Source organism: Gossypium arboreum, chromosome 4 (genome assembly GCF_025698485.1).
Source record: "Gossypium arboreum isolate Shixiya-1 chromosome 4, ASM2569848v2, whole genome shotgun sequence".
NCBI lineage: Eukaryota > Viridiplantae > Streptophyta > Magnoliopsida > Malvales > Malvaceae > Gossypium > Gossypium arboreum.
In genome coordinates, this window is record NC_069073.1 from 80,268,472 (window position 1) to 80,340,560 (window position 72,089).

The following is a 72,089-nucleotide window of genomic DNA, read 5'->3' on the forward strand; positions in this document are numbered from 1 at the left end:
GTGTTAGCTTTCCCGTGTATCCGATCTAATTCTAAATAGTTCAATAGGTAAGAAAAGGAAAAGAAAATGGTAATTGTGCATATGGAATGAATCATGATCTTATGGTAATGTTGATTAATTAAATGTTATGTTTATATATGGTAAACTTCATATATTATGGTTGATCTCATATGTATCATGAACAAGTACACTAACTTGTGAGTTTGATGATGTTATTTAGGCTTTTACTAAGCCTTTGGCGTTAATAATGGTTTATAATTGTTCTATGAATTGTATTATTGAAATGGAAAGTTACGTTTTAAGCTTATACGAGCTTACGAAGCACTCATTGCTTATGTATTTTCTTTCATTTGTTTTATAGATCATCGGAAGCTCATCGGAGACCTATCACCCTATCCAACAATCAATTTGGTAATTTTTGAGTATTTTGACCAAGGTTTATAATGACATGTATAGGGTGATTTGTAATGGTATTTTGGTGAATGTGCTAATGGTGTTTTGGCATGTATAAGTTTTGAAAGTTATGTTGGTTTGGTACCATTAGATGCATTATCAAATTATGTCATTTTGATTACTTTATATGCATGTTTATAAGGCTCTTTATGATATGTTTTGAATGGTTAGAAAATGGTTAAATGTGATATTTTTTTTTAGGTGTTTGAATTAGGTATTTATAGTTAGAAAAATGGGCAGTTTTGTTAGTTGATGTTTTGGTATATTGTGCTGCCTTTGAATGGCATATTAGTTAGGTGATTTAGCATGCTTGAATTCATATGTTTATGCAAGTTTAAATGGTATTTGAATCCATTAAACGTGTGCTTAAAAGGTTTGAAAATTTATGCATGAAATGGTTTTGAAATGGCTTAATTTTAGGTAAATTTTGGGTTTACATCGCTTAGGACACGAGTGTGTGACACAGCCGTGTGAGGCACATGGCCTAGCGATATGGACGTGTATCATCTGAGGATTTTTTAAGGTTCAAGTCAGTGAGTTACACGACCTAACACAAGGCTTGGCACACAGACGTGTGAGGCAACTCAAAGAGTTACATGACCTGACACACGGGCATGTGACACGACCGTGTGACCGTACTCAATAAGTTTCATGGGTGAGGACACTGGTTGGGACATGGTCATGTGTCCCTTGTTCAAAAGTTACATAGCCTAGGGTGATTCCACACAGCCATTTTAACCCTGTTTGTCAATTTTTGCAACTTTTCCTTAACTTTTCATTTTGTTTCAAATTAGTCCCGAATTGCTTAAAGCTATTTCTAGGGCCTTGAAGGCTCAATTTAGGGACTAAATGTATGAGAATGAATGGTTTATGATATATTTTAATTATTTAATTTTATGTTGTTTAAATTTTTTGATTTTATGGTAATGCTCTATAACCCTAACCCAACAACGGAGATGGGTTAGGGGTTTTACAGAAGGTTACTGACACAGAAAGTCTTTAGACAAGGATATTATTGGCCTATAGTACAAAGAGATGCTCACCATTTGGTACAAACTTACGACTTTTGCCAGAGGTTTGCTCAGGTGCACCGACAACCAGAAGAGCCTCTACAAATCATGTCAAGTCCTTGGCCGTTTACGACTTGGGCAATTGACATCCTCGATTCATTCCCAATAGTTATAGCCTAGAACAAGTTCATAGTGGTAGCTGTAGACTATTTCATTAAATGGATCGAAGCTGAAGCTCTAGCGACCATTACATAAAGACAAATAGAATCTTTCCTTTGCAAAAAATCGTGTATAGGTTTGGCATACCACACTTAATCATAACGGATAATGGCACACAGTTTCAGGGAAAATTTAAGAATTTTTGTAAGGACCTACAGATCACCTTAGCTCAAAGTTTTATCAAAATGCCACAAACAAATGGTCAAGTCGAGGCAATGAATAAAAATATTTTGACAACCTTGAAAAAGGTGGATAAGGTAAAGGGTGCTTGGTTAGAGGAACTACCAGATATTATGTAAGCTCTGCAAAATTCACCTTATACAGCAATAGGGGAGACTGTATTCTCTCTTGTTTATGGCATAGAAGTGGTAATTCCTATTTAGATTGGCATACGATCACATGGAATGATACATTTTGATGAAAATGCCAACCCAGAGGCCCTGAGACTTAACCTCAATATAATTGATGTAGTCAGATAAGCAGCGAAAGTTAGGAATGCAGCACGTGCTCAGCAGGTGGCTTGGTACTACTATTCCAGAGTTAAAAATAAGCAATTCCAAGTCGATGACCTGATCTTGAGAAATATTGAGGTAAGTTTATCTACATCACAACAATGCAAGATGGCTCCCAATTGGGAGAGACTTTATAGAATCGTGTTGAAAATAGGGTATGAAGCATACAAGTTGGCCAAAATGGAAGGCACTGTCCTACTAGGAACCTTGAACACTCGACACTTGAAAAAATAGACTACGTATAATTTCTTACCCTTTAATGAAAAATGTTATTGACAAATATTTGTACTTAAGTTATTCATTTGTTAACATAGCTCACAGACCTACGCTCCTAGCTGATGTTTAAAAGTTAGATGAGTTTTACTCACATCCTTCATTTATTTGAGTTAGCTTAGTCAAGCTCACAATTGCGAAACAACACATGGACCTATGCTCCTAACTGATAGCTCGAGACCTACGCGCCCAGCTGATAAACTTCAACACAGCTCGCGATCCTATGCTCTTAGTTGATGTTTAAAGGTTAGATGAGTTATACTCATAACCTTCATTTATTTGAGTAAGCTGAGTCAAGCTCACTACTCTGAAACAGTTCATGGACCTATGCTCCCAACTGATGTTTTAAGGTCAGATGAGTTATACTCATAACCTTTATTTATTTGAGTAAGTTGAGCTAAGCTCGCTACTTCGGAATAGCTCACAAACCTATACTCCTAGCTGACAAATTGTAGACCTATGTTCCCAGCTGGTTTTTAAAGGTTAGATGAGTTATACTCACAACCTTTATTTATTTGAGTAAGCTGATTTAAGCTCACTACTCCAAACAACATTTATTCTGCCTTAGCCAATGTTTAAGGTTAGTTGAGTTAAGCTCTTAACCCAAGTTACTTAAGACCTTTTGAATCCAAATGGGTTAAGGATTGTATAAGTAAAACCATTTGGATACTATAAGTCAATTGAAAGCTTATGAGAGTGTGTTTAATTTTTTTAGGGCAAGTCCAGTTCCTCATTACTAACAGTACTGTTATGCAATGAATTATATAGTGTTCACAAAAGGATATAATTGCATAACATTAGTAAATCAACTTAAAATTTTTTCAACTCAAAATTTTCATTCCATACTTAAAAACATAAATACAATAGAATACAAGTTCAGACATATCATTAGTCCCTTGAAGGTTGTTGGACGCTTCGCTGTCTCTTGTACTTCCTTAGTCAACTTTGTTGTTATCATCTTCATTAGTAAGGGTAACGCTAGCTTTAGCTGGATCTTTGTCCAAATAAAAATATTTAGAATTTCTCCACTTGGACACGAACTCATCCTACGCAGCTCCAAAAGGGAAGTGGATATCAAAATCCAGTTGGTCATTAGTGACATTGCAGAAAGCATCAAAGTCTACCCTGCGTGCATCAAAAGGTCCACCAACAACTTAAGCATGCAACAAAATATTAACTTTCAACTCGGGCAGGAAGTTGTTAAAGTTTTCAAGAGTTTCATTTTTAAAACTTTCCAAAGCTTCAGCTTGCCTCTGTTCCGAGCTCACCATAGCAACTTTTTGCTCTTTACCTATCTTGCTTATAGTTGCATGATGCTTTTCAACCATCTTTTTCATAGTAGCATCCATGATTTCCTTTTCTGCCTTTTCAGTTGCGATCTCCTAGGCAACTTTTTTGCCTTGACCTCAATGACCACCAAACATGCAGCTAAATCTTTATTCCACCCCCACAAGTCTTGGTTTTCTTTTTTTAGCTTGGAATGGAGCTTGCGGGCTCTCTCTAGGGCTTGTAGAGCATTCTGGTAAGAGCCATCAGGCTCCCTCTTGTTGACTTTAGCTCTGCTATGCCTTCTCTCATACCCAAACCAACCATGCTAGCCTCAGCTAGGAGAACTTGTAGGGACAAAACTAGTTCTGGCAGAGAAGGTTTCTTCACACCACCGATCACATACGATCTTTAGCTGCTTCTGGCAGAGAGGTCATCAAATGGTTGGTGACATCGTTAGGGATATAAGGGAACTCCCTTGTGCTTAGGTGCTCACGCTAGGGGAATAGTTTGCCAGTCTTGACACCCATCCTAACAAATTTTATGGGTGCACCAGCAACACCACCCTCCACAATGGTATCAAAAACACCTTCATGCGAAGGTCCTTCCATGGTTGGGGGATAAGAAAGAGGATAAGTAGAAGGTGAGTTAGTAAAAACATCAGGTGATGAACTTACATGAACAACCGCATGTGAGCTCACATGAGCGATAAAGGGTGAGCTCGCAACAAGGGAAATAGGAGCGGCGACCACAATAGTAGAAGGCCCAGCATGGTCTATCTTCTTTTTTCGACGTTGTTCTAATCTTGCACTATCTTCCTTTGTAACAACCTGTTTTTTCAGTGGTGTCAGAAATAGTAGTTTCAAGGACACCAAATCCTATGAGTAAGTTCATAAATATTATTATTTAATATTTACGAGTCAAATATGGTTTTTAAAAGTTTTTTTATTGATAATTTATATTTTATAAACGATTTATTAAGTTTAAGTGGTAAGACTCTAAAGTCAAGTGGTTTTAGAAAATGAGGTATGGGGACCCTGTTTCTATAAACTGAGCTGTAAATATTTTTATAAATTTTTACGTAGTGTCATTAAGATTGTATTAAAGTTTCGTTAAGAAATTTTAACGTTTTGATAGTTAATTAATTGAAAAGGACTAAATTATAAAATATGTAAAATTTGATCACTATTTCATGTGAGTGATTAAATAGCTTATTGCATAAAGGAAAAAGGGACTTAAATGGTAATTAACCATTCAAGGAGTTAGTGGACAATTATTGCCTTGAATTTGATGTTTATTTAATTATTAACTAAGGTTAAAATGGTAATTTGATAAATTAAATTATATTAAAGAAAAAACAATTAGGCTATCATCATTTTTTTCATGAGTTTTGCCGAAATTGAAGAATGAAGAAGCCATAGATGTTAGCTTAAGCATTCGGCCAAATTCCTCCTTTGCATGTAAGCTAAATTTGGGTTTATTTCTTTTAATTTTTATGTTTTTGAGATCATTGTAATTAGGTCCAACTAGCTCGTACCTTCAATTTTGAAACTGTTAAAGATATTTAAAGTTTCCATTGATGAATCTATGTGATTTTAGTTATTAACTGATGAATTTGAAATGTTGGTTGATATTTAAAAGTATTTTGTTAAGTAATTTTGATGAATTTTCTAATTAGGGACTAAATTATTGAAATAATAAAAGCACAAGTAGTTTTTTGTGAAATTATTTAAAAAATGGGCTGTTTTTGATGCCATGAATATTCAATAGTGGGAAATTTCAATAAAAATGGTTAATTTGCATGTTTTAGGCTTAAGGACTAAATTGAATCAAAGTAAAATTTTAGGGGTAATTTTGTAAAAATGTCAAAAATGACTAAATTGCATAAAATACATTGTTTTACTATCTAAATTAATACAGCGAATGAAATTATTAATTTAGATCAAGATCGAGTGGGAAATAGAGGAGAATGGAAAATTACAAAATAGCCCTTGTACTTTGACATTTCTACGATTTGGCCAAGTAAGTTCGTATGGTTTAAAATTTTGATTTCTATATGAATTTTTGAATTGTATTACATGATACAATAAGTATTTATTCAATTGATGATAATGAATGATTATTTAAGAAATATTTTTAAAAATTGATGTTCGGATTGGATTGAACGTGGGATAGAGTGCAGTCGTGATTTGGTATGTTACAAGGCATTGGAGTGGAGATGGCTATGGAGTGATGTATATTCATATTACCTGAGTAAACTGAGGTTCAAAATTTGTTACAAACTCTCGTGTTATACTCTTTGTGTGTGTTGATTGGATTAGCTCTTATGAGCATTGGTGTGTTGGTTGGATTAGCTCTTATGAGCATTGGTGTGTTGGAGGGATTGGCTCGAGTGAGCATCTAGTGTGTTTGTTTGGACTATCAATGTACTCTTATCCGTAAGTTGTTCTTCGCATGGAAAATCTCGGTAAGGTAATCTATATAATGAATTTGAAAGATTTGTTATTTATTGAATATTGATCTGAACATAAATGAATTCAACAGTTGAGACCGTGGATGTTGCTTAGGTTTATGTTAAGCTTAAGGATACATTACATCATGTTTAATATTAATGATATACATTGAAATGGTAAATGAAAAAAATAAGAATATGTTTTTGTTCATGAGAAGGTGGTATGATTTAAAAGGTGTATTTTCTTATAAAATGGTTTATCATGTGATTGACCCCAAATGAGTTGAATACATAAATGCACTAACTTGTGTATTGATGATGGTGATTAGGATTATGTCAAGCTTGAGATTATGATTGATGTTTATGCTTATGTCTGGTATTATACAAATGAAACAGGTAAGAAAAGTTAATGTAATAGTAAGTTCATTATTGAAATATGATATGAAGAAAAAGGGATTGATGAATTGAAAGATGTACTTATATATGAGAAATTACGTATGTTATGGATAAACTTACCTATAATGTGAATAAATATACTAATTAGTGAATTGATGTTGTTATTTAATTTTATGCTTAGCAAATGGAATGGAAAGTAAGTAAAGGAAGTAATTCATAGTTTTATGAAAATGTTAATGATGGTGTATATTATTTTATAAAATCCTATTAAGTTAGGAATGAAAATATATATGATGTTGATAAACTTACTCATTTATGAGTTGATGGTTATGTAGTTGATAAATCTTGAGGCATTGGTATAGGTTTATATTTAATCTACAAAGTTCATTGTTGAAATGGAATGTTATGTTTAAAGTTTATATGATCTTACTAAGCAATCACTGCTTACATAGTTGTTTTTCCCTTTACTGATTATCGGAAGCTCGATCTAGTTGGAAGCTCATCAGAGATCTATCATACTATCCAACGATAATATCTGTAAATTTTGACGTTTTAGGTCATGGTTATAATGGCATGTATAGGTGGACTTATGTTTAAAGTTTAGTTAATGATTATTACTTGTAATGTTTGAAGTGTGGAATTAATGGTATTTTCATACCTTGGTGGTTGGTATGTTTATGGTACTTTGATGCTAAATGGTTGATGTTTATTTAGTCAAGTTGATGCAAGGTTTTATGACCAAACTTGGTATGATAATGTTCCATTGAGGTATTTGAGGTAAGTTTTGGTATGGAAATAGATTAGATATAAATGCTAAAGGAAGGATCTATGCATATGTTTTGGGTGAATTTGATGAATTATGTTTGAGGTGGCATATTGAAAGTGGTCTTATTATGCATATTTTGGTATGTTTTGGTGCTTTGTTCATAGATGCTTTTGGCTTGTAGGTTCAAGGTTGGTTTGGGTGAAAGGAATGGTTTGAAATTAGCCTATTTTTTGTCCACACGGCCTAAGACACGGGCATGTTTCTCAGTCGTGTGCCACTCGACAAGACCTTGTGTCCCCAGTAAGTTTTTAAAGGTTGCATTTCGAGAGTTATACAGTCTAGCACACGGGCGTGTAGCTTGGATGTGTGACCCAAGTCAGTGAGTTACACGGGCACAGATATGGGCTGGGACACGATCGTGTGTCCCTATTTCAAATGTTACGTGGCCTGAGACATGGACATGAGTCTCAGCCGTATGAACCACACAGCCGTGTGACCCCTATAGTAAATCTTTCTAACTTTTTCATTAACTTTCTAAATGTTTCTGATTTAGTCCCGAACTATTTCTATTGTATTTTTTAGGGCCTTGAAGGCTCGATTAAGGAACGTTATGAATGTATTTGAATGAAATCAGAATATGTATTGCTTTGATGTATGAATTGAATGATTTACTATTCTATTTGTTCGGTAATACTCTGTAACCCTATTTCGGCGACGGATATGAGTTAGAGGTGTTACATCCTCCTTCTCACTACTTAACACATTAGCAATCCTTGTATTAGTCTTGCACTTCTTGTGCATGTCCAGCATAGAAGCTCACACGTCTATATATTCGTCGATTTCGTGCAACAAACTAGAAGTCTCCTTCAAACTGTCATCACTGTCAAGAGCTGTGCTTGCACACCAACAATTTTAAAATCAACAGTAGCAGTAAGCAAATTAGGTTTCGCACCACTTTCCACATGTGACAAAGGTAGTTGAACTAAGAACGAGGCCTCATTTTACAATAACTATGGAAATAATTTCTTGGTTCTTCTTTGTATCCCAACAGAACCAGTCCAAAGTCATCTTTGGCCCTATGTGGCCATGTGAACCTCTCAAACTACACCCTAACAGCATCAGCTACTTCATTATCATCAATTGGTTTCCATCATTGGGGCTAAAATTTTCCAGACAAAATCGAAATATATTTCTCGTAGTTAAGACATCCTCTAAATCTAAAACACGACCTTTACGGAGCCTCTTAAATTGGACCTACCCTTTATAGTCATAATGTCCCACTGAATTAAACACGCGTCCTTACTTGGCGAGGACCACTCTGTGGTAGAATCGTAACCATCGACGAGCTTGCAGTTCACTCTAATGTACTTCCCCCAATCAAGCAAAGGTTAGAGCACTTGTTGGAAATGATAGTTTTCACATCTTTGCGAGGGGTGAAGTAGTAGAGACCTGATGAACTCCCTCGATTTTGGGCCTTCAATTGGTATAGGTTTTGGAAAACAGTGAACAATGGTACTTCATCACGGTGACAATAGTCGACAAAATAGACCATCGCAATGTAACAACCCATTTTTCAGTGAAATCGGAATAGTGGTTTCGAGACCACAAATCTGACCCAAAAATAAAATTTATTTTTATTTTATTAGATGGTCTGTATTATGATAGACAGGTCGTGTAAAAATTTTGATAAGAAAATTTTATTGATTATGTGTTTAATTACGAGGACTAAATCTCATAAAATACAAAAGTTGAATTCTAGTAGCTATAAGGATTAAATAGCTATGGAATTCAAAACTAGAGGTCTTTATATGGTAATTAGGCCATTAAAGAAAATTATGTAGATTTTTGATGACTCATCCGTGGAAAAATTAGAAAAGAGTAGGGATTAAATTGGAAATTAAAATATTAATTAATTAAAAGATGATAAAAAGAAAATATCATCTTATTTTGTCATCTTCAACCCCAAAATTTTATGGAAACCCTAGGAGAGAGAAGAAACTTTCGAGGCTTAATTGGGTAAGTTTACTTGTCCCGTTTTTAGTAATTTTTATATTTTTGAAACTGGGATAGTCTAATCTATCTATTTGGGGGATTTATTTGAAAAATTATCAAAATATGGAAAATGGGTCATGGATCAATATGCTAAAAATTAGAAATTTATGATAGAAAATGAAAGGTTATTGATAGATAAACAAATTTTACAAAGTGATTTTTGATGAAAATATGATTTAGGGACTAAAATGTAAAGTTGTGAAATTTGATGAAAACTTTTGAAATTTTATGAATACATGTGCTGTAAAATTTGTAATGGGATTTTGGCTAGGCTTGGAATAGGGAGTAAATTGCACAAGTTTCATTTTCCGAGCCTAGGGACAAAATTGGAATTTATGAAAAAGTTAGGGGCAAAACGGTAATTTTTCCTAGGATGTAAATTGAGTCCAAATAAATATGAAATATGTGAAATTTATGATTAAAGCTATTTATATAGATCCGAACAACACAAATTTGAGGTTAGATCGAGGAAAAGAAAATGTTTCGGATTAGTAGATTACTTACGCGAACAAGTGTCGGGGTAAGTTAGTGTAACTTAATCGGGCATGTAAATATGTTTAATTGAATGTTGTGTTTTATGGAATGCGACTTATATTGATGTACATTATTTGAATGCTATAATGAGAAATTTAATACATGCTTGATATGGTGAAGAAGGGGTTAAATCCCGATTGAACATTGAATTCTAATGAATATATGCGCTTTCTTGAAACGAATGAGGTCCTGCATTTGTTGCGGACGGGATTTAGCTCGGACGAGTGATCCTATTGACCTTGTTATAAAAAGGATTTATCCCGGACGGGTAATCCGGATATAATACCTCTCGAATATACATTACGATTAGGGTTTAGCCTAGACTGGTAATCCTAATTAAGCTCTTCTGGGCATATGTTATATAAAGGATTTAGCCTGGACTGGTAATCCTGTTATACGATATGTGGCTCAAGAGGGTGTTCCTTGATTAAGTGCCCTAATGGGTACCCTCGAATAAGAGTTGATGGATTATGGAGTCGTACACCTCGAGTGTACTACTTGAGCATCCATCAGAATTTCAATGATTCAACGGACACAACTCTCGAAATGACATAAGAATTATGAGATGAAAGATAATGACTTGAAATAATATTGCATGATGAGCTTATCTATGTTTACTTGATTGTTATAAAGATTTTGGTTACTAACATGTTTGATTGAATGTATGTGTCTAGGCAATATTTCTAATGGATGGTAAACATGATATTGTATTCTTAGATTTAATAAACGGGATTGGTAAGTTTAGTTTCTGCTATACGAACTTACTAAGCATGTAATGCTTACTCCGTTTTATTTTTCTCTTATTTTATAGTGCTCAGAAGCTTACGAAGGCTGGAAGATCATTGGAGCATCGTCACACTATCGACTAGCTTATTTGGGTATACATAGTAAATCATTTTGATATAATGCCATGTATAGGACAACTTGACCATTAGTGGCATGTTAATGATTCTTGTAATCTAGCTATTGGAATGGCTAGAAATGGTTATTTTGGTATGATATAACCATATGTGATATGTTAAGTATATATGATCAAATTATGTTAATGCCTAAGTTAATCCAAGATAAGTTTATAAACACATATACATGTAATGGTATGTCATGATGAATGATGGAATTGGTTAATTTGAATGCTTGGAATGGTTGGTATTGGATGTGTGTTTCAAATGCAGGTCTTGGGTGAAATTTTGGGTGAGAAATGAAGCTAGAAATGGCTTAATTTTGTCCACACAGGCAGACACACGGACGTGTGTCTAAACCGTGTGTGACACATAGGCGAGTACATGGACATGTAGTCAGGCCGTGTGTCCTCTGTACCCTAATTTTAAGAAATAGAATGCTCAGAATTGAGCACATGGGCAGAGACATGGGTATGTGTCTCAGCCGTGTGAGCTACACGGCCTAGAACACGGGCGTGTGTCTTGGCCTTGTGAAACTTGCACCTAATTTCGAATTGAATTACTTAACCACAAGGCCTAGCATACGGGCGTGTGGCATGCCCGTGTGCACAAGTCAGATAGTTACATAGGGTCGAACATGACCTCTAGCACGGGCATGTACCAGGGTCACACGGGCGGGTCCCTTAGACCACACAGGCGGGTCCCTTAGACCACACGGGCGTGTGAGCCCTGCACCTTGGAAAAATTTTGAAAAATGACGAAAAATTCTTAGAGTTCTCGATTAAGTCCCGACTCGATTCTAATGCTCGTATTAGGCCTCGAGGGTCCAATCAAGGGATGTTTTGAATGTTTTTGGTTAATAAATAGTAATTTACATAATTTATTTGGAAAATATTTTAAAAGTTTCGGTAATACTCTGAAACCCTGTTCCGATGACGGATACGGGTTAAAGGTGTTACAAGCAATCCACCAGAATAACCTAGACAACTGGCCAGGTGCAATCCCATAATTTTCAAGTAGGTGATAGAAGAAATGGGGAAGAGGCAAATGAAACTCAACCTTTATTACGTTGAGGGGAAGAAGAAAATTGTTGTCGCTGGAGTTTCTTAGGCGATGCGAGCCCTCAAGAACTAAAAATTGATATGCAAAATTGGGAATTTTAAATCCTTCGAACTTCTAGGGTTCGAAACATTTCTACCATCTTTGTAGTACAGGTGTAGAAATTAGCCTCGACAAGAACCCCGCCACACGTCATTGCGACAGATAACTCGGAATTATCTGGCGACTACTATCTCCCCTAGTTCTAGGGATGACTATAACAGAAGAAAAAAGAATACCCAAAGTAGAAAAATTCGTAAAATTTTACCCTAAAGAAAACGTTCCTCGTGTAATGTAGTAGTTGAAAGTGTGTGAAGCAATAATTTTTAGGGCTTCATAAACCCCATTTTAAAGAATTTTTTCCCTTATACTTTAGCTATTTGAATAAACAAGGTCAAAGGAATGGTAAGATATGAAATCCCCTCGTACACATGGCAAGGTAAACGTTAGGCACTAGGGACCAATGTGTGTTTCGTAAGCCATTAAAATTTAAAATGTCGGTTCTAAGAAGTGTCACTTTATAACCCTTCTTAAAACCACCAGGAGGGGACTATATTGTTATAGTATATCCAATTGCCAACTCGAAACCCAGATATAACTCAAGTTATCGACCCGCAACCCGAGTTTAGGCCCCACCAATTAGCTACATTGAGGGGATCGCGGGGAGAGCTCGCGTGTGATCTCACGAACCCAATTCGCATGTCCCTGGGTGTTCGTAAACACAGGGTACAAAGCCAAACAAGTGAACTAGCAAACACCCAAACTAGTGAACACGTGTTAAGTCTAGGATAGTATATGTGTCGACATGCATGGAGCCTACCTAGAACGTCAATTCCATGAACAGTAATCATGTCATATAAATACCGAATTCTCCCCAGCAAGAGGACACACAACAACCACACTCAACATAGATAATTGACACATGTTCATAATTTTTTGAAAATAATTCCCAAATATCTAAAAGAATATATCTAAACATTATTATTAATAACAAAACTATCTCGAAACAAATTATGTTACTTCTGACACACCATTTTTTAAACCAATGTAATATAGGTTATTTAAAAAATAAATCTAATCTAGTATAACTACAGTACATCAAACATCATGTACGAATATGCTCCATCATAATAAACAAGACTTTTAAATCAATAAATAATAAAGCTTTTATCTGTTTTAAATTTAAAGGCTTAACCCATAGTAAATTGATCTAATACATTGATTAATTTAATTAATAAATATATTTTATTCTTAATATATTTAGTAAATAATTACCTTAAAATAAATAATTAAAAATCTTTAACTATTTTAAGTTTAAATTATTATATGATTATAATTTGTTTTATATTTGAGATAGATCTTTGCACTAAACACATACATTTACATCGATTCAGAAGATCTATTTCTAATTTTTTTACCTAAACTCATTAATACGTACTTTTTTTTTTCATTCGTTAAAATTGTCTTACAATATAAACTTTCTAATTGTTGATCCATGAGACAAAAATAAATTTATGAGAAATTAATGAAGGCTTCAAGGCGTGAATTAATGGCACTTTCTTTAAGGTTGTATTCGTTCCCATCTATATTTTGGTGTGCAAAAGAGTTACTAGCAAATGAACCTCCAGGATACAATAAAGCCTAATGGCTGTCAACGTTTTGCACTGATAGAAATAGTCCACTGAACATTGAGAGCAACACAGCAAGAGCATCAATTTCTATAAAGAATTTCTGCAATTATTATTTACAGAACAATCTTGAAATATTATAAGATGGAAGAGAATAGAAAGAAACTTTTTTTTGTCAACTTTTGATGTGCTTTTGGTATATCAAACAAATGAAATTTAACTCCTATTATAAGAGTTCTCGTATTTCTTCATAGAGATATAATTATCCAAATGGATAGTCACATTTTTTAATAATAGACATAATTATTCAATAGATATCTACTTGAATAATTATGACTCTTTGTTAATAACCAAACAACATAACTTTCAATTACAAGAGATGTAATTCATCACAATGAATAGTGACAACTCTTGGTTAATAACCAAGTGACACAACCCTTTATATTTAAGAGACATAACCTATCACTATAAATAGTGACAATTTTTGGTTAATAACAAAGTGATATAGCTTTTGGTTACTTCTAAATTTTCTTTTGCAACTACTGGAACATTATAAATATTTTCAACATGTTCCAACAAGAACACATCCACATATATGTAACACCCCATACTTGACCCAGTTGTCGAGTTTGAGCTATATCAATTATACACAATGCAACCATTTACACATGTAGATAAGTACATTACACATTCATAATATGTTACATAATCATTTTCGAGTCTTATATGAGCTTACAAAATCTCTTTTTCTATCCTGAGGTCGATTTAGGACCAAATTGTAAATTTTGCAAAATACTGAGTTGACATCGTGATTTCAGGGGTTTCTTGTAGCTACACAACTCACTAATTTGATATCATCGTGACGTTAAGGGTCTGATGTTGCGATATGATTGCTGTTGGAAAAATATGGTTTGAAAATGGTTTTCTTGCACAATGAAAATTAAAAATTTTGAAAACCATTGCGAATTGTGATATTTACAGTAATAAACTTTTCACCGAAACTACACATGTGTTTTTGGCTAGACAAATCGTTGTCATTCTTGTCTTTTAATCGAATGACCTTCTCTGCTATTCTTATACCACGAACTACTTCGAGTGTGGGCTCGAATGAATTCGAATCAAATACAAAACCATAAATTATTTACTTTACTTTTAGTAGGAAAACAAAACATTTTTTAATAGAAACCTGTAGAATTGTTATTTTAGAAAATATATTTTATACTTAGAAAATAAATTCTCACTATTTTCGGCAAGAATAACAATATCTCAAAGTATGTGTATTTAGCCCTACCTGTGCCATCTATTTATGGGGAGAAGAGATGAAACCCTTGTTGAATTTTAGAAGTCTATTTCAATAGAAAAATGAACTCCTAGTCTAACTAGGATTAGGGGCCCTAGAATTAACATGAGGGGATTTTTGGCCTTTCTTGTATCGAGTCCAATTATAAGTACTTCTTAAACTTTTAACCCAATACTTGAGTATATGTTCAACTGCTTGTCAGTGTCTTGGTCCTAAATTAGCCTGATATTGACTCACTAACCCCATTGCGAAATAGATATTTGGACGTGTGCATTATTGGATCTGATGCCCTAAGTGTAGTATTTTCGTCTAAGTACACTTGTAATTTTTTTGAACAAATTGGTTAATAAAAAAGTTTCATTGGTTACATTAATATGCTTTGTATAATTATCCTCACATGGTTTTTACACGAAAAAAAAAATAGAAGCAAATATTTCTCACTGGTTGTCTAATATTTAAACTAATACCATCACATCCTAAAATTTGGCCTAGTAGTTTTGAGTTAGTGAATCGGGTTTGTCGATTTGGGTCGGGATTAGTTTTGGAAATTAGAGCAAAAATTAGGTCCAAAAATTCAGAATTTAGTAAGCAAAAGATATTTTCCTTAAAACAACTTTCAAAAATAAACATTAATTTTAAGAGAATCAAGAGAAAGGCTTTTAATTAGAAAAAAAAGGACTAATTTAAAATTGGGGCAAAATTGGGAGTTGCCCACAAGTAATTTGACCAAAAATTAAAAGAGTTGGGCTTTGGAAGACTTTTTAAGCGTGAACCACCATTCCAGATTATCATAGACATGAATATGATTTATAAAGGGGAAAATATCGACTTTAATTCTATCAAGGAAGTTTAAGCCTAACACCAAATTGTAATCATATCCATGATAATCTAGAATCACCATGTGTTATGTTGGTAAATCGAGACATGAAGGTTGGGATTAAGGTGTTGTCGGCAATCCAGTTAGCTAAGGATGTTTCGTACAGGAGAAACATTGACTTGGTAAATAGAAATGCTACAGAAGCCCCTTTGGGAATGATAGTGGAGTAGAAAATCAATATGAAGCCTGTTGGGTTATTAGTAGAGCTACCACTTATGGGAGAGATGGGTTGTGCATTGGACTTTGGGAGGAAAGTAAATATGCAAATTGGACAAGAGCGAGTAAATGCTATGAGTAAGGTACATTTCAAACACTGTGGTAGTGTTTTACATTCTAACTTAGCATTGGCTTGGCAAGAACATAGGGGCCTTTTCAAAGTCTTGAAGTAGGAAAGTCAGGGGGCTTTGGGCATGCTGAAGCCTAGTTGTACAGATCAATGGGATCCCGATTGAGGAAAGTCATAATGTGGCGAAGTAAGAGCAATGGACTCTTGTGAGCGAAATGTACCAATGAGTAGAACAGTTCGAGCCAAAAGGCGACGGAAGTCGAGGCAAAAGTTTCGAGGGGCGAGACTAACTAATAGTGAGACTGGTCGGGAAAGGGCCAAGGTGTCGAGAAAGTTCCAAGGTGAATAAAGTCAGTGTTATTTCGAGGGTGTTGTAAGAATGGGTAGGGGGGAATGTCACGAGCCAAGGTTCAAAGCCTGTGACCATTGCGCAAAAGATGTCCCACAGAGGTCTGTCGATTAGATGGGGCTCACTTAACCCACGAGAATTGGCTCGATTCAAAGAACTTATGGAGAAGCATGTCTATTTGAAGCTAGGGTGGCCTAATAAAACAAATGTGGAAAATTAGGCTACATTGGTAAAAAGGGAAATTAATCTTAGTGAGGGGAATAAAATTTGATAAGATTATATTTGACTTGATTATGTAATCTTGTAAATCCCTTAATTCTAGGGTTAAGCTTCATCTCGTATGTCGATGTAAATTTAGCTAGATTGTTGGATTTGGGGGAGCTCAACTATAAATAGAGAGTCTCCCCCTCTGTTGTAAGTCACCCATTGTATCTATTATATTCCATTTTTTAGTAGTAAATACTAAGTTGAGAGTATTTACTCAAACACTTATCGTGCAATTTTTTTTCTGTGTTTATTTTGTTTTTTTGAGCATTCTTTTGGCTTGAGTTGATTCCGCTAAATAAATTAGTATCTTGGAGGAATTCTGCGAGAATCATCACTTTGCAAAAGTTAAGCTGACTTAGGTGCATTTGAGTTAAAGGAATTACCTAAGGCAGCACGAATTGTGAGAATGAAAGTCTAGCCCCATGACAGTAACACCAAGGTTTTTGTTTTCTATTTTATAAAAATGGTTACTTGTCAGTTTTGGTCTTTCTAATATGCTTAAATTTAAGATTTAATATTTATACTTTAATTTTGAGATAATTTGGTTTCCATATTTGTCTAATGTTATTAATTAGTTCAAATAGTTAATATCTTTAAATTTTCAATTAATCTATTACATGATTATATGTAATTTTAAAATGGATTTATGAATCTAAAAATAAGGGGATTAAATTATTGAAAATAAAAGTAGGAGAACTAAATTCCAAAGTTACGAAGTGTAGAGACTTAGAGTCATGATTGTTTGAATCTAACTAAACTAGTTGGCGTGTTGGTTCGAAGAGATACATCAGACCAATTGATCCACAAATCAATACAGAACGATTAAGCTAATCTAAAAAATAGATTGAATAGATTTTTTATTTTTAATGATTTATTTAATCGAATCATATGAAGAAGTGGCCTGATCAGTTCGACCATTGATCTGGTTCTGAAAACCTTGCTTAGAATATATTTTAATTTGCAAAATTTTATTCTAATTTGACACAAAGAAATAATCAACCTAGTGTGAAGTGTGGGTAGACGATACTAATTATGAGCTATTAATGTAAGGTAAACAATAATATGATGTTTGACAAAAATAAAATATCATCTTTAATTGGATTTATACAAATATTTGTAAGAGATTAAAATTTAAGGATAAGAATATATGAGCGGAGGATCCACTTATATTAATGTAAAATTTTAGTGGTTTTACATTATTTTGTAATTTTTATACGATTAATATTCTAACAGTCCAACTATTGAATTTATTAATATACTTATCATGCATGCAAATTTTTAAACCTATCGATATATGTATCACATCGATTTAAAACAATGTCTATATTAATATATATTTAATGGTTGAAAGTTTTTTATTTACATAAAATGAATAGTTAGAAATTTTAATTTAATTTATGATGAACTTGGCATGCATGGTTTACATGAATGGAGTATAAAATATGACCCTTAGATTGTTAAAATATTAATTATGTGAAAAATACAAAAGTATAATACCACTTAAATTTTACACAAATATAAGTAGACCCTTATTTAGAAATACATTTTATATAAAAATAGTAAACTAGATTTATTTTTTTTTAATGTTTTAGATTCCTATTTTCCATTTTCATTTTAAAAAAATTAATTTTTAATTTTAATTTCTAAAAACGAAAAACAGTTTGATATAAAAATATATTTTCAATAATGAAAATATAAAAATACGTTTTGTACCTATTTTGCTATAATAGAAAATATAAGACATAAGCTAAGACTTGTTTAAAGTAGTGATTAAAATTCTTAAATGGCACCTAGTTAACATGGGTTCAAACCTTGTCATGCTTTTGCTAATATTGTAATAATAATAAAAACACAATAAATAAAATAAATTTGAATTAGAGTAAATCCATTTAAAGTTAAATTTTTTTTAATTTTGCTTTTATATGAGTTTTGAACTAGAGGCAATCCATTTTCTTCAACTTTTCAGTTTTACAAAATATTTTTAATGAAAACAATGGAAATAACTTTCTACTATTTTCTTATTTTCATTTTCTAAAAATCATTTCTAAAATTTTAAATAAAATATTCTTTTTTCTTTTCAATCTGGAAATATGTAGGATTTATAGATGCAATGAATTGTAAAAAAAAAAAAGCTAGAATTTGATACTATAGTTTTAGAGTGGAGCGAGATATCCATATCAATTTGAATATTTTCATACAAAATAGTAATCCAATATATAAAAAGCATTTTTTCAAATATATTAAATTAATTCAAATTTGTGATTATTTTTAAAAATATCGTATAGTCATAATTTTAAAAATAAATTATGAACTTTAAGATTCTTTTAGTATTTCCTGTTATTTTTATTTTTTAAATTATTGTTAAGAAATATTCTAAAAATATCAAAAAAAATTTTAATTATAATTTAAAGGTTAAATTAATATGTCACATCATAATTTTATTAAAGGGTAACAAAAGTTAGCAAACAAATAACCAATACGAAAATTAAATAATCAAAATATAATTTAAAACGAAATTTAAGGGCTTTTAATGTACTATTGACAGTCCACTTGGATACGTTGCTTTGTTGTCTCAGGTCATTTCTTCAAAGTTGGGCTTGGTCGGTTCAATTTATGTGGCTCATAAAACTAAATAAATGTGATTAAAATAAGCAGTAAGCCACCAAAAAGTTCAACCAAAGCATTGACAGACATTGTTTATAAATTGAAATTCAACTAATTGCAGCCATTGGACAGTCAAATTACGCTCACCTCAGATTAATTGACAGAAGAAATCATTCAAGCTCTATCATTACATGGAGGTTTAACACTTTACCAAAAAGCCTTCGCCTTTACACTTCACCATGAAAAAAAGGAATGTCCTTGTCAGGGATTATAGTAAAAGGACCAGAAAATATCAGCCATTAAACATATCATGTCAAACAAGTTATGTTAGGTTGTGAAGTACCAAACGTTTCTTCTTCAGATCTCTGTGGTCTTTTCGTTGTTGTTCTCTGCAGACTTTTCTAACACATTTGGGCGATTGTTGTTGGGGTTGGGGTTGGGGGGTTTAGTTCAAAGAGACCCAAAGATGGCAGCAGGTGTTAATAGGAAAATATCCGCCGCTTCAGCAAGAGCTCACACTAGAAGAGCCAAGCAAAACGCTTCTTTCAAGCTTCCTTCAGGTGGGTTTTCCTTTCTCCTTAAAATCTACCTTTTATTTGATCTAATTCGGGTTATATTATAATTTTAGAATTCCAGCAGTTTTCTTTTTTTATCTGGGTTACTTTGCTTTTGTTCTTACAAAGCATAAGAAAGTTGAAATATTTGGATCTTACAGATTCTTAACATATTGACTCATTTGAGGGTAGTAAAATCTTTGGAATTTTGTCTCTCTTTGTTTCTGCTGAGATTGTATGAATATCAGTCATTTGCCTTCACTCACTCTGTCTTTGAGTCAAGCCTTGAACTTCGATCTTGGCTTTATGTAAAAATGAGTTCCATTTATCTTTTGGATAGAGGAGCGAGTGTGAGTTAGACTGATGATATTGCTCTATAGGTGAAAACAGAAAGGTGCACTTTAAATTAAAACACATGAGGTATTCCAGGTGGCTGATTAACAGCCTATAATGGGATTTCTTTATTTGATTAACTGCCATTTATTTTTGTTAGAATTAAGTGACCCAAATTCTTATTTAAATAAAATACGATGGAAAATAAAATAAAAGTAAAATCCATATAGAACTAGACTTCTTTTATTTTATTTTAGAATAATGTTTTTAAACCTTATTAAACTCCATCTATTTTATATTGATTAGGATAAGGTGTTTCAATCCTACTTAGAATATGGCTTTGCAAGCCTATAAATAGACATAGTCTATTCCTCTTGTATTTGAGTAAAAATTTTTCGACATAGTGAATTTTCTTCTCCTCTTGCGTGGTTTTTTTCCGAAAGGGTTTCCACGTAAAATTTATGTGTTCTTTATTTTTATTTATTTTATTCTATTTTATTTTTCACAAATTGGTATCGAGCTTAGGGTTATTCATCTCGATCACGGTAATGGCGTCTTTGAAGTATGAAATTCATTGTTGGATCGCAACACCGATTTGCGTTGTGGCAAATTAAGATGCAAGCGATTCTTGCAGATGAATCTAGAGGATGCCTGCTAGGATAGATAAGATGCCTTGACATTAACGAGATGAAGAGAAGAAGCGTAAGGATCGAAAGGCATTAACACAATTACATCTCGCATTTGTCCAACGAAATTTTGCGGGATGTGATGAAAGAGAAAACGCATTGCATTATGGAAGAGGCTAGAACAAATATGTATGTCGAAAACTCTAACAAGCAAGTTGCATATGAAGCGGCGTCTTTATGCTCATCGTTTGGAGGAAGGTGCGTCGTACACGAACACTTAACGGTGTTTAAAGAAATTCTCTCAAACTTGGAGGCCATGGAGGTTCGATATGATAAGGAAGATCTAGGGTTGATTCTACTTTGTTCGTTGCCCGTCTTATTCAACCTTTAGAGACACGATTTTATATAGCCATGAGTCTCTCACGAGTTGATGAGGTTTATAATTCTTTAACCTCGTATGATAAGATGAAGCATCTTGTGGTTAAACCCAACTCTCGGGAGAGGGTCTCATTGTTCGTGGGAGACAAGACCGGAATGTTGATGATGATCGTGGTAGAACACGAGAACGGAATCCTCGTGGTAAATCTAAGGGTAGATCGAAATCTTCAAGCAGAGGTAAAACTTGCAACTTCGCAAGAAGAAAGGGCACATTAAATCTGAGTGCTATAAGCTACAAAATAAGATTAAAAGGAGGTGCGAATCAAAAGGAAAACAACCGGAAAATTAGGTGAAGGCGATGTTGTAGAAGACTACGGCGATGGTGAACTTCTAGTTGCTTCATCAATGATTCTAAAGTGGCGAGGTGGATACTTGATTCAGTGCACCTTCCACATGAGTCCCAATCGGGATTGGTTTACAACTTATGAAACGATGTCTCGAAGGTGTTGTTTTGATGGGAAATAATGCTTCATGTAAAATCGCGGTGTTGGAACAATTAAAGTTAAGATGTTTGATGGAGTTGTCGAACACTTAGTGACGTGCGGCATGTTCGAATTGAAAAGAAATTTAATTTCGTTGAGTACTCTTGATTCAAAAGGCAGATACACGGTGAAAGTGGGGTTTTAAAGATTTCAAAGGGTCCTTGTTGTGATGAAAGGGCAAAGAAAGATTGCCAAGTTATATGTTTCTGAGGTTCTCTATCACTTGGTGATGCAACTGCCTTCCTCTTCCTTGTCGGATGATGATATTACTAAACTTTGGCATATCGCCTAGGGCATATAGTGAGAATGGCATGGCGAAATTAAGCAAAGAGGACTTCTTAATGGGCAAGGAATTTGCAAACCGAATTTCTGTGAGCACCTTGTGTTTTGGGAAGCAAAGAGAGTTCGATTCACTAGAGGAATCCATAACACGAAGGAAGCGTTGGAGTATATCCATTACGATGCGTGGGGGCGTCCGAGTGCCTTCGAGAGGTGGAGCTAATTATATGCTAACCTTTATTGATGATTTTTCCGGAAAAGTTTGGGCGTTCTTCACGAAGCGAAAAGCGATGTGTTTTCCACATTTAAGTCTTGGAAAATTATGATTGAAAAAGCAGACGGGAAAAGCAGATAAAATACCTCCGTCTGAGACAATGGCTTAGAGTTACGCTACGATGAGTTTAATAGATTGTGCAAGTCGAAGGATCATGAGACACTTGCGATTCGTCATACTCCACAAAAAAGCGGCGTTGCGAGCGAATGAACGAACGATCATGGAGAAGGTTCGATGTATGTTGTCAAATGCCAACTTACGAAGTCATTTTGGGCGAAGCGACCTCTCATCGCATGTTTTTGATCAACCGATCTCCATCCGTTGCCATTGAGAAAAGACTCACAAGAGGTATGGTGCGGTAATCCCGCTAATTATTCGATTTAAAGATTTTTGGGTGTCCTGCGTATGCTCATGTTGATAATGGAAAATTGGAACCGAGATCCATTAAATCGTTTTCTTGGTTATAAAGTGGTGTAAAAGGCTATAAGTTATGGTGTCTGAAAATAGAAAAGTTGTGATTAGCGGAGATGTTGTTTTGATGAAGCTGCTATGCTACCTAACTTATCTCTTAAAGACTCTTCCAATAAAGAAAACCAAAAGCGGTGGAGCATCAGTTAATCGAGAATCAACTCCTCAAGCCAAGACAAAAATTGAGAATAGAGTTGCTTCTTCACCGCAATACTCTATCGCCAAAAACAGGACAAGAAGAGAAATTAAACCTCCAAAGAAGTATGCCGAGGTTGATCTAGTTGCTTATGCTTTAAATGTGGTGAAGATATAGATGCGAATCAAGAGCCATTTAATTATTCGAGGCGATTAGTGTGAAGACTCGAGAAAGTGGATGTTTGCTATGCAAGAGGAGATGGAATCACTCCACAAAAAGCGAACATGGGATCTTGTAAAACTTCCTAAAGGTAAAAAGGCATTCGTTGTAAATGGGTGTTTAAAAAGAAAGAAGGGACTCCGGAGTTGAAGAACCGGATATAAAGCAAGGCTTGTTGCAAAGGGTTACTGATCAAATTCGAGTGGACTTCATGATGTGTTCTCTCCGGTTGTTAAGCATAGTTCGATTCGAGCTTTGCTTGGTATTGTGGCCATGCATGATTTGGAGCTTGAGCGGTTAGATGTAAAAGCGCATTTTGCATGGAGAACTTGAGGAAGATATTTACATGCAACAACCGAGGGTTTTATAGTCTCGAAAAAAGAGGACTATGTTTGCTTCTTTGAAAAAGTCCCTTTACGGTTTGAAAGCAGATCACCAAGACAAGTGGTACAAGAGGTTTGATTCCTTTATGACTTCTCATGATTTCAAAAGAAGTAGTTTTGACAGTTGTGTCTACTTTAAGAAAAACGGTGATGGTTCTTTTGTGTATCTACTTCTTTATGTTGATGACATGTTGATAGCAACAAAAGATAAAGAGAGATAAGAAAGGTTAAAGCCCAACTAAGTGAAGAATTTGAGATGAAAGATTTAGGACCAAAGAAAGAAGATACTTGGTATGGAGATTCTCGGAGATAGAAAAGCAAGTAAATTGTACCTAAGTCGGAAGGGGTACATTGAGAAAGTTCTTTGCGAGTTCAATATGCAGAGTGCTAAGCTGTTAGTACTCCTTTAGCGACCATTTCGGACTTTCATCGGCCTTATCTCCTCAATCGATAATGAGATTGAGTACATGTCACATGTTCCATACTCTAGTGCGATGGGACCTCTCATGTATGCTATGGTTTGTTCACGTCCGATTTATCATATGCACGATCGGTCAGATTAGCGAGATACATGGCGAATCTGGTAAAGAACACTGGAAAGCGATTCGGTGGATTTTAAGATACTTACGAGGCACTACTAATGTTTTCTTCTGATTTGGAAGAACTAAAGATGGAGTTATAGGGTATGTTGATGCTTGATTTTCTTTGGAGACCTTGATAGAAGAAGATCTCTCACAGTTACGTCTTTACAATCGGAGGTTGTGCAATTAGTTGGAAAGCCACTTTGCAAACTACGATCGCTTTGTCTACCAACGAAGGCGAGTACATGGCGATTCTTGAGGCTTGTAAAGAAGCTATTTGGTTGAAGGGACTATTTAGTGAACTCAATGAAGACCTTCAAATCGGCCACGATATTTTGTGACGATCAGTGCCATCTTTCTTACAAAAGATCAAATGTTTCATGAGAGAACAAAACACATTGATATTCGGTATCATTTTGTTCGTGATATTATTGCTCGTGGTGATATTGTTGTGAGCAAAATTAGCACTCATGAAAATCCTGCGGATATGATGACTAAGTCACTTCCTATAACCAAGTTTGAGCATTGCTTAGACTTGGTTGGTGTTCATGTTGAAGTTAAACCCTTAAGGGGTTTTTGGAAGAGGTGAAGAACTTGTTTATTGAAAGTTCGCAATGAAGAACTTGTTCATTTAGAATTTGTGTCAAGGTGGAGATTGTTAGAATTAAGTGACCCAAATTCTTATTTAAATAAAATACGATGGAAAATAAAATAAAAGTAAAATCCATATAGAACTAGACTTCTTTTATTTTATTTTAGAATAAGGTTTTAAACCTTATTAAACTCCATCTATTTTATATTGATTAGGATAAGGTGTTTCAATCCTACTAGAATATGGCTTTGCAAGCCTATAAATAGACATAGTCTATTCCTCTTGTATTTGAGTAAAAATTTTCGACATAGTGAATTTTCTTCTCCTCTGCTGTGTGGTTTTTTCCGAAAGGGTTTCACGTAAAATTTATGTGTTCTTTATTTTTATTTATTTTATTCTATTTTATTTTTCACAATTTTAAATTCATTTCTCCAATTATTATGGACTGTTTGACTTGTGCAGGGATTTGCACAAAGATACTATTGGTCTTGTTTGCTGGGATATTGGCATGGGCTTATCAGGCTATTCAGCCGCCAATACCAAAGACATGTGGCTCTCCCGATGGTCCACTGGTCACGGCATCGAGAATAAAGCTCAAGGATGGAAGGTATTTGGCCTACAAAGAGCACGGTGTTCCCCGAGATGCAGCAAAGTATAAAATTGTCTATGTCCATGGCTTTGATTCTTGTAGACATGATGCTGTTGTTGCCAATACCTTGTCACCGGTACTTATTTGTTCTTTTTTCTTCTTGTTTCGGATACTCATAGTCATATGAGCTTTCAGCTATGCCATGTTGACGTAAGTGTCATTGGACTTTGCTCTTTGTTCCTACCAGGAAATTGTTGAAGCTCTCAGGGTCTATATTGTGTCTTTTGACAGACCAGGTTATGGAGAGAGTGACCCTAATCCAAAACGAACAGTTCAGAGCTTGCCTTTGGATATAGAAGAGCTTGCTGATCAATTGAGATTAGGATCCAAGTTTTATGTAATTGGATTTTCTATGGGGGGACAGGTTATTTGGAGCTGCCTCAAGTACATCCCACACAGGTATTGTTTTCACTGTACTACTTGAATGCAAGAAACAAAGAAATAACATACGATATCTGTTCTGTTGTATACTGCTTGTGTTTTTCACATCTGTTCAATAATGTGAGGGACTTTTTGCAACTTTAACAGGTTAGCTGGGGCAGCATTGTTAGCTCCAGTTGTTAACTACTGGTGGCCTGGTTTTCCTACAAACTTAGTTACGGAAGCATATCAGCAACAGTTACCCCAAGACCAGTGGGCCGTTCGTGTGAGTCACTATGCTCCCTGGCTTACCTACTGGTGGAACACTCAAAAATGGTTCCCTAGTTCTAGCGTTGTTGCTCACAGTACCGATATTCTTAATAGTGAGGACAAAAAACTCTTGCCCAAGATAGTCTCTACTAGGAACTACACGGTACGTGTTTCTTTCTGCTACAAAGTTGCTTGCACTTGCGTAGTGATTTGTATTCGAGATGTGAATGGTTGTTTTTGCCGATTGTGGTGGTTTGGTTATGGGAATCTGTTGGCATACTAAAGATTTTGTTGTAGTAAATGATTATGGTGGGTTACTGGTGGTTCTTTTACTGGTCTGTGGTCGTAGTAGTGATTTGCTATTATTGCTGAATGCCATCATAATTTGTCTTGTCCTCCCCCCAGGCAGTAGTAAGACAGCAAGGTGAATACGAGTCTCTGCATCGTGACTTGATGATCGGATTTGGGACATGGGAGTTCTCTCCCATGGATCTGGACAATCCATTTCCTAACAATGAGGGATCGGTGTACATGTGGCATGGAGATGAAGATAAGATAGTGCCGGTTATACTACAACGCTACATTGCTCAACAACTCCCATGGATTCACTACTACGAACTACCAGGTGCTGGACATATGTTTCCACACGCTCCAGGGATGTCGGATAATATAGTGAAGGTTTTGGTCGGAGAGTAGTAGTCTGCATTTATATGTGGAATTTCCCTTTATTCCAACCAACATTGATACTGCAAACCTCTCTATATGGATTGAATTCGACAATTATACAAGAGAAATGCGAAGGGGTTGTTTAGTTTTAAGGTAATGTTTGTTTGACAGAATATTTTGTAGAGAAAATTTTCAGTATTCTACCATGTTTGGTTCAGGAAAATATTTTACTCCTCAACTTGAAAGAGCGTGTTTCCCTGACATTTTACAAACTCATCACTGTTTGCACCTTGTGTTTTTTTTTTCTTCCTCAAATGAAATATATATCTTCTTCAACAATTCTTCTCTCCTCCTCTCACTGTTTCTTCTCCATATTTGCTATGTCCTGGATGAAACTTTATTCTTCTCCTTAATTTCCCTTAAATTTGTTTTAAAATCATTAAAAGTCTATTTTTTTCTAAAATTATAAACAAAATTAGAATTTTGAAAAAAATTAAAATAGAATATTGAAAAATTATAAAATTATAAAAATTGCAAAAATAGTAAATATTGAAAAACATAGAATTTTAAAAAAATATAACAAAAAGAAATTGCAAAAACATATAAAATTATGAAAATATATTAAGTTATATTTTTATGGACCCATCATCGAGATTGATCAACTTATCGATATCATCAATACAAGCATCAACTACGAATGGGAACATAGTGCTACCACTAAGGATCCTGAATTTCTCCCATTTGACCTTAACTCAATTCTAATTCTTTTTCTCGAAGATCAACTCTTTGTAGCATGTTAGTGACCCATGCAAATTCTTTTCATAATTTTATATAATTTTAATATTTTTTAATATTTTATTATTTTTAATAAATTTTATAAATTTTAAAAATTCTATATTTTATAATATTTAAAAATATATTTTTATTTTAAATAATTTCTATTATTTTCTTTTTATTTCATTTTTATAAATTTAAAAATTCTAATTTTTTAATTTTTTTGAAAAATCTATAATTTATATTTTAGAATTTTTTAAGAATTTTAAGAACTTATTAGAATTCTTTATGATTTTTTACAATTTTATTTTTCAAACAAATTTAAGGAAAATTACCAAATTTTACCGTGTGGGATGTGCCACGTGGCAAAGTTAATAGAAGTTAGGGGCTTACATGAAAATTGATTTTTCGATGGCTTAATTGATTGCTTAAATTCGATTAATGGCTCAATTAAATGTTGGTTTCAATTGAGGGCTCAATTGATAACCAGTACTCTAATTAAACCTTGAGATTTCGCCCTACAAATCAACGGTGAAGAGCTTTTGCAACTAAAGCAAAAAGAAAAAGGGATAATGGATCCCCTTGTCTAATACCCGATGCATATAGAACTTTCTAGATATGCTTCTATTGATTAAAACTGACAACTTTGATGTGCCTACACACTCTAAAATCAAACAACGCCACCTATAACCAAAACCCATACAATCCAATACATAATCCAAAAAGTCCCACTTGACACAATCATATGCCCGTACAAAGTCTAGTTTAATCAAAATCCCCCTAACCACATTTTTCTACTTCTGCTGTCTAATCGAATCCACAACTTCATTTGCTAATAGTATACCATCCATAATTTGCCTACTTTTTATGAAAGCACTTTGAGTAACACTAACTAATTCACCAATGACCCTTTGAAGTCTCCTCGTCAACACCTTTGATAAAATTTTATAAAGTGAATTCACCATGTTGATTGGAAGATAGTCTTTTACTGTCAATGGGGACGAAACTTTTGGGATAAACACAATAAATGTGGAGTTGTAACCCTTTGACAACTTACCAATCTCATAAAAAAATTGTAAAAAAGTCAATATATCCCTCTTGACAAAGCTCTAACATTTCTTATAGAATTCAAAATTAAATTTGTCCGATCCCAGAGATTTTGACCCTCACAACTCGACTTCCAAAAAAGGTCTTTCTATAAAATCTCTCACTAGCTTGAAGTTTGTTAAAATCCTATCCCAAATTAAAATTCCATCTTCGTGGTCCCGAGTTTTCAATGAAATCAAAACAGTAATTTTGGGATCACAAATCTAACGTGAAAATATTTATTTTATTATTATTTTATTGTCTACAACATGCTAGTATTGTCATATAAAAATTTCATTAAATAAATTTACCGTTTGCATACTTAATAAAGGTGCAAAACTTGGGTTCTATAAGCTAAAGGGATTTAATAGCTATGAAATTATATGTTTAGAGAGTTTACGTTGTAAATATTTGAGTGGAAAATTATGGCCATTAAAAATGAAATTTTAAAGGTTTAATTATAAGGTTATTTTAGTAAATTAATAAAAACATGTTAGTAAAATAATTTAAAAACAAAGGTCATCATCTTTCTATGTTCATCTTCAACCGAAATTAGGCTTAAGAAAAGCCATTAAAGAAGCTTTAACATTCAGCCATTTCTCATAGCTTGCATGGTATGATTTTTCATCCCGTTTTTAATGATTTTTATGATTTTAGAGTTGTTGTAGCTTAATCTAGCTAGCCCAGGGACTAATTTGCAAAACTGTGATAAGACTAGGGTTTTTCTATGAATGAATACATGTTCTTGTGATGTTTAATGGAAAAAAATGAACCTTTGTTGTTAGATAAACAACTTTTGTAAAGTGAATTTTGTTGAAAATGTCAATTAGGGATTAAATTCGAAAATGTAAAATATTCATGGTGTAATTTGTGAAATAATGAATTGTATGAGTTGATAGGGACCTATATGAAATTTGGCTAGGATGGGTTAGTGGTGAAATTGCATGAATTTCATTTTATAAGCTTAGGAACTAAATTGTAATGAAATCAAAACTATAGGGGCAAAAGTATAATTTTGCAAAAATATGAATTTAGATAGAATAGAGTGATTATTAAATGAATTGAATTTATTCATTTAGATCAAGATAAACCTCGTATGACTTTAGATCGGGGAAAATATAAAGTTGTGAATTAATCAACTCCGTATCTACGTTTTATCGTCGAGGTAAGTTCGTGTAATTGCATAATGTTTATATGTTTTTTTATTGAATTACATATATGTTGTGGACTGCCATGTAAAAAATTGTTGCATAACGATGTTACTTCCGAGCCCCGTTTGAACCTTAAGAAATCGTAAGATACAAATGACATGTCATTAGGGTTTACATGTTTCAGGTGTTGGTCTTGAATGTCCTACTAGTGGCTGAGTTCCGGCATTTGTTGCGAATACTCGATAGCTTGTGGAGCAGCACTGTATAGTTATGTTCCAACCCACAGCTCATGTAAGCAAGCCCATTTCATAGTTCGTGTACTCTTTTCACAACTCCTGTGAGCATATATGGAATGGAAATGACGGATTACAGTTTTATTTTTAGCAAACTTCATGTGAGCTATCCCAAGTATCCAACGGTATTCTATTCGGCTCAATAGGCATGATTTTGAAAGGAAATGGTAAGAGTTCAATATGAACTAAGGATGTACATATATGAATTTCATTGAATTAGTGATACATGAAAAATATGTAAGTTGAAATAGATGACAAATCCAAATGATTCATGTTTAAGCTTAATGGTCATCCATGTTAAATTGCCTATGATTTATGTTCAAGTATGCTAACATGTTAATGTTGATGCTTAGGCTTTGAAAAAGCTATTGGTTGGATTATGCCATGCTAAGTTTTAATGTTATGTAATGAAACAGTAAGTTAAGTTTTATGTTATACGAACTTACTAAGCATTTTATGCTTACTTTGTGTTATTTTCCATGTCTTTTAGTGAATCAGAGCTCGTTCGGGTTGGAATATTGTCGGAGAACTATCACACTATCCATCGGCTATATCGATAGATTGTGATGTTTGTAAGTCATGGTTATAATGGCATGTAGAGGTGTTTTGTGCTTAGTGATATAGCCATTATGTTGGCTTGTAAATATGGTATTTTGGCTGATGGATAGGTTGTTATGTTGGCATGTATATATGGTTTATAATTGTTGACATTTTGGGCATCTTGGTGCTTAAATTTTCAGAGTTAGAATGGAAAATAAAATGCATGCTTTGAATGGTTCTTTTGATATGCTTGGATGTGGTCATTATGGTATGTTTGGATGTATTTGTCATATGGTCAATTTTTCTAAGGTTTAGTGATATTAAATGTTGAATGGTCAAATTGGTATATGGAGTGTGGTTTTGGTATGTGAACATTGTGATAAGTTTTGGCATAGACCTAGTTACAAGTTGGTTGATTTATAGCTAAACAATGCAAATGTATAATGCATGTTTGGTTGTTGTGATTGAGGTGCCTTTTGGGCATATTGGTGTATGAATAAATACCATATTGATCTAGTGTTTTTATGCATGGCTTAGGTACATTTTTAATGCTTGATTATATGTGAAAAAGGGTTATAGGTGTGTGCATGCTTAGGTGAGAAAAATGGCTTGGAAATGGCCTATTTTTCATCCACACGGCTTAAGACACGAGCGTGTGGTCTGACCATGTGACCCAAGTCAGAGAGTTACATGGGCACGGACACGGGCTGGGACACGGCCATGTGTCCCTACTTTGAATGCCCACATGGCTGGAGACACGGGCGTATGTCTCAGTCGTGTGACCACTACAGTATAAAAATTTGTAACTTTTTCCTAAAAGTTCTATATATTTTTTATTTAGTCCCGATTCGTTTCTAAAGTGTTTTTAGGTCCTCAAGGGCTCGTATAAGGGACAATATGTGTGAGTTTGATTGATATTGCTATGATTTATGTTATGTTTTGAATCTATTGATTGATGAAATGTTTTGAGATGTAAACTTCCGGTAATACTCTGTAAGCCTATTCCGGAGACGACTATGCGTTAGGGGTGTTACATTTATTGGTATCAGAGTTACGATTTAGTCGATTCTCGGACTGAACGTAGCGTGTGTGAGTCTAGAAATACATGCTATTATATAACTTGTGATAGTGTGATAACTCTTGACTCATTTTGAAATATTTTTTCATATAGTAATGACATCCAACCGAGCTAACTCCAATAAAGTTGAGAGTAATACACAAGCCTCTATTCACGAAGTAGTGTAGAGCGGTACAAGGCTCGTATTTGAAGGCTGAGGAGGAGAGGCTAAGGAAGCCTTCTTCTAGATGATGAATGAATGGTTTACTTAGTTTGTACGAACGAAACTGACTGCTCAACGACCTCTAGCCCCACCTGTTCCCCGACCTGTCCCTGTAATTCTTCAAGTTTTGGAACCTTTGCGAGTTAATAAGACGCCAATTGATAAAATTCGTAAATATGGGGATGAAGAATTTAGAGCTATTGCTGAAGATGATCCTAAGAGAGCGGAATTCTGGTTAGAAAACACAATCAAGGTTTTTGACGAGTTATCTTATTTACCGGCAGAGTATGTAAAATGTGTTGTATCTCTATTGAAAGACTCAGCTTACCAATGGTGGAACACGTTGATTTCAGTTGTGCCGAGAGAGCATATAGATTGGAAATTCTTCCAAATCGAGTTTCGAAAGAAATATATAAGTCAAAGATTTCTTGATTAGAAACGCAAGGAATTCCTTGAGCTTAAACAAGGCCGTATGTCAATGTCTAAATTCGAAAGAGAATTTGTCAAATTGAGCAAATATGTCCGAGAATGTATTCCAACGGAGGTTGCTATGTGTAAGCAGTTTGATGAAGGGTTAAATAAAGATATAAAGCTTTTAGTCAGGATTCTTGAACTGAAAGAATTTGTTGTTTTAGTTGATCGGTCACATAAAGCCGAGGAGCTTAGAAAAAGAGAAGAGAAAAGTTTATTTTGAAGCTAGAGATTCGAGAAAAAGATCAATTGGAAAGTCATATCAATCATCATCAAAAAGATCGAAGGAACATCACAACCATTCCATAACTTTAGGTATTCTAGTAGGGATAGAGGTAAACGACATTCGAGTCCAAAGCCTCAGGTTACGTTTGTAGCAAGTGTGGGTAGTGTCAGTGACAACATGCCTAAATGCAAGCAATGCAATAGACGACACTTCAGTGATTGTAGATTGAAGAAGGAGGCATGTTTCAAGTATGGTTCATTTGAGTATTATCTTAGAGATTTCCCAGAGAAGTCAGAGAAAGAAAAAGTTCAGACTAATCGACTAAGCAACACTACTGCGAGAGGTAGACCACCTCGTAATACTGGAAATGCAAGTAATAGTCGTGTTGGAACAAAACGCTCTACTGTATGATCTGAGACGTGAGCACCAGTTAGAGCTTACGCTATCAGTGCATGAGAGGATGCTTCAGCGCTAGATGTTATTATTGGTACTTTCTCTATCTTTTATACTGATGTTACTACTTTGATTGATCTGGGATCAACCTATTCGTATGTATTCACGAATTTAGTGTCAAGCAAGAATTTACCTATTGAGTCTACTAAATTCTTGGTTAAAGTGTCGAACCCCTTAAGTCAATATGTGCTAGTTGATAAGGTTTGCAAGAACTGTCCTTTGATGATTCGAGGTTATAACTTTCTGGTTGATTTGATGCTATTGCCATTTGATGAGTTTAACAGGATTTTGGGCATAGATTGGATGACTCTGCATGATGCTATTGTGAAATATAGACGAAAGCTTATTGTATTAAAGTGTCAGAACGGTGAAAAGCTTCAGAGAATAAGACAGTTTGAGTGGTTTGCCTATTGTTATTTCAACTATATCAGCACAGAGATATGTGAAAAAAGGCTGTGATGCATATGTTGCATATGTATTTAAATCTAGAGTTTCGTTAAAACTGGAACTGGTTCCAGTGGTTTGTGAGTATCTAGATGTGTTTCTAGAGGAGTTACTCGAGTTGCCGCTGATTAGAGAAGTTGAATTTACCATTGAGTTAGTACCAGGAACCTCACCGATATCGATAGCTCCTTACAAAATGGCTCCTACTGAGTTGAAAGAATTGAAAACATAGTTGCTAGAGTTGATAGAGAGGGGTTTTGTTCGACCTAAGTTTTCACCTTGGGGTGCACCTGTTTTATTTGTTAAGAAAAAGGATGGATCAATGGGATCATGTATTGATTACCGCCAGCTCAACAAAGTTACACTCAAGAATAAGTATCTATTGCCATGAATTGACGATCTGTTTGATCAGTTGAAAGGTGCAATAGTATTTTCAAAGATTGATATTCGTTATGACTACTATCAACTGTGAGTTAAAGATTCTGATGTGCCAAAAACTACGTTTAGGACCAGGTACAAACATTATGAACTTCTTGTGATGCCATTTGGTTTAACTAATGCATATGCAGTATTTATGGATTTGATGAACAGAATTTTCAAACCATATTTAGATCAATTTGTTGTAGTTTTCATCTATGATGTCTTGGTTTACTCTCAAGATGAGATTGAGCATGCTGAGTATTTGAGAATTGTATTGCAAACCTTGCGTGAAAAGTAGTTATTTGCCAAGTTTATCAAATGTGAATTTTGGCTCCGAGAAGTCAGTTTTCTGGGACATATTGTATCACCCGAGGGCATTAGAGTTGATCCAAGCAAAATTGCAGCTGTTGTTGATTGGAAACCTCCAAGAAACATAATTGAGGTTATAAGTTTTTTGGGTTTAATCGGTATTACAGAAGAATCATCTGGGGATTCTCAATGATTGCTATGCCGATGACGAGATTATTGCAAAAAGATGTGAAATTCGAGTGGTTTGAGAGATGCCAGTAAAGCTTCAATCAGTTGAAAGTGTTGTTAACCAAGGCACCGATGTTAGTTCAAACTAAATCGGGTAAAGAATTTATGATTTTCAGCGATGCATCTTTAAATGGTTTAGATTGTGTTTTGATTCAGGAAGGCAATGTGATAGCTTATGCTTCTAGACAGTTAAAGTCACATCAAAAGAATTATCCGACGCACATTTAGAATTGACAACTATTGTGTTTGTGTTGAAGATTTGGCGACACCATTTGTATAGTGAACAATGTCACATATTTACAGATCATAAAAGTTTAAAGTATTTAATGTCGCAAAAATATTTGAATCTGAGACAACGTTGATGGCTCGAGTTATTGAAAGACTACGATTTGATCATTGATTATCATTCAGGTAAAGCAAATGTAGTTGTTGATGCTCTAAGTAGAAATCCTTTATTTGCTTTGTGAGTGTTGAATACACAATTGATGTTGTCTGATGATGGTTCGATTTTAGCTGAATTGAAAGCTAGACCGATGTTTTTACTATAGATTTGCGAGGCTCAGAAATGCGATGATGTGTTATTAGCTAAACAGAAATAGAGTGAGTCGACACATGATTCAGATTTTCAGATTAGATTCGATGATTGTTTACTTTTTAGAGGTAGAATTTGCGTACCGAGGAATTCAGAGCTCGTTCAGAAGATTTTGTATGAAGCTTATAGTGGTAGCTTGTCTGTTCATCCTACTAGTAATAAGATGTACAGTGATTTGAAACAAATGTACTGGTGGCCAGGTATGAAAAGAGAGATTTCTGACTTTGTGTCGAAATGTTTAGTATGTTAGCAAGTTAAAACTGAACATTAAGTACCTTTTGGTTTGTTACAGCTAGTGATGATACCGGAATGGAAATGAGAGCGAGTCACGATGGACTTTGTATCGAGATTACCCTTGTCTCCGAGAAAGAAAGATGCAATTTGGGTTGTTGTTGACCGTCTGACGAAGTATACACATTTTATTCTAATTCGTACATATCATTCTCTTGAGAGATTAGCCGAACTATATGTTGCTGAGACTATCAGATTGCATGATATGCCAGTTTCCATTATTTTAGATAGAGATCCGTGTTTTACATCATAATTTTGGAGCAAGTTACAAGAGGCTCTAGGTACGTGTTTACATTTTAGCACTGCATTTCATCCACAGACCGATGGTCAGTCCAAACGAGTAATTCAGATACTCGAGGATATGCTTTGATGTTGTGTGTTAGAATTTGAAGGTGGGAAAAATATTTACCGTTAGTTGAATTCGCGTACAATAACAGTTATCAATCGAGCATAAAGATGGCATCGTATGAAGCTTTGTATGGCCGTAAATGTCGAACTCCGTTGTATTGGACTGAGCTCAGTAAGAAAAAGATTCACAAGGTTGGTTTGATTTAAGAGACAGAAGAAAAAGTGAAAGTAATCCGTGATAGTTTGAAAGCAGCTTCAAATCGATAGAAATCGTATGCGGATTTAAAACGTAAAGACATTGAATTTCAAGTCAGTGATAAAGTGTTATTGAAAGTATTGCCTTGGAAGAAAGTTCTTCATTTCGGTCGTAAAGGAAGCTAAGTCTGCGATTTATCGGGCCAATAGCTTATCGTTTAACTTTGCCGTTGGAGTTAGAAAAGATTCATAATGTGTTTCATGTATCAATGTTACAACAGAACTGATTAGAACTTTCACATGTTATTTCATCAGTGGATGTTGAGATTTAGCCTAATATATCGTATAGCGAAAAGCCGATCAGAATCTTAGCTAGAGAGGTTAAAGAATTGAGAAATAAAAACATAGTTTTAGTAAAGGTTCTTTGGCAACGACATAGTATAGAGGAGGCCATTTGGGAACCAGAAGAAGCTATGAGAAAACAATATTCGAACCTCCTTTCTGGTAAGATTTTATGGGACAAAAATTTGACCATTGAAGAAGCTTTAACATTCGGCCATCTCTCATTGCTTGCATGGTATGATTTTTTGTCCTATTTTTAATGATTTTTATATTTTTGGAGCTGTAGCTTAATCTAGCTAGCCCAGGGACGAATTTGTAAAATTTTGATAAGACTAGGGTTTTTCCATGAATGAATACATGTTGTTGTGATGTTTAATGGAAGAAAAATAAACCTTTGTTGTTAGATAAGCAACTTTTGTAAAGTGAATTTTGTTGAAAATGTCAATTAGGGATTAAATTGGAAAATGTGAAATTTTTGGTGTAATTTGTGAAATATTGAATTGTATGAGTTGATAGTGTGACAGCCTTAAAACGACCCTAGTCGGAATGTGGTTTCGGGACCACAAAACCGAGGCATAAAAATAATTTAAAATTTATTTTGATGCCTATAATGTGTGTTAACTCATGTGTGACATTTTTGATGTTTTGATTTAGAGTTATAAATGTGAATTTCACTAGAAAGGACCCAAAGAAGAACTTTGAAAGTATGATAGGAAATGTGTGATGACTAGTTGATCATGCATGCAAAAAATGAGGGGTTTGCATGTCAAATTTCCCCATTTAAGAACTAGTGGCCGCCATGACAAGGGGATGGGCAAAACATGTCATGAAACATGTTTTGTAAGTGATTTATGTTGGAATAAATAAAATAAGTTGTATGGTAATAAAAAATGAAAAAAAAATGTGTGTGAAGGCTTCTCCCCTCCCTTTGCCGTGAGTTGAAGAAAAGCAAAGAAAAAAATTGTTCATCCTTTTCACTCCTTTTGGCCGAAAATACTAAGGAAGAAGGAAGGAGTTTTGCTTCATGCTTGGTTTGGAAGAGGATTAGGAGGAGGTTTGGCCATACTTGTATCTAGATTAAGGTATGTTTGAGGTTGTGCCATGAGATTCATGCATGTTTTTAGTTGATAGCTTGATGCTCTTATTAGCCCATGGTTCAAATCTTTGTTATATCATGGGGATGGTATTTGGCCAAGGTGGATTTTGTGTTAATGCCATTGCATGTTAAATATGAAGCTTGCTAATGATACATGTGATGGTGGATTGATGGCTCTTGGACTTTCTTTTTAGTATTTTTGAGTAAGACATTAAGTTCTTTGTTTAATCATGACCAAAAATTATGGTGTTGTGATGTATTCGCCATGGTACATCCATAAGTATGATTTATGCTCATTGCATGGAAAGTAAGATTTGTGTTTTGGATTTATGTTCATGTTTAGTTACAATCAACTTGAGATTCGGCTCTAGCATATATATATGTATATATGTTTGCACATGATGTATTGGTATGACATATATACTATCTCAAGGTATATATTTACTTATGATGATGTTTGGTTATGAAGGAAATGATAGATGTGTATTGAGTTACAATATGGAATGCATTAGTTAGTAAAATGTATGCCGTTCATGTGTGATATTAAGTGTATAATTGGCCTCAACATGGACATGCATATTCGCCACATGAGGGGATTGGTGTGCATGCATTCGGTTAGAGGCAAGCATATTGATGCCTATTCTTGGCTTGGAAAATTGACTAAGGAGAGTACTAACTAATGTGTTGAGTTTGATTCATGATTTCCGTACATATGTGACTTTAATGTCTAATGAAAATATGTGGGCTAAGTACCTTGAATTCCTCTTTCGATGCTCAAATGATTAAATCAATTTATTTGTTAAATTAAGCTCAATAGCAAAGGGGAGCTAAATCCGATAAAGGGAAGGAAAAAGTGGTCGAATAGCCATCAGAATCATTCGACAACATCCAAGGTAAGTTTCCGAGTAATGGAACTTAGATTACGGTCTAATTAGATTATGTAATAAACAAATCAAAATCATGCCTTTGTGTGTGGCTATTGAGCCAAACCGGAAAGGTTTGATAAATGTTTTGTGTTTGAGCCTTAATAACTGAAAATGAAATATGGATGTGTCGTGATTATTGATATATGTGTACATGAGCATTTGAATGATACCCGGCTAAGTCCCAAGGCATTTATGCTAGTGATTATATCCGGCTAAGACCAAGGCATTCGTATGAAGTTGTTATATCCGGCTAAGACCCGAAGGCATTTGTGCAAGTTACCAAATCCGGGTTAAGACCCGAAGGCAATTGTGCTTGTGATTATATCCGACTAAATTCCGAAGAAACTCCGTTTGAAGGTGAGCGTTTTGGTGCTGTAATAATTTCGGTTAATACGCTCGAAAAACCCATACGATAAGGTATGTTCACATGTGCATCGGAAAAGTCGATTCGTTTGAAATAGTGTTCGTTCAATCGACTAACGAACTTTCGACTCTTAGATAGGTTGATACCTTGTGTATATATATGTTGATGAAGTGTGAAGTAAGTATGATTATGAGAATGTGTATTAATAAAGTGATTCATTTAGTTATGTGAACGTAATACTTTAGTCAAAGCTGATTTCATTACTTGAAACTTACTAAGCAATAAAATGCTTACCCCGTTGCTTTGGCTCTTTGTTTTCTAGATTTTGTTCGTTAGATATCGGATTCGGGATCACAGAAGTCGAAGTCATCCACACTATCAAAGCCCTTTGGTACTCTTTTAGTTGAACTCTGGATATGGCATGTATAGGACTACCCTTTGCTGTTTTTCAAGTACGTTTTGTGATGTATGTGTGTACAGCCATGCGAAAATGGCTCGTAAAAGTGGAGTATGGCATTAGACCATTTGTGTTTATGTATATATATATGGTTTCATGATGTGACTATGGACTGGAATGGAAGTGTTGGGCAATGATCAGCCCTTGGAATGGCTAAATATGATCATATGTGGACCTATGTATGACAAAACTCTAGTTGGTCCATGGAAACCACGAAATAGGTAAGGTTTACCTTGAAAACAGATGCTGACAGTAGCAGTGGTGTGGATTTGAAAAATCACTAAAAATTGTAGGAATGGAATTAAATAGTGAATAAATTATGTAAATGAACCTTGATGAATATAATTTCATATGGAAGAAACGAAACGGTCATATGAGTTATATGTTAAGAGATATTAAAGTTCTCGTGAAACAGGACCAGAACGGTTTCTGGATCCCCTGTTCCGAATTTGGAAATTCATTATAAATTAACCAGAGATAATTAGGAGTTATTCCATATATGTATAGATTCCTGTATGAGTCTAGTTTCTATAGAAACAAACGGCATCAGTATTGAAGCCCTGTACAGGGAGATATCCAATTCGTAATGCGTAAAGGTCAGTGTAGTCGAACCCTGGATTAGGGGAGACTTTAACTAATAAAATGTACTAATTGGCCCAACCAAAAATTCTAGAAAAAAATATGTTGATGGACTTATGAGTCTAGTTTCAGGGAAAAATTACGAAACTGATTTTCGAGCTTTAAAACTCAAGATATGATTTTTAAGGCGACAGTGATGCAGTAACCAGCTAGTCTGGAAATTTTTTTATGGACTGTGAAAACAATTAAGTTAAGTCTGTGTGCACCTTGTGTTCGACTCCGGTAACGGACTCGGGTACGGGGTGTTACAGATAGGGACCTATATGAAATTCGGCTAGCATGGGTTAATGGTGAAATTGCATCAATTTCATTTTATGAGCTTATGAACTAAATTGTAATGAAATCAAAACTATAGGGGAAAAAGCATAATTTTTCAAAAATATGAATTTGGATTGAATTGAATAGAATGATTATTGAATGAATTGAATTTATTCATTTAAATCAACATAAACCTTGTACGGCTTTAGATCTAGGCAAAGATAAAGTTTAGGATTAATCGACTACGTATCTACGTTTTATCGTCGAGGTAAGTTCATGTAATTGCATAATGTTTATATGCTTTTTATTGAATTACATATGTGTTGTGGACTGCCATTGAAACAATTTTTGCATATCCAATGATGTTATGTCAACTATCAAGTCCCGTTTGAACCTTAGAAATTCTTAGGATACAAATGACATGTCATTAGGGTTTACATATTTCAAGTTCTGGTCTTCAATGTCCTATTGGTGTCTGAGTTCTTGTATTTGTTGCGGATACTCGACAGCTTGTGGAGCAGCATCGTGTAGTTATGTTCCGACCCACAGCTCATGTGAGCAGGCCCATTTCACAGCTCATGTGAGCATACTCTTTTCACAGCTCCTATGAGCATATATGTAAAGGAAATGATAGATTACGGTTTTATGTTTAGCACACTTCGTGTGAGCTATCCCGTGTATCCAATGATATTCTAATCAGTTCAATGGGAATGATTTTGAAAGGAAATGGTAAGAGTTCATATTGAACTAAGGCATGTACATATATGAATTTCATTGAATTAGTGATACATGGAAAATATGTAAGTTGAGATGGTTGACAAATCCAAATGATTCATGTTTAATTTTAATGGTCATCCATGTTAAATTGATTATGATTTATGTTCAAGTGTGCTAACATGTTAGTGTTGGCCAAGCTATTGGTTGGATTATGCCATGTTAAGTTTTAATGTTATGAAATGAAACGGTAAGTTAAGTTTTATGTTATACAAACTTACTAAGCATTGTATGCTTACTTTGTGTTATTTTCCATGTCTTTTAGTGAATCAGAAGTTTGTTCGGGTTGGAATCTTATCGAAGAACTATCACACTATCCATCAGCTATATCGGTAGATTGTGATGTTTTTAAGTCATTGTTATAATGGCATATATAGGTGTTTTGTGTTTAGTGATATAGCCATTATGTTGCTTGTAAATATGGTATTTTGGCTGATGGATTGGTTGTTATGTTGGCATGTGTATATGGTTTATAATTGTTGATAATTTGGGTATCTTGGTGCCTAAATGGTGACAGTTGGAATGGCAAATAAAATGCATGCTATGAATGGTTCTTTTGATATGCTTGGATGTGGTCATTGTGGTATGTTTGGATGTGTTTGTCATATGATCAATTTTTCTAAGGTTTAGTGATGTTAAATGTCGAATGGTCAAATTGGTATATGGAGTGTGATTTGTTATGTAAACATTGTGGTAAGTTTTGGCATACTTAGTTATAAGTTGGTTTATTTCTTCTAAGTAATGAAAGGAAGTGGAAACGAAAAGATGACACCCGATGGTTCTACCCCCTGCTCGGGGAAGTTGGTATGCTCAAAAGCTGCGACTTATCACTCGATATTCTATCTTCCTTCGCTTCCTTCGTTTTCACCATTTTTGACATAAGGGAGATGAAGTATCTTTTTAGTCTTCACACTAGATGGACACCATCCTTCCTTATCGTGGCGTCTTTGCTCTGTTCCGCGAAATTGGTATATGGAGTGTGATTTGTTATGTAAACATTGTGGTAAGTTTTGGCATACTTAGTTACAAGTTGGTTTATTTCTGGCTAAACTATGCAAATGTATAATTCATGTTTGGTTGTAGTTATTGAGGTGCCTTTTAGGCATATTGGTTGTATGAACAAATACCATATTGATCTAGCATGTTTATGCATGGTTTAGGTACACTTTGAATGCTTGATTATATGTGAAAAAGGGTTGTAGGTGTGCACATGCTTGGGTGAGAAAAATGGCTTGGAAATGGCCTATTTTTCATCCACACTGTAACACCCCTTACTTGATTTTAACGTCGGAACAGGATACGAGGTGTTACTGTACTTAAACACATGCTTACAAACATTTCCGTGCCATAAATTTTGTCCAAATTAAAACTTTTTGAAAACCGGACATAAAGTCCTTAATACGAGCCCAGAGTCTAAAAAATGCTTTAAAAAAGATTCGGGAATTAACTGAGTACTTTAGAAAACTTAAAAAATTTCAAGGTAAACAGGGCACACGCTTGTGTGGAAAAGTGACACGCCTGTGTGTCATCTTAACAAGATCATGCTGAAGGCCCGTGTAGCTCACACGGCCCAGACGTATCTAGACACGCCCGTGTCCCTAACCCATGTGGATTTATTTTTTGATTTGAACCCACAGGGGTTATCACACAGCCTGGCACACGCTCGTGTCCATGACCCGTGTCCTTCACACGGCCATGACATGCTCATGTCTCAGCCTGTGTACAAAAACCTTGACATTCTATTTCTAACGTCATCAACCAATTAAGGGTACACGGCCGTGTGTTAGGCCGTGTCCTCCACATGGCTGAGACACACGGCCGTGTCTCTGACCGTGTATTTACTACCATGCATATTGACTTGAAAAATTGAGGTGCAGGGGACACACAGCCAGACTACACGCCCGTGAGGCAGGCCATTTGTCACATACAGTCTAGACACACGTCCGTGTGTTTGCCCGTGTGGACAAAAACAAGGCTATTTACCAAGCCTTTTTGCCACTCTTACTTGCACCAACCTACACAACATCAACCAAAACCAACCAAGCATAACACATATAACCAAAACAACCACAACCATAAGAAATTTGCATCAAATGCATTTAATAATAATCAATATTAGCCAACATTAATGGCCTATACAAAATGAATATCACATCCATCATATGAGCCAACTATTGTGGCTAAACTAACAAGACACTAAACAAAAGATTCAAGTTCCTATACATGCCAAAATCAAAATATTAAACTAGCTATACCAAAGCTTCAGGTGGTAGTGTGATCAATGCTTCCGACGTCCCTTGATCCCCGATACTAGCTTGGTGGCAGTATAAGAAAATGGAAAGGAAAGGGAGTAAACATAAAGCTTAATAAGTTGCATATAAATAAGTAACAACATCAACCATGCATATTATAAATCAACACAACATTCTTGAATGATCATGGGTAAAAATCACTACATGCTTATATATATCACAAGTATCAACCAAAGATTTCAATATCGTCCCAAGATCATTTTCATAGCTAGAACTTACTCATGTCATTCTTACCATCAAGGAAACATAACTAGACTCATATCTCATGAGTTTTGAATAAGAACCTGTACCACTCACAATATGATTATATCGTTTCATATCATTGTCATAAGCTTTTAAAATAACTCGTGAAACTATTTGGAATACTAAAGTATATCTGAAAAGCTTTTCACAAGAAGTTGAATTGTCGATGCCATGTTCCAAACATGGTCTTAAACTAGCTCACATGTCAAGGCCAATGCCATGTCCCAGACATGGTCTTACACTAGCTCTCGTCTCAATGCCGATGCCATGTCCTAGACATGGTCTTACACTGGCTCTCATAATGTGGCCAATGCCATGTCCCAGACATGGCCTTACACTAGCGCACATATCAATGCCAATGCCACGTCCTAGACATGGTCTTACACTAGCTCTCACAACATCGCCAATGCCATGTTCCAAACATGGTCTTACACTGGCTCTCATATCGTGGCCGATGCCATGTCCCAGACATGGTCTTACACTGGCACACATATCACCCAAATGTCATGTCATGGATATCCACTTTATTCCTAGGTTCAACCGGGACTTTACCACATTAATTTCATCATACATTATTCATAATCATATTATGCAAAATAAATCATTCAACATATAATAACGATAAAGTTACCTTACTTACGTACAACTTTCCTCAGTATACAAAAAGTGGACGAGTAATTGACTTTAGTCTACTAGCTTGGCCTTTCCCCGGCCTAGGTCTAGATTTCGTATTTCTTAATCTAAAATGATAAAAATTCACTAATTTAATCATCATATTAATTTAATGCATTTCATAAATCATATTTTGGAAAAATAATCATTTTGCCCCTAGACTTTCACAGAATTACGATTTTACCCTTAGGCTTGTAAATTGATTTTTATCAAATTTTCTCACTAACCAAGCCTAGCCGAATTCTATTTATACTAGAAGCAGCCCAAAATTCCCATCATTTCATACATTTACCACATAATTTATAACTTATGCAAAATGGTCCTTAGTTAGGGTTTTCATGAAAACTACTTCACAAAAGTTGTTTGTTTAACAACCATGAGTCATTTTCTTCCACAAAAATTCAACAAAAAACATGAAAAATCTCATGGAAAAACCCTATAATTTTAACCATTTTGCAAAATAGTCCCCTCATTAGCTAGATTATGCTACAAGGGTCCCAAAAGTACAAAAATTATCAAGAAGGCTATCAAAATCACTTACTTGTAAGGGTAAAGAGTGGTTGAAATTTTGAAGCTCCAAAACCCCTAAAATGGCTAAAATTTTCAGTGGTGAAAGAAGGGATGAAAAAGGTGAAGTATTTTGTTTTATTTAATCTTATTTTCTAGTCAAAATACGCTACCAACTTCACCAAATTTGATTTTTTTTATTCATCTTTGTCCCTATGGCTGACCACCCCTATTGAAATGGATCTATTTGCCCTTTAAAGACCCCTAATTATGGTTCTCTATCTATTTAACACCATTTTCTAGAAAAATAAAACTTTTGCTCTTTATGCGATTTAGTCCTTTTTTGCAATTAAGCATGAAATCACTAGAATTATTTCACCAAAATTTTCATGTACTCATATAATCATGCTATAACACATAAAATTATATATATAGAAAAATAATTTCTCTGACCTCGGGTTAGTGGTTCAGAAACCACTGTTCCGACTAGGCCCAAAATCAGGCTATTACAATTCTCCCCCATTAGGGATTTTTGTCCCTAAAAATCTTACCGTTAAAAAGATTTGGGTATTGGTCTCTCATAATTTCCTTGGGCTCCCATGTGGCCTCTTCGAACCCATGTCGATGCCACAGTACTTTTACGAGTGCTATACTTTTATTTCTCAATTGCTTGACCTTTCAGGCTAAGATCTTAACTGGCTTTTCGCCATAAGTCTTTTCTAATCGAATCTCAACCTCTGTTGGTGAAAGAATGTGCGAAAGGATAGAACGGTAATGGCGCAACATCGACACATGGAAAACATTGTGGATCTTCTTTAAATCGGATGGCAAGGCTAGCCGATAATCTACCAGTCCAATTTTCTCAGTCACCTCATAAGGTCCAATAAAGCGTAGGCTTATTTTTCCTTTCTTATCGAATTTGAGGACTTTCTTCCATAGAGATACTTTCAAAAACATCTTATCACCGACTTGAAACTCAATTTCTTTTCGTTTCAAATCCGTGTAGGATTTCTGTCTATCCGAAGTGACTTTCAAACAGTCACGAATCACCTTCACTTTCTCTTCAGTCTCTTTGACTAGGTCAACCCTGTGAATCTGATTCTCTCTGAGTTCAATCCAATACAAGGGCGTTCGATATTTACGCCTGTACAAAACCTCATAAGGTGTCATTTTCAAACTCGATTGGTAGCTATTGTTGTAGACAAACTCTACCAGTAGTAAATATTTTTCCCAACTACCTTAGAATTCTAGGACGCAACACCGTAACATGTCTTCAAGAATCTGAATTACTCTCTCCAACTGGCCGTCGATTTACGGATGTAAAGTTGTGCTAAAATTCAACTTTGTCCTCAAAGCTTCTTGTAACTTTTTCCAAAACCTCGAAGTAAAACTCAAATCTCTATCCGAAAAAATCGACAAAGGTACTCTGTGAAGTCTCACAATCTCAGAAATATATAACTCAGCTAGCTTATCGAGTGAGGAGTCCATACGCACTGGAGCAAAATGAGCTGATTTTGTTAGTTGATCAACTATGACCCAAAAAACATCTTACTTTCTTGGTGACAACGACAATCCTGTCACAAAATCCAAGGTATTTTGATCTCATTTCCATTCGGGAACCATCACAGTCTGAAGTAAACCTGAAACTACTTGGTGCTCAGCTTTCACTTGCTGACAAATTAAACATTTCGACACAAACTCTGAGATGTCTCTTTTCATGCCCGGCCACCAATACAATCTCTTCAAGTCATTATACATCTTAGTACTACTCGGATGGATTGATATACAACTATTATGTGACTCGTGAAGAATTTTCCCGATAAGCTCATCATCTCTAGGTACAAAGACCCTATCTCGGAACATCAAACAACCGTCGGTACTAATCCGAGAATCTGATTCGTCAACTATCTCACACTGAGTCATCTTGGCTTGCAAGTATTTATCACTCTTCTGAGCTTCAAAAATCTTTTGAAGAAACATAGGTCTAACTCTCAACTCTGCTAGAATCGAACCATCCTCGATTATAGACGATTAAGTATTCATAGCTTTCACGGCAAACAATGACTTCCTACTTAATGCATCTGCGACCACGTTCGCCTTTCCCAGATGATAGTCAATTACCAACTCGTAATCTTTTATCAACTTTAGACATCTCCGTTGGTGAAGGTTCAATTCCTTTTGAGTCATTAGATACTTTAGAATTTTATGGCTAGTGAATATTCGGCATCTCTCGCCATATAGATGGTGTCTACAAATCTTCAGTGCGAACACTATGGCGGCTAAGTCTAAGTTGTGAGTCAGATAGTTTTTCTTATGCGGCTTCAGTTGTCTCGAGGCATACGCTATCACCTTGCCTTCTTGTATAAGCACGCATCCTAATCTATTCAAGGATGCATCACTATACACTACGAATTCTTTTCCCAGTTCTAGTTGCACTAGGATCAGTGCTTCAGTCAATAGTGCTTTCAATTTTTCAAAACTCTACTGACACTTCTTTGTCCATTCAAACTTGACACCTTTCTGTAGTAACCTCGTCACCGAAGTAGCAATCATGGAGAATCCTCTAACAAATCACCTGTAGTAACCCGCTAAGCCTAGAAGAAACAGCGAGTTGGGATATTATGTATACAAGGAACATCTTAGGAGTAGGGTGTACAGTAAACCACACTTTAAAGGAAGCCCGTTTATAACAAACCTTTGGGTTGTAATGTTTTATATGATTTTAAGAATCTTTTATATTCATTGAATGGTCTTTCTAGTTCTTTCTTCAGAATAACCTTTAGTTAAATGAAATGAAATATGTTAAAAATCTTGTATACGTCGATTGTTAAAATTATGCCAAGTATTTGTACATGGTAACATCCTATATCCGGACTCGGTGAATTGGGTCGGGCTGAGGCCATTACAGATATGGCACTTTGCACACACAATATACACATTACAATCTCATTATAAACAACCTTGAACACAATCAAACAACAAGAAAAATACAGATCAAGCCTATCCAATCTCATTACCGAAAACTAACTAGTTTTGTTTAAATAGAAGTTTCGACACTCAAATCTCATTTATAATCCTCAATTTCAATTTCAAATGTCTTAAATATCATTCCATTTCAGATCTAAACTATTAATTTTACTTAAATTCATTGATCTAAGATTTCCAGAAATTCAAGCTCTCAAGAACACGTAAAAGAGGGAAAATGCTTAATTCTTAAAAATCAGTATTGAATTGAAGTGAAATACCTTCTAATTAAGTTAAAATTAATCAAAAATAACTTTGAAACATCAGATTTACTTATGATTTTGATATTTTCCATTTTTGAATCAAAGCTTACTTAAAAACATGATATCTAAATAAATCTTCATACAACTGTTTAAAACTCAAATTAATTAAACAACACATTTTATTTAATCATAGAAATTCAGAATATTACCTTGTTTTGTTGAAAACAATGATCTACAAGTATAATATGAAGTTTTACGTGAGAGGAACAATGGCAAATTTGAAAAAAAAATCATAGTTTTTCTATAAAACTAGAGGTTATTTTGGTGTTGGGGAAGTTAATAGATCTGAAAGGATGAATTAATTTTGAAGGAAACTCTCAAGTTTAGATATGAGAGAAATTTCAAATAAAGAATATGAAGGATTGAAGGTGACGGGATGTTGCTTATATAGCTAACCATTTTTCAAAAATTGGGCAATTGTTCCCATAAGCCCCTTCCTATTTCTTCCTTTTTTCAAATCAATCCAATTCAATTTAAAACCCACTATTTTCAAATCCAACCTCGTAATTAAATTTTGTTTTAAATTAATTAATAGTTAATCGTTTAATTTTAAATTTCCTTACTTAATATATTATTTTAAAATCTTATTATTATTTAAATATTTTAATTAATTATTTACGACCCTATTTTGATATTCGACTCGAACCCTCAACTTAACGACCTGATTCTCCTAACCTGATCTTTGGGATGTGACAGTCGTTTGATTGAAAGTCGAAAACAAGGATCTATCCCGCTAAAAAGCAAAAGTATATTTTGGGAAAAGTTTAGTGTTATAAATATCATAAACCTGTTATGTTTTTAAAATTTTATTGTTTTGTTGTGCAAGAAAATAAATTTTGAACCGGATTTTTTCTAAAAATTGGTATCAAAGCCAAGTTTCGCTATGTTTATAGTATAAACCGATACTGAAAGTTTTCTCTCTTCTTCGTGTGTACTTAAATTTTTATAAAATGTGATATTCTTGTAATTATCAGCATGTTCAGGGATATATATGTGAATGAATGTATGTTATTATTTTATTATTTATATGATAAAATGTTTTTTTTCCAAAATTGTGATTCCTAGAAATTTGGATGTAGTTATTTTTAATTTTTGGGTATGTAATTAGGTCGTGGACTATCATCTCCATAGAGGATTTATTTATTTTATTATTTTAGAATAATTTATGTGAGCCAAAAACAGACATAAGACTTATGTAATCAATATTTTTTGTGGAACCCAAAAAAAGCAAAACGCATCTAAACTGATTCAGATGACGCAAACTTGAATTAGCCAATGACAAAATATAGATTATGGTCCAAAAACAGAGGCCGATGGCGGTGGCCAATGGTACCACAACAAAGGCGGCAAAAAGATGGTGATGATGGTGACGACGACATGAATCGGTACAATAGTGGAAAATGATGGCAACGACGACATGAACCGATACGACAGTAAAAGTTCATGGTGGTAAAATAGAAGACACAAAGTATACTTTGCGGTGACTGTTGTAATTTATTATTTTTCTAAGATGGAATCCTGGAAACTTTTACTAGTCAAGGTCATTTAAATTTTTTGCTTTTTATTTATGATAGCATGATGATATTTATTTGACTGTGAATGTATGTTTATGCATATGCATGATAAGCATGCCATATAGTTTAGGGAAAGAATGTCACATGTACTTATCATGCATTTATTAATCATTCATGATTGAAACCGGACATTAAAAAGCTTGCATGTTGACTTGCTATAATTTGATTTATCAAATTAGGCTTCCTGTTATACTTAATGAGCTTGTTCTTAAGCAATTTAAGTGTCTTTTTTCGTAATTTAGGTTAATTTTGGTTCATAGATTAAATAAGTGTTTAATGTGCTCTTATGATTATTTTGAGACCCAAATTGGCCAATTGTGTCATTTGGACCATAACGATTGATTGAGTGTTGTAGGAACTCAATGGAAGCCCAAAATTGTGCAGAAACATCACGAAAGAAAAGGATATCATAATACCTGCAACAGGCTCAAGATAAAGACCACCTATAGTGCTATCGCGATATCCTCTTTGCGTATCGTGGTATCCACCTGCCAAGGAGCACCCCATTTCAAGACTGTCAATTATATTGTGATATCCTACCTTGGGTATTGTGATATCGCTATTGTGAAGGGACAAAAAATGACATTATGAGTAGTTTTTGTCTAACCAAAGCACCAATTAGAAAGACACATTCAAAGGCATTTTGGACAACAATTTTGGGTTAGAATAGCTTCTAAAAGAAACCAAGTTTGGTTGAAGAGAAAGAAGAGGAGCATTAGGTATAGTTTAGTTTAGTTTTCTCTTAGGTTTTCTCTACTCATTTTTAGGGTTTTACATTTTTCTTCTTCTTTTATAGTTGTAGTGTAAATTTTTCTGCATTTTCTTCTTATTCTTATAATTTCTTAAGTTATTTAAGTTAGTTACTACTGTAGCTAAATTTTATTTGCACTTTTAGTACTTCTCTTTTACTTGTAATGATATTTCACTCTTTTGTTTAATGTTATTTCAATTTTGTTTAGTTTAATCTGCTAAAAGCTTAAACTTTAATGTTTCTTGTTCATCATTTTGTTTTTGAATGCTCATTTTTACTTTTCCTTCAAGTTTTCCAAGTTAAAAATCTCAACTTTTATTTTCTTGTTAAGTTTGATGGTAATGATTAACATGTTTTGTAACACCCCGTACCCGAGACCGCTGCCGGAGTCGGACACGAGGGGTTAACGGGCTTAAACCACTCATTTTCACAGTCCATTTTAAAATTTTTCCAGGCAGTTGGCTAACTGCGTTACTGTCACCTTAAAAATCATATCTTGAGTTCCAAAACTCGAAAATTAGTTTCGTAATTTTTCCCTGAAACTAGACTCGTATTTCCATCTACAGATTTTTTTCTAGAATTTTTGGTCAGGCCAATTAGTACAGTTTATTAGTTAAAGTCTCCCCTGTTACAGGGTGCGACTACACTGACCTTCATGCATTAGGACTTGGATATCTCCCTGTACAGGGCTTCAATACTGATGCCGTTTGTTTCTATAGAAACTAGACTCAAAAAGGAATCTATACATATATGGAATGACTTCTAAATGTCTCTGGTTAATTTATAATGAATTTCCAAAGTCAGATCAAGGGATCCAGAAACCGTTCTGGCCCCGTCTCACGAAAACTTTAACATCTCATAATATACTGTTCATATGAACGTTTCGTTACTTTCCTATGAAAATAGATTCATCAAGGTTCGATTACATAATTTATTCACTATTTAATTTCATTCCTAATATTTTTAGTGATTTTTCACATCCACATCATTGCTGCTGCCAGCATCTATTTTTAAGGTAACCTTTACCTATTTCATGATCCTTCATGGATCAACTAGAGTTTGTCATACATATACCAAAAGTGATCATGAATAACCATTCCCATGGCTAACCGTTGCCAACATTTCCATACCTCTCGACGGACAACATACAAAACGATTATAATGCTATCATCAAAGTATATTTAAGCCATTTTCGCATGGCTATCCAAATTTACACAAAACCGAAGGGTTCATGACCAACAACAAAAGGGTGGTCCTATACATGCCATTTCAAAGTTCAACCAAAAGTATACCCAAAAGGAGCTTTGATAGTGTGGGCGACTTCGACTTCAAAATCCCGAGTCCGATAGCTGAAGAACCAAAATCTATAAAACAGAGAATCAAAGAAACGGAGTAAGCATTTAATGCTTAGTAAGTTTGAGTCATGAATTTAGACACAACCAAAGTATAGCATTCATGTAGCTAAACAGATATTTGCATATGCACAAATTCTCAATATCATACTTACTTCACATTACCAACCCTTATATTCATACACAAAGATCAACTTAGCCAAAGGTCAGTAGCTCATTTATCAACTGAGCGAATACTCATTTGTAAGGGCTCAACTAATTCAAAGCACATACGAAACATACCTCATTGTTGGGATTTTACAAGCGTATTAACTGAAATTTTTACAGCAATATCATTCATTCCCGAATCACGTACCTTCAGAATTTAACCGGATATAGCTACTCGTTTAAATGCCTTCGGACATAGCCCGTTATAGTAACTTCGCACAAATGCCTTCGGGACTTAACCCGGATTTAGTAACTTCGCACAAATGCCTTGGGATCTTAGTCGGATTTAGTAACTTAGCACAAAGCCTTGGGACTTAGCCGGACATCATTCGAATAACCATGCACATTTATCAATAAATCATGACACATTCAGTATTTCATTTTCATTAGCAAAACTCAAACGCAAGACACTTATCACACTTGCAATTTCGCTCAATAGCCACACACAAAGAGCATGATTTTGATTTGCTTAAAACATGATCTAATCAAATCATAATCTAAGTTCCATTACTCGAAAACTTACCTCGGATGTTGTCGAACGGCTTCAACGGCTATTCAATCACTTTTTCCTTCCCTTTATCCAACTTTGTTCCTCTAGGCTCTTGAGCTAGTTCACACAAGTTTAACTTATTAAAGTCTCATTATGCTAGCTTATGGTCGAATATGACAAGAAATTTAATAGGTCATATAGCCACCTTCTAGCTCAAATACACAATGGTCATACGCATTTTTAATCACCTTAAGCAATTTAATACAATTCATTCAAACATCAAAAGAGAAGCTCAAGGTACTTAACCCATATATACATTAGACATTAAAGTCCCATATGTACGAAATCACGAATCGAATTTAACATATTAGCTAATATTTCCCCTTAGCCGAATTTTCTAAGTCAAGATAAAGCCATCAATATGCTTACCTATGGCCGAACATACACATTAACTCATGTACTCATTCATGTGGCCGAACATACACATCTATGTTAAGGCCGATTGCAACTCTTAATACGTTCTACAAGTATGGTCACTTGTATTGACTAAACACCATTTTGTTTCAAGTTCAAAACTTGGCTAATACACATATATACACTATTAATCAAATACTAACATTTTGCATTTCATCTTACTACCATTTCACATCTACTTTCTACCATGGCCGAATGCATCAAGACACCATTTCAAAATACTTCATGGGTTTGAGGTAAAACCAAGAAAGAAACTCATGAATATCGAGATATAAGCACTAACATTGTTCATCTAGATTTAGCATGACACAACATCCATCACCCTTATATTTACCATAGCCGAAAACCTTACTCATTCCAAACTTCAAATCTCAACCTGGTCACAAAAATAACTTGATATCTCACCAACACAACATCAACACCAAGCAAGAATGATGCATCCATGGCCGAGTGTCATTTCCATCACATAGCAAGATTTAGACCATGGGCTAGGTAGAACTCAAGCTAACAACTAAAACATGCATGCATCTCATGGAACATCATCAAACATACCTTAGCCTAGTTACATGCATGGCCGAACCTCTTCAACCTTTCTTCTTCATTCCTCCTTAAAATTTTCGGCCAAGGATGAACCAAAGGATGAACACTTTTTTTTTTTTGTTTTCTTTCCTTCAACTCACGGCAATGGGGGGCATGGATGAGACCATTTCCCTTTTTTTTTTCATCACTCCTCCCTTTCATTATTTAATTGCCATGCTCATTATTTTATTTTTCCTTACATAATGCATTAAGCCAACATGTCTATGACATGTTTTTTTTAGCCATAACATCTTGTCCACCCATGCTCATGGCCAGCCACTACCTATTAGGGGGGAAAATTGACATGCAAGTCCTCCCTTTTGATTACATGCACTATTAGATCCTTATAGATTAGCCTATCACATTTCAAAAGTGTCACACAAGTCCTATGTACTCCATTCACATGCAATTAACTAAATCGAAGCTTAAAAATTTTTGTACATTCATATTCACATATTTTAGACAATAAATATCACATTCAAATAATTTGGTGACTCAGTTTAGCGGTCCCGAAACCGCTTTCCGACTAGGGTCACTTTAGGGCTGTCACATGTTTTCTTCTTTTATATTTGTTAGCTTAGCTTTTATCATGAGTAATTAAACCTTAAAATGGTTGGTTGATAGAGATATGGGCAAACTAATTTTTGGATGAGGGACTAAATTGTAATAAATTAGACTAAATTAAATAAACCTAAAAACTTAGGATTGACGCCCCTAAGGGAAAATCTAAGCAAGTGAAACCAAAAGATAATCTTGTTTAGCATTGATTCGCTAGTCCCGGATTAGCTGGTGAGATGTAACAGCCTAATTTTCAGTGGTGTCGGAACAGTGATTCGAGATCACTAAATTCGAAAAATGAGTAGGAAATATTATTAATTTAGTGAGTATAAGTTAAATGTGAAGTTAGGAAAAATTTTAAAATAGTGAATAGTGTATAAATATATATATATATATTAAAATAATTAGAATCGAAAACGAGGTATCGAGACCTCGTGAATTTTAAATCAAGCCATAAATATTTTTATAAATATTTATGGAGTGTTAATAAGTTAGTATTAAAGTTTAGTCAAGAAATTTTAAAATCTTGATAGCTAATTGAACAAAAGGACTAAATTGTATCAAATGCAAAATTGTGGGAAATGATTAAATAGCTTAAATGATAAAAGAAAGAGGGTTTAAAAGGAAAATAGACCCAAGGTATATTTGGGCTGGACGGCAAGGGCATGAAATCAGCAAGAAAATAAGGGAATTAAGGGAAAAATTAGAAAATTGCAAAATTTACTTAATAAAGCTAGAACTAAAGTGGAATTATCCAGATTTCTCTTTATTTTTCTGCATTCTCATCAGCAAAAACACCATGGAAGAGTTCCGTTAAGCTGGTTTTTCATAGTTTTACTGCAAGTAAGTTCAATTCTTGATTATTTCTTGAAATTTTTGTGTTTTTGTGACTTTTACAACTAGGTCCACTTGTTGAATTCATTAGTTCTTGATTCTATGAAAGAAATTGAAAGTTTCTATGAATATGTGCTGGAAGTATATGATGATTTGGCATGGAATTACAGCTTTAAATTGTTTATATGCTGATTTTATTGAAAGAATTGAATAGAAAGTGAATGTTTGGGACCTAAATTGTAAAAGAGTTTGAAGTTAGAGTTTTATGTGGAAATTCTGAATTTCAATAGCTATGAAATAACTTATAATGTCTAGGAAAAGTATTAATTGAGAAAATTAGCTTAATTGAGGGGTTAATAAAGTAAGGACTAAATTGTATGAACTGAGAAATTTGGGGCAAAATGAAAATCAACATTTTGCACTAAAACAGTTTTAGACAGCAGCAATAGTCTAAATTTGAAAAATCATAAAAAAATTGTATAAATTGAATTAGAGGATGAATAAAATATAAAATTAAATATTATTGAGTCTAGTTTCTTATAGAAGAAATGGTGTAATCAATGGAATTGTAAATCATGAGATATAATAAGTTTTGTGAGACAATGTCAGAATAATTGCGGGTTCTCCTGTTCTGACTTTGGAAAATCATAAAAAATTGTAGAAAAATAATTAAGGGATTAAATTTATATGTTTACTTAAAGAGTCTATTTTCAATATAAATAAGCTATAACATCATCTGAATCTCGTACGATGAGATAATGAATTCTTAGTGAAGAAGGGTTAGAACTGTCAGACAGCAGAACAGGGGTAAATTTAAAGAATAAACTGTACTTATTGGCTAAACCAAAAATTATGAAAATTTTATGATAATAAGATATGTAAGTCTAGTTTCAGGGAAAATTAGCGGATCTTAATTTCGAGTTCTGTAGCTTAAGATATAAATAATTTAGTGACTATGACGCAAATGGACAGTTTTGAATATACATATAAGTAAATAGTGAAATTATTGATAATGTTACTTGTTGCATGTTATATAAATTAAGGATGTGAAATGGAGAGAAGGAGGAGGAAAATATGAATGAATATTCAGCTAGCATGGCTAATTTGTATGTTTTAGGCTCATGGATTAAATTGAATAAAAGTAAAATTTTATGGGCAATTTTGTAAAAAAAATGTTAGAAATGACCAATTTGCATGAAATGGATTATTTTTATTATTTAAAATTACAAAATTGAATGAAATTATTAATTTAGCTCAAGATCAGGGAAAAACATGTTTTAAGGATTAAATTGAAAAGTGTTAAAATTATGGAAAATTTTGATATTTTATAGAATTCATGGGTTGCTATCAATTTGTTTGAGAATAACGACTGGAAATAAGGATTAAATTGCAAGAATTTTTATTTTATTTTAACCTAAGGATGAAATCGTCATTAATTAAAAGTTTAGGGGTAAAATGGTAATTTTGTTAGAGCATTAGTTGAATGTAGTACAACCTGAAATAAATGAAAACGACGATAAAATTTCTTTATAAAGATCCGGATGACTCGAATACGAGACTTGAACGTGAAAAAGAAAAGATATTGGATTAATGAAACATTTGATAAATAAATCGGTAACTCTGGTAATGCTCCGTAACTCTATTCCAGTGACGGATTCGGGATAGGAGAGTTACATGAGATCTAGAGATAAATTAAACTAATGTGTATAACTTGGTAAAGTAGAGACTGAGAGGTAAAATAGAGCCATTTTAATTAATTTAGGTTCCTAATTCGAGAGTTGGTAAACCACATCTAAATCAATCAACCACCATTTGTCATTTATTTGTTAATTTTGCAACTTTGCATGCTTTGCTATTTGGTCCTTTTGTAATTAGTTATTAGTTATTAAATTAGTGTAATTATCAACTTAATTTATGAATTTTTGTACTATAGCATCTACAGAGTGATGGTTTAGACTCTTTAATTGCATGTTTATAGCTAGAATTCACTTAACCATTGACTCTTGTGGATTCGATCCTTCGAGTACTCTGTACCCTATTATACAATTATATTACAACTAACTTGTCACACTTGCTGACATCGCACATTATTATTCCGATTCGATTATTGTTATTTGTGTTGATTTCCCTCGTGGTCCGCGAGGACGGAAAGGGGCGCTCATATGCGTTTTTAAAAAGATTGAGTAAGAGAAGGTCCACAAACAATACCTACGACCTCTATCACTGGTCTCTTGTGATGGCATGACAATTTAACTACCCCACGATAAGATTGCCATGTGGATCTCACTAAGGAGATTTCCTAAAACTAAGAAGAATTATCTTGTAATCGTATGATAGTTGGTTGGCCCTGTTGTAGGTATTATCATGATATAACAATAAGTTTTTCTTCAAATAGGACAACTAGTCACAACATGCCACTCAGTGAGATTGTCTTACGATGACTCATTTGTGGTATATGATGTGATAGATGTTGAGTTGATGGTTATACACTTAAGATCTTTTAATTAACTTCTCGTGAAGTTCTAATTAAGTTAGAATGATGGCCAAATGTTAAACGATTATTTGTATATGTGAATGCCTAAGGAAATAGGTTTATGTACTAGTTGAATGGAAATCCATATTCTTACTAGTTGATCAAGATTACCCCACGGTGACTTGATTCAATGGGTGTAGGGATTATTGTTGCAATGACTTACAAATGTTTTCAATGTTTAATGTAAGACACATGCATGTCTTAATGCATATCGTAGGTTGCAAAATATTTTCAAGATATTTTATTAATACAAAGATATTAATGAATAAATATTTTATTTTCAGTTCAAGAATGACACATACTCCCTTATTAAATATACTAACTGAAAACAAACTGAACATGAATAACTATAAGGAATGGAAAAGGAACCTTATGATTGTCTTGAATTGTGAGAAACTAATATAGACCTTGATAAATACCCTCCGGCCACTCAAGTTGAGGTTAAAAAACGCTTGGAGGAGTCTAATGAGATAGCTCGTTGCTATATGTTGGCAAGTATGACCAATACACTTTATAAGCAATTGAAGAGCTGTAAGACTGCCAAAGCTATTCTAAACAAACTAGAAAATATATTTGGAGGCCATGTTACCTTAGCTTAACAGTCAACTATTATAACTAGTTTGATGAATGCCCAATAAAAGCCCAACACTCTGGTTAAAGACCATATGATTACTCTTATGGGATACTTTATCGAGGCTGCAGATAATGAGACTAATTTGGACCAGAACATACAAATAGAGATAGTGTTCAAAAACTTGTCTAAGTACTTAGCAGGCTTTTGGGCTTCATATAACCTTGGGAACAAGAATCCAACGCTTACACAACTCATGAAGAAATTTCAATCCTATGAGTTGGTATTGAATGACAGTCAACCGGTTTAAAAAGTAAAAGCAAACTTAGTTGTTTCTTTTTCCTCTAAAGGGAAGGGAAAGTACGCTAAAAGAAATAAGGCTAAGTTCTCTAAGCCACCTTAAGTGGAAAGGAAGAGAACCAAGAAGCCTAAAGACTTATCCAAGTCTAAAAGTTTCTTCTACAACAAAAAAGGGCACTTCAACCTTGGATTTCTAACCTATAATTCTTTGAAATTAAAGTGAGATATCACATCTAATAAACCAACCATGGAGGCTTGAAGATGAAGCTGGAAGTGGGAGGAAGCTTTGGAGTTGTTCCAACTGTTATATTATGTTCATTTGAATGTATAATTTAATGTGAAATTGTAAATATTGTGTATAATTTTTTTCTATGTTCTAAGTGATGAAAGTATTATGTTCATATATGTTGTGAATGGGGAATGGTTTTATAAACAATTTAATGAATAATTTTAAGTGATTAATATGTTAAAAATTGAAATAAGGACTAAATTGAAAATTATGCAAAATTTAAAAATCAAGGAACAATCGAGAACAAAATTTTCATTCTAACATGCTAGATCAAGAATTAATAAGTGCATCCAATCGTCAAAAAACAGTCTCATTTGTTTCGAACTTTCTATTTTTGGAATGAGAATAATTTTGAAATCCCCATTAATAGGATCAAACCTTATTCCATGGTATTTACATGAGATTCCTCTTTCTTATTCTTAAACAAGTCCCCAAAAGGGCTTGGCCGGTCCATGATGTATGTTTCAACTTTTGTTTCCTTTTCATTTGTTTCCAGAAATATATCGATAAATTCCGATTCTTGTTTTTATTATTGATTCTTTTCGAATCGAGAAATCTGAGAATATAAAGTTTGGATTTTTATGATAAGACTATGAGAATATGATTTAAAGTTTTAGAAAATTTTACTTAAATTAGCATGTTTTAAATTAAAAGGACTAAATTTTAAAAAAATATTAAAAGTTCAAATTTTTAAGTGTTAAAATGTGGAAATCTGAAATTTAATGTTTTAATTATTAAGTATTTTTATTTGAAAGCTTAGAAAGGAGAAATTATGTGATAAGATTTGAGTTAATAGGGACCAAATTATAAATATTTTGAAATCTGAAAATTTTGGAAAAAAAAGGGACTGTTTTGCAAAACTGTGCAAATGGAGATTTAGGACTAAACTATAAAATACGAAAATTTGAGTTTCAGGGTCTGAATTGTAAAATTTTGTAAATTTTAGATTTCAAAGACTAAATTGTAAAAATTACAAACATGTAAATTTTAGGGACTTTTTGTGTAAAAACAGTAACATATAAATAATAGGGACTGTTTTGTCAATCTTGAAACATTTAATTAAAAATTTAGACATAATAATTATATTACTTGATTATATGAAAAATTTAATAAATAATTGAAAATTGAGATTAGTAAGTTAAATGGTTATAACCTGTATGCGATTTGGATTGTATGTTGAAATTGTTGATATAAATCTGTGATGAATTAGTAAAAATTAAAATAAAAACATTAAGGGATGAAATAAGTTGAGATTTTAGACATGTGTATAATTTTTCATTTAAAATATGAAATTAAATTTGAAAAATTGAAATTGAGTACAACAATAATAAATTAAGTATTCAAACCTAATGAAAACTTTTGAAAAAGAAATGATTTGACTTCTCTTGCTTATATTTGTTATCGGATGAGATAAAAAGAGTGTTAAAATTTTGCATCTCCTTCAATTTGAAGTCCAGTAGGTTCCTAAAGCGTAACTTTCTTGTTGTTCCTAAAGTCAGAGTCTGATAGAGAAGCATTAGCAACCAAATACTCATTGCCACTCTTCAGGTTAACACCCACGGCTTCCTTAGATTTATAAACTTTATGATTCTTCTTGTCTTTCTGCTTCAGTCGAGGCTTCGCTTCATCTAACTCCTTTAATTACTTTGCCTTTCTGGTTCTACCACGTCTACAATCGGTATGAGTGTAAGGATCTGTTGAAGCAGTAATGCTGATACGACAAACCCTGGGTTCTCATCTTCACTGTAATTTTGCAACTCACGATCCTCAGCGGCTTGCCTCTTCCACAAAGGGTTCATGCCTCATAGATTGAAAGCCCACTTCAATCTCCAAACTCAAGCCCATCACATCTTCCTCTCCTATCCCGGCCTCTTGAGATCTGCCCATTGGGTTTGCAACTTGGGTTCCTCGATGAGCAATCAGCCCACTTTTACTCGGCCCTACTTTTTCCCTAATACTATATTCTCTGTTAAATTTTTATGCCCACTATAGACTTACCTCTGAACCCCATCATTAATATTTGCATTCTAGTTTATTTCATCGGTGGCATTCTCATCTCTTCTCAATGCCACCCATGCCAGATTATTCAATGATCCGCCAACCTCCTTGTCTGCTATAGAATCGCTCGGCGACTTTTCAAATTCCATTTCATCTTCTTCCATTGCCTTACTATTCTGTTTCGCTATCATCGCCATAGCATTGACTGATAACACTGGTTGCCCACTTGAAGAGGGAAATTTTCCTCATGAAATATCCGTAACAATCTGTACATTAGCCCTCATGAAATAACTGGGACATAATGTCCCACTATCAACAGATATAAATTCCCCCCATCTCTCTCCAATATTCTGAAAAGTAACTATGTTCCATGCATGGATAGGTATCCTTCTACAGGCAAACCACGCTCTTCGACTGTCGATTATGATTTTCTCTGACCATCGCTCAACCGCAAGAACCAGTTATCAAGCGTCTCTCTTTGTTTCGCCATTATATATTCCATCCTTTGCTCATTCTCAGATACCAACAAAACCATAAAACCCGAATATCTCATTATGGTCGCACCTCTAATGTCCCTGGACGCAATTTCATTTGCTAACATCTTTTGATAAATTTGTAAAATAAATCTAAAATAAAATTGAATAAATTAGGATCTATCATGTCAAATCATTAAGAATAAGATTAAATGCGTAAGGGTACCTAAATACATGAATTCCTTGAAGTTTTACTGAATTCTGGGATTTGATCTTCTAAATTAACACACAAGAAATTCAGAGAATATCTGCTCTCTTACCTAATGATGGGATATTAGAAAAGATATCTTGTTGTATAATTTGGGGACCATAACCCTAATATTTATAACATTGGCATATTAGTTCTAATTAGTAATTTACTCATCATTAATTAGAATTTGATTAGAACTCAATTACTAGAGTATCTACACATATTTGACCCATAATTTATTTAATAATTAAAGCCCAATAAAACTTTAACCAAATTAGATCACTTTTAATTTGGGCTAACCTATCATGATAGTAAATAATAACATGTAATTAACCTTATTATATATGTGATGTCCATATTTTCCAATAATCTCCCACTTGGACCACATCTATATACTAATTACTTTATAATTACATGTCATTATATAACCTTATGAGCTCAAAATTTTACTATCATATCAAAAGGTATTTCGAACAATCTCGTCTATTAATTATGTTAACATAGAACCAATGCTACTTTCGTTACATATATCGTAACTAAATCCATCCATAATCACGTATATTAATACAACCAAATGACATAAATCAAGTATGGATGTGTAGCATGGAAATTACATGCAATATGATCTAAACATGTCTACTTCCAACTGGTCTTCCTTAGTGAGATCAAATATTACCAAAATCAGAGTGTGAATAAATCAAATAAACTTTATTTCTGCAGAAAATAAACTTAATATCTTTAAACTGAAATAACTGAAAATGTGTCATAACATAAAAGCATTTAAAAATACAAACACCCACTAAAGCCAAATATTCTTTAAATGACATTACACCCATATGAGCAGTGTGCTCTTATAAACCTTAGGTGTAGTTCCTTAGTAAGCGGATTTACAATTATGGAGTTTGTCCTAATATGCTTTATAAGCACCTAATCACTATGAACTTTTACTTTAACAACTAGGAACTTAAAGTCTATGTGTTTTTACTTTGATGTGCTCTTGTTGCTATTGGAATAAAAGACTGCAATTTGTTTTCACAATTTGCACCTTAGTGACAAAATCTTGTATTCATATTTTGTAACACCCCTAACTAGTATCCGTCGTCGGGTTAGGGTTACGGGGCATTACCTGACAAAACACAGTTCAACTTGCTCACATAATTCATTTTATGTTCAAAGACATAAATTTCTTTACAAATATTTGAACCAAATTTTCATACATCAAGCCAAGTTCACACATTTTTAATATATAGTCAATTAAAATCAAACATGCTATATTCATCAGGTTATATATACAAACTATGCTCCAAAGTTCAAACATATTAATATCATCTATTTAATCACATATTCAAATCAACTAACATGCATCAAAGTCATGTTATTCAGTATTTAATAAATATAATATTCAAACCACATGACTTTAACATTAATGGCACTCGCATATTTAAAATATATTCAAGCATATATCATTACATTTCATATATACAATATATGTCAATACATCTATTTCATTAGATGTATATCAAACATATCATTTCATACTTCTGTACATGCGCTTATTAAAACAAATTAAACCATATTACACTGCTTAATATCCATTCACATATGTGGCATTAGTAACATTACAGCATGACCGAACATACTTTTAATGCTATCATATTAGGCGCATATCATCCTATAAAAAAAACTAAACCATTTCTAAACACAAATATCAAACCGTAGCTATCCCATTCCATTAGCTATTTAATAAACATACCAACTCACATTTATCATGCACAATCGTACATTAATCTAAGTTAAGCTATCCCACATAGCTTATTAAACATACATATATAATTCAAAAACAAACATTACTAAATATCATTATTACCAAATTATGCACATTTCAATATGGCACTCATAACCATTTTCTTTTGAACATGCCAAACTAAAACAAACCTATTCCATATGCTAATATCATACCAATTCATTTATCATCTATTCGGCTATCAAATTAGCCACAAAATCAAATCAATTTCACAACTCATTCCAAGCTAATATGTCACCTCATAATCAAATAACTAAATAAACATATTACTTATTAACTACCCAAAAGACAAACAAATATACCTAAAACATATTCATCATTCTCCATTTAAAAATCGTACCTAAACAACCAATATACATTCAATAATATTTTCTTAACTTAGCTAATATAAACTTATCATAATCATAAACATATCCATCACCATATTAACATCACATAACAGAATTGTAGAACCAATACATTATACATATATACCATGAAACATACTTCCAAAATAAGCTTATAACATAACCGAATGTACACAAACATTAACATCATGATCAAGCCATTTTCACATGGCTATATATATAAAATTTCAAAACCAACCATATCCAAACGAGCCTATACATGCCATATGTCAAAAGTATAAGCTTTCAAAGTACCAAAATAGCGATCGGTAGTGTGACGATGTTCCAAGACAATCCCCGAGCTTGTAGCTAGCTTCCAAAATCTATAAAATATCGAGTAAACACACAAAGTAAGCTTGAAAAGCTTAGTAAGCCATAAGCAAATAAATCATCAAAAGAACATTTACATTTTAATTCTAGTTAGCCGGATATAACCAATATCACATACATATATGGAATAGGTTTGTTTTAGTTTGGCATGTAAAATTCATATTTCCACATCAAATACTATACTTAACTTAATCTTTCATGAATATATAAACTTCACATGTACCTGAATTATTTAGCTCAATTTCACATTCGATCTCGACTCGACATTGCCTGTTGAACCATTCGGAATCATAAAGGATACACAAAAATCATATAAGCTCGTACAATGTCATATCCCGGATATAGTCTTACATGCTATCACGTATCGATGCCTCTGTCTCAGACAGGGTCTTACACAAATCATATACGATGCCAATGTCCCAGACATGGTCTTACACGTAATCTCCTATCGATGCCAATGTCCCAAACATGGTCTTACACGAAATCACAACTCGAAAGTCCTAATGTCATGACATACGTATCCTATACTATTCCTATGGTTCGCACGGGGCTTTCGGACGTCTTAATTCAATCAATTCAAGCTCGAAACAAATCTTCCCATGCTCAATTCAATTCGGCACATATAATATATATATATATATATATATATACAATTGAATTTAATAACATTTATTTACTTATGAACTTACCTCATATGAAAACGAACGGACTGGAATAATTATTCAACAACTTTCGACTTCCTCCAATCCAAATCTGATTTCTTCTTTTCTTTATCTAAATTAATAAAAATTTAACTTATTTAATTATATTTCATTAAATTTTCATCCAAAACACATAAATGGGAATTTTTCACTTTAGCCCCTAATATTTTACATTTTTTCAATTTAGTCCCTATTTCAAAACAACACAAAATACATAAAATTTCAATAAACTCATGTTAGGCCGAATTCTCCTTAGGTCCCTAGCATCCCATTAAATTCATTTATTTCAGGTTTTGACCCCTAAATTTTCAAATTTCACAATTTAATCCTAAACAAGCATTTTTATCAAAAATCACTTAATTGAACATAATAATCTATCAAAAAATATTCATTTTCCGTCATCAAACAACAAAAACATCAAGAATCATCAATGGAAAATCACAAATTCATCATCAAATCTGAAAATTAAAACATGGACTGTAATATCCTGAAATAGGGCCTAGTTAGAATAGTGGTTTCGGGACCATAAATCCGACATAAAAATATTTATTTTATGATTATTATGAGGCCTAGAATATGAGTATATGCATGTGTTAAAGTTTCATGAATAAATTCTAAGTATAAGATGTCCAATTGGAAATTAGGGACTAAATTGAATAAATTGTAAAACTTGGATTCTAGAAGAAATTTTATGAAATTGCTTTAGATTATGAATTAGAGGGTCTTGGAGATAAATTTTCCCAAGTTCTAAATTTTTGGACAAAAATGGGCTTGCATGGATGAAATTTTAAAGAAAGGGTATAAGGGCATTTTAGTCATTTGTCATCTTAATGAATTAAAATGGGAAAAATCAAGCCAAAATCAGCCATTTTCTTCTCCATGGCTGCCGAAAATTGAAGAGACACCATAACTAGGGTTTTCAACATTTCCAAGCTCAATAGTAAGTGCTCTCAAGCCCCGTTTTTCATGTTCTTTGTATTTTTGAAATCCCGGTAACTTGCTCTCTCCATTTCTACCCATATTTCATGCTAGCGTTGATGTTTAAAAATTTACCCATGCATGATTTGCATGTATTTTGATGGATTATAGAGGAATATGAAAGATAAATGTGTGATAAACATTTTTTCCGAGCTAGTTTTCATGAAAAACCCTAATAGGGACTAATTTGCAAAAGATGTAAATGTGCGGTAGAAATGGGAAGAGAATGGAAAATATGGGTTGCCATAAGAGAGAAAAATGTTCAGTTAGGCTTGGGTAAGATAGAAATTGCATGTGTTTCATTATATGAGCCTAAGGACTAAATCGTAAAAATGTTGAAGGTTAGGGGCAAAATGGTCATTTGGACCGACGGTAGATATTAAACTTGAAATGTATGATGTGAGGTATTAATGAATTAATTTTGCTGTTATAGACCCCGAGGAACAAATTTCGGAGGTCTATCGTGGTAAACACAAAGTTTCGGAATAACCGAAACTCCATCTCGAAAAGAATACCAGGTAAGTTCGGATAATTTGAAGTAAACCCTTAAAATGCATAATTTTATGCTTTATGAATGTTTGGTGATTGCATATATTATTGGCATGAAATATCATAGAAATGTATATTGATGATAACATGTGAAAGATATCTCGGTTGAGGTTGACAAAGGGAAATCGATGGATAACCCCTCAGTGACATGTGAACTGAGATCCTGCATGTGTTGCAGTAAGGATTTAGCTCGGACGGGTAATCCGAGAACTCAAGTATGAAAAGGAATCTAGCCCGAAAGGGTGTTCCTTGAATGATCAAGCCTCCCGAAGAATATATGTGCATTACAGATTTAGCCTGGACGGGAAATTTGATTAGGGTTTGAATTTAGCCTGGACTGGTAATTTAGATCCGAGCTCATTAACGGTGTTGTCACTATAAGAGATTTAGCCTGTACTGGTAATCTCGACATCACCTTATGAGTTCGTGATATAGGGGATTTAGCCTGGACTAGTAGTCCTGCCATATGATGTGAGGTTCGCGGGAGTGTATATATAGAACGATCATTCCTATGAATTGATGGATAATGGGTATTCCATCAAGTTTTCCTGGAAACTCAATGAGAATGATATGGGGAACACATACATGATGAAATATTGAATGATGAGCTCATCTAGTTAATTTACATGATACATGATTATGTGACTAACTCATTAATTGAGTGCATGTGATAGGAAATCATTTCATATTGGATGAATTCATAACTTAAGTGTGGATGTATGCTAATTATTCGGTAAGTTTACTTTCCGGTTATTCGAGCTTACTAAGCATTAAAATGCTTATTCCCTCTCTTTTCCCCTGATTTTCAAAGCTCGAGGACTCATAAGGATTAAAAGACGATTGGAGAGTCAACACACTATCAACTGGTCAAACTTTGGTATAAAGACACTACTATTTTGTTAATGGCATGTATAGGGTCTTGAGTATTTTATCATATGTGTCATTTGAATTTCCAAATGAAAGCATGTAAAGATGTACTCATCTTTTTGTATAAGGCTATGGAAAATGGCACATTTGAAAGTAGGCTATGACCTGCCTTATTCTGCAAGTTCAAGCTCTATTATGATGGAATGCTACAAGTGGCAATGAGTTCAAAAACGAGCCAAATTCTGGAATATAATACAATAACATAAGAACTCATGAATACTAAATGGGAAATATCCTTTATGCGTGAAACCGATGATATGAGGTTTCTACACTAGGAGCCTTATTAAGATTATTTATAAGTGTAAAGTCATGATTTCTCTCAAACTTGGAAATTTCTATGCATAAGAGGTAGGAAAGGTGACCTAGGCTTGGAAAATAGACCAACAGAGTCCACATGGATAGACACACGGGCATGTGTCTAGGCCGTGTGTGACACATGGTTTCCTCCCACGGGAGTGTGCTATGACCGTGTGTCCCCTGCACCTAAAACTTTAAATCAAATTAGTACACGGGTAGGTCACACGGGCGTGTGCTTAGGCCGTGTTGATTTAACAGAATACTCAATTTTTGGACACGGGGTGAAGGCACGAGCGTGCCCAATGATATACGGGCGTGTGCGCCCACACGACGCACATACACGGGCATGTGCGCCCACACGGCCCACACACACGGGCGTGTGCGCCCACACAGCCCACACATACGGGCGTGTGCGCCCACACGGCCCACACACAAGGGCGTGTGGCCCTCCAAAGCTAGAAATTCATTAAGTCGCCCAAAGTTTCCTGAATGTTTTCAATTTTGTTCCGAACCGCTTTAATGTAAGTTTCAGACCTTGATGACCGGTTTAAGGGATGAAAGTATATGTTTTAAAAGTCTTAAATTTTGGGCGAAATTTAGTGACCCAGTTTTGGTATGTTTATGAATGTTTAAGTCTGGTAAAGCCTCGAGCCCTGTCTCGGTGTTGGACACGGGTAAGGGGTGTTACATAGACTAACTAGAATACGAAGCAACGATCTCAAAAATATAAAAATCATCAAAAACCGAACAAAAATGAACTTACAATTGAGCTTGATAGTAGTCAAACCCTAATAGCCATGGATGCTTTTATTTCTTCTTCAACTTCGGCAATAAAGACGATAATGGACTAAATTTTTATGTTTTGTTTTATTTTGTTAAGCTTATTAACATAATTACCTTATTAACCTTAAAAATTAAATAACAAAACACATAATGGTTGTCGATCTTTGTCCACTCAAATATTCAATGGTCAAGTCACAACATAAGGATCTCACATTTAATTAATCAAAGCAAATAGGCACTTTAACTTATAGCATACGAGTTTTACATTTTACGTGATTAAGTCCTTTTATCAAATTAACTAACCAATTGGTAAAATTAAATCACAAAATTTTCACACATATCAAATAACATGCTGTAAACACCAAAAATAATATTAAAATAATTTTATGCCCTTGGATTTGTGGTTTCGAAACCACTGTTCCGATTTAGCTAAAATCAGGTTGTTACATATTCCATCAAAATCAGAGTCAATATACCTGATAATCTCTAACTGATTAGACCTCCGATATATGAGTATGTAATCTTTTGTTCTTTGAAAATACCTTATAAGCTTATTGGATGCTATCCAATGGTCCAAACCAAGGTTGCTTAAAATATCTACCTAACATTCCAATAGTGTACACAATATTCCAATGTATACAAACCTGAACATACATTAGACTTTCCACTACTAAAATGTAAAAAATCTAATGCATTTTTGTAATCTCAAAATCATTCTTAGGGCATTGATTGAGACTATACTTATTATTGACAAGCAGTATGTCATTAACATATAAAACGAAATATAGAACCTTACTCCCACTAAACTTATGGTATATACGATTATCAATAAAATTCATCTCTAAACCGAATAAGATAATCATTTGGTAAAATTTGTAATATTATTGACGAGAAGTTTGCTTAAGCCCATAGATGAAGTTCTTTGCAAATCATTAACTTTGCATCATTAGACACAAAGCTTTCTAATTGCACCATATAAATGTATGATCAATGTTACCATTAAGAAACCATTGACTTAATATTATTCTGATGTAGCTCAATGTCAAAATATTCCACTAAAGCTATTCTAACCATTTCTCTAGTGGACCTTCTTAATGACATTCATTCTTGAGGTTGTTGGGTTTGTTCTTCTGAAATAATTACCTCATCTTAAATAAGGAGTTGTTCAACATTGTCTTATTGAGGTTCTAGATTCACTTCTTAATGGATAATAGGTATGAGAACCTAAACATCATCAAAAGTGATAGTAGGAAATGAGTTAGAATTCAATTCCACATTAAAAGCAATTTCACATTAAAAGCGATGTCTCTGACCTTATTTCTCCCTTCAAACTCAACATCCTTAAAATGTTGCAATTCTTGTCTTAAAAATATTCCTAATTGTGGGATCATAAAACTCATAGCCCATAGATTACTCAGAATTTCCTTGAACATTATACTTTACAGACATTAAAGAAGTCAAAAGTGATGTCATCTTAACATTATCCTTTTTAGCAAAACGTTTCTCAATTTCATCAAGAAAACCTTGGCCTGAGTAATCTCTTCAGATCCTGTGCGCCTAAAGGCTTTTGGAATGTTGTGCTTCATAATAATTAGACTCATGGGACTTGAACGATCCCACCTCTCAAAATCCCTTTTAACATAAGGGGTGCTTTCCGCAGTGAGAGGTGCGGATTGTTCTTCACTTAATGTAAGGTTTATGTCCATACAACCAAGTATTATAAATGTCTTTTCCATTGCTTAAAATTAGTCTCATTAAACATGGGTATATAATTTATATTTAGCAGATATTGTGGCAACAAAAGATAAACTAGTTGAATCCAGAACAAAATAGATAAAAACAAGCTCACATCAATATTCATAAGAAAACAATAAATTCAAAATAATGGCTAATCCCATTTCAAGATACCAAACACAACATTAATATCAAGTCTTTGGACAATAATATTAACAGTAAACGGTACTCTTGTTGTAGCAATCAAACATTAACAATAAATTATGTCAAACAATTAATTAATCTTTGGACTAGATTATTACTCACTTAAAATACCTTATAATTGTCACACATTTATCACCACAGATGTCATTGAAATTCTGCCAAGTATTAACTTATCTTTGGGTCAATTAATAAATGTATGAATCACAAAAACATATAATCATCTTGACAATTTAAATAAACTAGTCTACACAAAAGAGGTCACTTTGGCGGTAAAATATTAGAAAACCTTAATTAAACCTAAAGCCAATATCTGAATTTATTTGTTTCAAAATATTTCTCTTAATTTCATCTTTCAATCAAATTAAAAGATAATAGTATATATATGTATATATTTATCCCAAAACAACATACAGTGATGTTGGCGAATATAATAAGTATATATTTATCCCAAAACAACATACAGTGATGTTGGCGAATATAATAATAGTTGAATAAATCATAAACCATAAACAACTTCACATAAGACTTAAAATTTAAACCAAATTAATTTGAATAAAGGTAAACCTCATCTTAAGATATCAGACACTCCATTAATATTTCATCTTTGGACAAAATACTAACTTGTAAGTGATATTTTGGTGTAGTAATCAAACATTGACAATATGAACATGTCAAACAATAAATCTTCCTTTGTTCCGTTTTATTACTCACATGTAAAACCGAATAATCGTCACATGCTTGTCACCATAGTTGCACATGTAATGTTATTAACCTTCATTTGGACTAATCAATATCAACATAACTTAAGTTACATGCACACAAACTTTTATATTTTAAAACAAAATAATTTATACAAAAAGATCACTTTGGTGACTTATTGCTTCAATTAAGTTATTTTAAAATTATATAAACATACCAAGATTCAATTTTAAATTTTCACAATAGTCAAATGTCAAAACTATTTCTTTTATTGCTTTATAGACTCGAAATAACCAAAAAAAATGTTGTCTTAATAATGTAATAAAAAATCGAAAAGCTTAATTTTTGACTATTCTTTTTTGTTCCAAAACCATATATATCAAAACCAAATAGAAACAATATAGTGGTTCAAAGCCAAATAATAAACAAGCACATGTATTCATAATTTTGGCATGGATAAAAACACCAAATCAATTCACGCATATACATGTATTCATAATCAAATAAAAAACTTACCACTGAATTTACCATGTAAATCCAAAGTTGTATTTATGATTAAACAAATATTCACATAAATACTTGAAAAATATTTTCAAGCCAATAAATCTCAAAAAAAACAAAATCATAATAGTTGGCGTATCCCACAATTCATACAATAAACTATATTATCATAAGTTAACTAAATATTTGAAACCATTAGATGCCAAAACCTAACATTATAGAACCAAACTTAAAATCAAAATATTTAAATATGTATATAGTTGACATGAATTTGCACCAAAACACCCATAAAATTGAATATATAACCATAATAAAAAATTTAACAACTTCAACTATATCCATCAAAACTTAATTTCACCAATTAAACTATAAAAGATATCTTATTGAATAATGGTTATAAACACCTATTCGCACAAACTATAATCATGCTTTAATCCTCAAAATCATTGATTTACATATAAAATATATACACACACAATATATACACACAATTATAATAATATAAACATAATATTAGCTTGCTTTACATATTTCATGTAAACTCAAATTTATATTCATCACTAAAGACATAATCACTAAATATAAAAAGAATTTAAAATTATATAAAAGCCTTTATATGCACAACTATTTATGAAAATTCATAGCCACCATATTTAAAAAATCCCAAATATTTTAATTTTAGTCGGGTTCCATAAGGACTAAAACTTATATAAAATAATTATAGCAGAAACCCAAAGTAATCATTCGTATATATGAATTGAATTCAATGGTGTATATAATTCATCATGAATAAAGACAAAAGATGATAATTTCATATACATTCAACCACAAACAAAACATTTAAAACAAATAGTGCGAAAAAAAAAAAAAACATCTTACCAACATTTATTTATTCGATTATCAAGTGAATTAACTTTCAAAACTAATTATACAACCCAGTTGGAATTATTCAATTGCAAAAAGTTGTAAGCCTGTAACTTTAATTTAATAATGACTTTAACCAAAATTTATAAAATAATTGTGTGAAAAGAAGAGAAAGAAATCTCACAAATTATTTTTTATCAATTGATTATAAATAAACAAATAAATAAACCTTCATCTTTCGAATAGCATATGCAAATATAAACTAGATTATATTTATGAAACCTTAAAACTTTATTTAAAAAATCAAAACCCAAAAATTTATCAAGAATCTCAAAGATTAACATAATATATAACTAAAATATCAAATCCATAAAATTAAAAAGAATAAATCTAAAATAAAACTGAATAAACCGGGATCTTTTATGTCAAATCATCTAGAATAAATCAAGAATAAAACTAAATGCGGAAGCGTACCTAATATTTATAACTTTGGCATATTAGTTTTAATTCCTAATTAGCCCATCATTAATTATAATTTGGTTAGAACTCAATTATTAGAGTATCTACACA

The 72,089-nt window shown here is 33.6% G+C and overlaps 1 protein-coding gene across 1 annotated transcript; it reads left to right on the top strand.

The window, feature by feature from the left end:
- The first annotated feature begins 19,304 nt into the window (after positions 1–19,304).
- On the top strand, positions 19,305–26,890 carry LOC108458345 (uncharacterized). Its single transcript, XM_017757700.2, has 5 exons — positions 19,305–19,801; positions 25,069–25,331; positions 25,443–25,654; positions 25,784–26,048; positions 26,291–26,890. The coding sequence occupies exons 1-5, from the start codon at positions 19,708–19,710 to the stop codon at positions 26,579–26,581; spliced, it is 1,125 nt and encodes a 374-aa protein (XP_017613189.1). The 5' UTR covers positions 19,305–19,707; the 3' UTR covers positions 26,582–26,890.
- Positions 26,891–72,089: the final 45,199 nt, after the last annotated feature.

Bases quoted from the DNA above. Each gene is read 5' to 3' on its own strand.
- LOC108458345 (XM_017757700.2), top strand. From the start codon at position 19,708: ATGGCAGCAGGTGTTAATAGGAAAATATCCGCCGCTTCAGCAAGAGCT. The intron at 25,332-25,442 runs GTACTTATTTGT...TGTTCCTACCAG, and splicing joins TTGCCAATACCTTGTCACCG to GAAATTGTTGAAGCTCTCAG. The intron at 25,655-25,783 runs GTATTGTTTTCA...CAACTTTAACAG, and splicing joins CTCAAGTACATCCCACACAG to GTTAGCTGGGGCAGCATTGT.